Here is a 56,745-nt window from a genome sequence, read left to right on the forward strand (position 1 = left end):
AAATTAAAAATGGTTCAGTCCAGGTAGACTCTTTTTGAAGATGCTATATCTGTTACATGTTCGTTTTCTTGTATATGGTAGATAATGCTTAAAACTACTTAAACGATGTCCGTGATGACCTTTTCATTAAAAGAACGCGTACTCGCAAACTGGTGGTAACCAGTAATAGTAGGTATACCTACTATCAGTTCATTAGAACCATCAACCATTTACTAAAGAAATAAATTGTAATTATTTCGGTTTACTATATCACAGTAGATCTAAAAATAACACAGTAATGATACGATTGGAACGGGAGAAAAAAATATAAACTTATCTGCGCACGCGTCCACCAGCAGATTTTATAACATTTGAAACTGAAATTAATTGAAATCATTCATTTGTCACACGCGATGATAAAAATGAAAAGATGATAATTTAACGGAACTTTAATCAATTTAATTGGAATGGTGCGATGTGACGCACAAACTCTCAAATCTTACGAAATCGGCTTCGTTGGCGGTTTGCTCCAAACTAAGGGCGAGATCTATAGACTTTTTACAGAGTTAACTTTTGAGTTAAGTCACAGTCGGTATTTCGAGAGCAAACTGCGAATCTCTTCGAGTGCTAGCTTAGCTTAATCTTAAGTCCACGAAATCGACGACTTACCAAAAACTTTGACTATAGTCATGCCATTTCTTGTGGTTCTTTTGGGCCATTATTTACTTTAGCATCGTATCATTAACTTGACTTTTTATTTTTGTCGTAATATAAAACTAACGGTGATGCCATCTTATACTGGAGTTCCATAGACTTTGGTCAAAAGGATTTGAATTCAAAGAAATGATAACTGATCTTGATAAATATACCTATGAAATACATGAAAAACAATAATGACACATTATTGTGGTATTTAGTACGCACAACGGACCAATTACGAGTCTAATTGCGGAGAAAGGAGTCCTACTACTATGGTATTTATTATTTATATAAGTGTTCAAACCTCATTTTTGAGAGATCTTTAAAATAACTGGTTTGATATCGTATCTGTCACCTGGCAGCACTGGCATATGTTGACTTTGACAAGCAAAAACAAAATTCAAAATATAACCAAAGTGTAAATAAATCGAAGATAGATGTGTACCGTTTTAGACGTTTAAATATTTGTTATTGTTATACTTTTTTAAAGTAATTTTAAGAAGGAATTCCATGAAATGAAACATCAATTTGTATGTTGTCATTTTCTGTCTTAGCTTGTGCCTAGCTTAATCTCACCGTTATAATGTCTATAAATACTAATGTAAGTTTATGCTTAGTGTACACTAAGCAAAGTTTTTCATAAGTAAAGTTTGAAATAAGTGCGCTCTATAGATCTTGCCCTAAGTGTTTAATGAGAACGACGCACAATTATTATTTCTCTGAGCTTGTCTTACTCCAAAGGTTAATCAAATTAAGCTATAGTCAAGCTTAAGCAATCAATGTTATTTAGATTAAAATGAAACATTGATTGAAGTCACGTTTTTGCCACTAATCGTTTTGATAAGCCGACCACTGATAAATGATAATATAAAATCGCGCGATCCATTCTGGCCAAATGTCAATAATAACATAATATAATTTATGGATCATCATCGCGTGTAGTCACGGGCGTCATGGACGCTTTCAGTCTTAATTTTTCAGGAATTATTATTAATTAATAGTGTTAAAAATGGTTTTCGTTACTAGATATTTACAAATTCTGTATTTAAGAACGGTCTTACTTAATGATGCATTAATAAATGTATAAATAAAATTAAGCTAAGTCAATAAACAGGTTCTAGTCGCTCTGATAGCAGTTACAACACATGTAATAGTGTCTCACGTCACTTAATATAAACAATTATATCAAAGTCCTTTGTCTACGACATATCCTTCGTAGCTTGAAACTTGTTCTCGGGTGTGTGTAGATGGCTGTAGCACTTGGCTGATATGTATTATGGCATATCGTAAGCAAAAACAACCTGTTTTAAGTTTTGACAGTAACAAACCTAAACACTTAGATTTCTCCTATTAAAATAAATAGTTGTACAATAATATAAGTTACAAAAATTATACACACAATCCATAGGTTCTTATAAACCCAGCTACTTGATCAACTATAGTTTTTATGCCATAACATAACTGACATACCTACTTTAAACCTATCATACTTATTAGCCTAGCAATTAGGACTTGTGTTTAAATTATTCTTTTGAAAACAATTAATCGTAACTTGTTATTATTTATAATAAATATCTTTTCGCAGTTATCAATTGTGTCATGGTATTATCTTACATGTTAGGATAAGCTAAACGAAAATGTGATTTTATTGTTACTGGCAACTTCCGCATTCCCGAAATTGCTTTGGCGATACTGGGTCACGCCTGTCGTAAAGTAATTTTGATTCAAGCCCCAGTGTGTAACCGATCGGAAAGGGAATCGATAAGCTACATACGCGAATGGGCGAGACCCGGCACGTGGAAGGGTGTGTCACAATGACCCGTGCAATAAACAACGTTTTGACGTACATTGATAAGCACCTACTTTTCATTAAACATTGTCGGAATTAAAAAAAACTATTTTAAATTGCCTTTGCTCATCAAAATACTACAGTGTGCCTGCTAAAAAAAACTTTGGGATCTCGAGTCTCAAAACTTAGCTCAAGGAAAGTTCTTCGAGAACAAGCGTAAGGTTGGGAGAATTCTGTTTTCAATATATTTAATATTCATATTGGTTTGAAAAATAAAAGAATATACTACTACTTATGTACACACGTTAGAAGTTATACTTCTTTGGCGTAACAAGATAAAATCTTTTTAAAAGTTTTATCTTTCGCCTCATTCTACGTTTGTAGAAAGACGACACTAACAATAGAAAAAAGTTATTTAATACATTGAAAGTTTTATTATAACGTATTATTTAGTGAAATAAAGTTCATTTAAATATCACAAAAAAATTATTTCTACACAATTAAAGAAATGGACATTTTTTATTTTAAAATGTTGACTATGCTAACTTCGGGGCGTTGGTTTTTTGTGACGGTGTGCGAGTGTCGGTTTTTGTGACGGTGTGCGCGCGCATCATAAAAATTTACTCTCATCATTTTCCCTAACGCGCCAAAAGAAGTAAACCTTCAAAAATTACATCTTCTCTGTCTATACAGAGCATTGAATTAATTATTTTTTATAACGTTTCAGTGATTTTTATCTATAATTTTTATCAAGACAAAAGGCCCATGCTTCGGCCCAGACCAACGTTCAAACACATACCTACAGGCTTTTAAAGCAAATCCGTATCACCTCGACATCCGCCGTTCCACAACTGAGCGTTTTTCAAGGCAGTTTTTGCCGCGCACCACCACTATGTGAAACCAGCTGCCCACTGAAGTATTCCGAACCAATTCGACTTAGGGTCCTTTAAGAAAGGAGTGTACCAATTGTTAAAAGGCCGGCAACGCACTCGCGAGCCCTCTGGCAATGTGAGTGTCCATGGGCGGCGGTATCACTTAACATCAGGTGAGCCTCCAGCCCGTTTGCCCCCTTTCCTATAAAAAAAAATGTTATTGATTTATAAAAAAGCGAGTTAAGCGATAGGTTCTGCCGCGTTGCCGGTCTTAAAACTGCTTGTTTCTTTAAAACTCCTATCAGCTTTCATAGATGATTTGAATTTGTACTTAATTGAAGATTTAATTTTATTAATATTTAAAAAGAAATATGTTTAGGTTAGTTTTCGATAATATGAGATCAATTTCTACATTGGCTTTGTGTAGGTACTGGAGCTTAAAATAAACTTTTTTCAGTAAACTTAGATGGCGAATTATGTTTTTATCAAAGGTCAGTAGCCTATAATGATAATAGGAGCGAAGAGTGATCATTACGCAGTGATAACAAAAGTTAACATGTTCAGCTGACTTTAGTTACTGTTTTATAATCATTTGTCAAACTAATAGGCAAGTAGGTGATCAGCCACCTGTGCGTGACACACATCACACACACACCGACTTTTTGGGTCTAAGGTGAGCCGGTTTCCTCCTGATGTTTTCCTTCACCGTTCGAGCGAATGTTAAATCATAAATACACACATAGACAAAGACCATTGGTGCACAGCCGGGTCTCGAACCTCAGGAGAATACCTGTGGGAGGAGGCCCACAGGTATTCTCCTTATATACAGGTATTCTCCAGTAATTATCAGACTCCTTGATTGACATCCTAATTAATCCGACGAGTTCGACTAACGCCCACGCGATTGAGCCGCCGGAACCAGGGCTATGCCCATAATTTTTCTTTTTTTCATTGCGTAATAAGACCCCTGAAGGACCGCCATACTGGTACAAATGACCCACTATTTTGTGTCACTATCTCCCGGCCTAGCTAGGCCACACTGAAAAATTATTTAGCTACACTATTTTCTAATGAGTGTTCTTCGAAAGGGCTTCAGTAGTTACAGAGATTACTTCGTACAAATTAAATTTTAACATTAAGTAGTATATTAAAATTGTCAAAAACGCGTAATTCGGATTTCAGCCGACAATTTAATAGGACATCACGATATTAAATAATTTTCCGTAATAAGTTTTTTGTACCTATAATAATACTATTTGTCAAATTAAAGCACTCCCCGGTTGTCAAGCTCTTAAATATAGAGGTAATTTTTTTTTTAATAACCGCTCCGATTAATTAAACAGGCTGCGACTGTGTCCGCATCAAACAAATTGAACATTTCAGTCACAGAACCGAATATCGTCGTACACGTCATAGTGTAATGTAAATGGCCTGATTTTCAAATTATATTATTACATCCATCTGAAAGCGACTTTGCGCTCCTGCAACGCCAGTAGAAGGATTCGTATTCGTTCCATCCCTTTCACCCGATATAAATCTCTCACGTCTCCCGTCCTGTGGGGCGAAAAGGTTCATTCGTATGAAAATAAAACAACACATTTAAAATGTCTTACTGAAATAATTTATTGCTGACACTAACAGTCCAGGGACCCCGCCGAACTGCAATTTGGTGTACGACCCACGTTCAAAAATATAGCCTAACGTTACCTAAGTATGTACAAATTAACTTATAATAAATAACCATTTCTTTCTATTAGCGGAGCGCGAGACGCCTCCCTTCGCCCTCCGCGCCGAGTGTCGACGCGTCCGATTCGCTAAAATCGAAACGCCAAACATTTTCGTTTCGAATACGAGATCATTGTTTAACACGTATTGTGTGCATAAAATATAAAACGACACGATCATGAACACAGCTGGTGCGATTCCTCGGAGACGTTCGCGTCGAGAGGGGATCGAATCGGAACGTTTACGTCATACGTTCCGATCGCGGCGGTTCTACCGAAAACGATACGACCGACGAGAGTGGGGGAACGTCACGGTGAAATTAGTCTAGTTAAAGTTAAACTATATAATCTAATTAAATAAATTATAAACGATCTAAGTAAAGCGTCCAGTAACAAATCACAGTTTCGCAGAAAGGAGAGTTCGTCGAGGGCGCGGAGCGGGGTAAATGTGTGTGTGTGTGTATGTCCAGCTAGGCCTCGGTGGCGATGGGCTCTCGCGCGTGGTGGATCTTGACGTGCTTGTTGTGGTTGGACTTGTTGGTGGAGGTCTTGCCGCAGACGTTGCAGGCGAAGGGGCGGGCGCCGCTGTGCACGCGCATGTGCTCCGTGAGGTAGTAGCTGCGGTGGAAGGTCTTGCCGCAGTCGGGCACCTCGCAGGCGTAGCGCTTGGCCGTCTCGTGCTCGCGCACGTGCCGCTGGCAGTTGTACTTGCGGATGAACTGGCGGCCGCAGTGCTTGCACGTGTAGGGCCGCACCGAGCGATGCGCGTTCACGTGCGCCGCGTACTCGCTCTGGCGGAAGAAGGCGCCCTTGCACAGCGTGCACTTGTAGGGCTTGGACGAGCGGCTGGCGTGCGTCCAGCGGTGCAGCTTCAGGTTCCACTTGGTGGTGAAGGCCTTGTCGCACGTGACGCAGACGAAGGGCCGCTTGCCGCTGTGCGTGTGCAGGTGCGCGCGCAGGTTGGAGCGCAGGTACACCTGCTTGCACACGGGGCACGGCACGTTCTCGTCGCGGCCCGAGCGCCTCGCCACGTACAGGTGGTTGTGCGAGCGCCGCACGTGGCGCGTGAGCGACGCCGCGTGCACGAACTTGTCTCCGCAGTACGGGCAGGCCTTGGGCCGCTCCTCGTGCGTCTCCTGGTGCCACAGCAGCTTGGCCCGCGAGTGGAAAAAGGCGCCGCAGCGGCACACGAAGTCGCGCACCTTGGCCTTCTTCTTGAGGTGGTGTCGGTCCCTGGGCCGAAAGAAACGGTTAGACGAACGTCGCGCGACGAGACGATCGGCCGCGGAGAGGAAATACCTGTGCTGCACCATGTTGGAGTAGCGGCGGAAGGTCTGGTCGCACAGCGTGCACTTGACGGGCGCCTGCCCCGTGTGCGTGTTGCGGTGCTCGCCCAGCTTCTGCCGCGTCACGAAGCGCTTGCCGCACACCTCGCACCTGCGACACGACACCCGTGAGACTCGGCTCCGCCCGAAGTTCTCGCTCGGCCGAAGTTCGTACTCACTTGTAATTTTTGATGCCGAGGTGCGTCTTCGTGTGCAACACCAGGTTGGCTCGCCGGTAGAAGAACTTGCCGCACGTGTAGCACTCCAGCGGGTGGACCTTGAGGTGCTCGTTGAAGGCCTCGGGCCCGCCCTGGTCCACGTTGCACGTGATGCACACGAAGTTGTTCCGTTTCTTCTTCTGCTTTATCAGGATCAGCTCCGGCTTGGTCTCGGCCAGCGGATCGAATTCGGGCAGGATGGAGGTGGCCACCGCGTCTTTGGTTTCGAATATGAGAGTTTCTGAAATTCAACGAAAGACACGTCTTTAAAGCGACCGACGGAACGGCTCCGGCTCGATCGTCACTTTGCGAAAACTTACCGGCTAACGAAGGCACGTCGGGTTTTTCCTCTCTCTTAATGCAGCGTGCGATGCGGCTGTGGGAGTAGGAGGCGTTGCAATGAGATCGCAACTCCTTCAGCGTCGGGAACTTGAGGCCGCACTGGGCGCACGTGTGGAGTCGCCCTTTCGGCGACGGTTCCTCTCTGCGACACGGACGTGGTTAAGATTAGTTCGCTGAAGATACCGAAACGTTAATAGATACACTGAAATTATTGTTCACGTACAAATTTTCCGTTTTGTGGTTGTCGTCGACGTCCGAACCGTCGGAGACCCAACTCTCGCGAGCCATCAGGTCATAAGGCTCCGCAGCCGTCACCTCCGGGTACATCTGCAACGATTATGACACATCTAAAGACACAATTTATGCCCCGTTCGATTGTGCCACTGCCGGCCCAATATTTTTCTTTTATATATAACTAGCCGTTTCGCGCCCGCTTTGCTGGACGAATTAAAATAAATTTTATGTTTCATTATTTTATTTTTTTTCATATTTTTATTATTCTTCTTTTTAACTTCCCGCTAAGAAAATTGAAATATTTCGAAAATCGAGTTTTTAACAGATGTTGACGTTTAGAGGTTCTAGGAAGCCTCTTTTGTTTTTATTAGCGGGAAAAAATTTCATAAAAGTAAAACAGAAATAAAAAAATGAAGGAACGTTGGAATTAAAAAAATAAATAGCCATAAACCATCTAGGAAAAATTTCGCATCGAATGGTGGTAGTTTATTGTCGATACGATCAGTGGTTTAGGCGTGATTGAGCCTCAAACGAAGACCATTTTCATTATATATATATAGATAAGAAGATAGGAGGCAAACGGGCAGGAGGCTCATCTGACGTTAAGTGACACCGCCGCCCATAGACACTCACATTGCCCGAAAGCTTTTTTCTTTAACCCTTATGTTCATTTTGCATAGTATACCATACATACAACTTTATAAAAATATATGATCACTACAAAATAATTTTTTTTACAAAATAGTTTTATTAAACACGTGACATTTCTAGACGTTTATATATACTTCAAAAATAAAAATAGAAGTTTATCTGTCATAATTTTAAATCAATTGTGAAAAATAACCGTCAAGATGCGCCGCACAGGTTTATCTTTGGTAAGTTTTCTTTTATTTTTATGTTTGTACCCCTAAATATACATGTTTATTATAAAATACACATGCCTAGATGTTTGTTCTTACACCTTTTTATATAAATGCGTTTGTCGCTATGAGAATTTGCATGTTTTTGTCGTGTTTTTACTAACGTATATTATACTATACAATGCCGCAGTTGCAGTAATTTACCTTTCGTTGATGGTGTATAGCATAATATACATTGCTAACTGCACGGGATCAATATTTTTTTGGACTTAACTAATTTTAATTGCAAGTATGTCTGTCTTATATATTAAACCAATTTTATAACAATTTAAAATACAGTTGAACTTATGTTGATATAGTGGTTGTAGGAAGCGACACACAAAGTTGTGGGGTCGATTCCCACAAACAATACTAGTATTATTTTTACTGAAATACTACATACATAATATGGTTTGGCTTTACTATGACGATGGGTTTTTTTCATGTTTCTCTTTGGTTTAAGACTGCTATATATTATGTTGAGGGAAAATTATGGTCTATTTAGTTTAGGAACAATCAGACAAAATAGACTCAAAGATGCTGCTACTAAACTGCTAACTGAAAAGGCTTTGAAAAAGAAAGGAAGAGGTGCTTTCTTTCAGGTTGTTTGTAATAAAAATAAACTTAGTATTGTCAAGTGGTTTGATAATATTGGTGGGTTATTATGATGATGCATACCCTGCCGAAAATATAAAACGATTCAGCAAAGAAGCAAAATCTCGTGTTGATGTAAATTGTCCTAAAATTGTTAAATACTATAAACGTCACATGGGAGGTGTCGATTTGGCAGACATGCTGATTGCATAATATCGCACTGGAATGAGATCGCACAGGTGGTATATGGATATTTTCTCGCAGATTTTGGATATATGCATTAACAACGCTTGGCTTTTACGTCGAAGACATAACAAAATGACCAACACCTCTAGAAAGCAGGATCGCCTAAAAGATTTTGAGAATGAAATCTACAGCGGTCTACTGAAACGAGGTCGAAACGTTTCAGTGAAAAATTAATACGCAATAAAAAAACCGGTATCTGAACGACCATGCGATGAGGACATCATCGCATGGTCGATAAATATGACCATTGGCCACAAATAACCGGATATCAGCGGTGCAAGTACATACTGCAAAGGTGGCCAGACAAGTACGATGTGCACAAAATGTAAAGTTCATCTTTGTTATGTGAAGAATCAAAACTTTTTTGGAGTACCACCGCAAGCAATAGGGTCTCTGAATTATTATATTACGATTACTTGTTGTTCAAGAAAGATTTATTTGATAAAACTGTTTTACTTCCACCAAGACAGTTATTTTTATTTAAAATCATGCTATTTACAATAATCTTTTGGTATATATTAAAAACTATTAGTACCATTCCAACTCTCGCTAAACATAGGAATGTATAGCATAATATACATTCCTGAAAATGCGATAATTACTGTATGTGTAGCAATGTATAGATTAGTATACATCTTGTTTTTCCGAAATTTTCATATCACGATTTTTTAATTTATTTTTTTAATGATTTTTGTACCCCAAAGAAGGTACCTATATAATATTTTTTTGCTTTTCTTCAAAAAAGCAATCTTGCCACGATAAGGATCCCAAGGCGAATTGGTTCGCAAGAATCTCTCTTTATTTTAAAACGTTTAAATTTCTTTTAAAATGTCTCTATTTACGTTGTTCAATGAACATTGACAGTGGTGTTGCAAATACATATAGCGAAAAGTGATCAGCCACACAGACACAGAAATTTGCCCGATTGGAGAATAAAAGGTATATATATATATAAATATACAAGATAAATCGTACCCCGCTCCACGATGACTCCATGTCGCCATTGCTCTCTTGTCCGCTGAGTTCCCCTCGGGGGGGCATCCGCTCGTCTGCACAAATATTCAGCGGCGGTTCCTCTTCCCTGGTCTCTTGTAAAACGTCAGCCTTACTATCCCGTTCTGCGTGACCTATGTGATCTATATTTTGATTTTCCCCAATGTCATATTCCATATTACTTTCAGCAATTTTATAACTTTCGTGAATAAAATTTGGTAAGACAAACTCGTTCTCCTTTTGTGACGGCTCTCCCCAAATATTATACACTTCCCTATCCTTACCCACATTGGACCCTTTCTCTGAATCGAAACTCTCTACGCGATCAGGTGTAAAATAATCAGCGTAAATATTATCACCGAAATAGTTATCATTCATCATATTGACAAATTGCTTGTTTTTAGAAGCCGTCTCTAAGTCCAGAAGCTCTCTGTGGTTGGAATCGTCGTCGAAATCTGCTGCACCCATATTGCCATAAGTGATCACATTGATCGGACGTAAAGACTCGAGGGTGGCCAGGTCACGTCCGGACCTATCGGCTTCGTTGCTGAACTCATTGTTGGAATTCACTTCCTCCTTGATTACCAAGTCAATGGAGCTTGAATAGCCATTGGAGTGACTGATCATTGATGGCGCAGTCGGCTCAATATCCATTGATTGCTCTTCTGTATCAGCATCGAATTCTTTCTCATTTTCTAAGACTTCAATTTTCTGAACAGAAGTTTCAGGCTGAATTCCATCGTCATGATCCTTTTCTTCCTTCTCAATATTCAGATTAAAGTATGGTTCAGATTTACTTGTGGATGACGATGGTTGTGGGTCTGAATTAAATCTTAATGGCTTAAAATTTTTTATTGTTAGCTTTTTATGTTTTTTGACAAATATATTATTTAATCTTAGGGGATGGCTCTTTTGTTTAGAATGAAAGTCATCATTTTCAACAACTATATTTGTCAAGGCTTGGACAACTGGAAGTGTTGCTAAGGATTTAGAAGTTTTTGAATCATCTCTTTCCAAATGTGCCTGATTTGCTGCCACCTCCGTTTTTAATTTCTGATCAGTAGAAAATATTCCTTTTTTGGATTCAGGAGAATGGTCATGTTTTGAGGGTTGTGAACACTGGTCCATGGAGTTTTCTAATAAGTCACTGCATGGTGATATTGATGGCTTTTCGTTACATATAAGGTCAGGAACTGGATTGCTATCGCATGATTCATTGTCCTCCTGAGCACTATTTAACTTAGGAAAGTCTTTACAGGACTGTGGGTTGCCAACATTTTTTATAACTGAAAAGTTATGCGGTGTCAATTTTACATTACTCTCATTAGAGGGCTGACAGTGATTATCAATATCTGATGTACTCTGAGGTTTCTCCTTTAAATCTGGGAGAATATTCTCAGGTGATCGGGGACATTGAATGTACCCAGAGTCTCCTGGACCAGTTAGGTCCATTATAGTATTGATCATGTTCTTATTGTGCTGTACAGGAACTTCCACCTTAATATTGCTCAGAATTTTTAGTCCCTTTGTAGAAACGGTTGAATTTTTAGAATCAGACTCTGGTTCTAATGCTCTATGTACAGTATCACTTTCTGTCTGTCCTGGAGTACAGTTACTAACCATGGTTTCCTCCACTTGTTGCATAGCCATCACCTCAGTTTTAGATGACATTTGATGCTGAATTGGGCTGACCTCCATTATCAATGTTTTACTAACATCATTTACAATATTAGGTATAGACTTGTCAATAGATGTTGGTATATGTGCCAAACTATTGCTGAATATTGGAGAGTTACAAGTCTTGGGTAAAATAGATTGAGGTGTACTATAAATACATGAAGTGTTACCGAAGGGGTCAACCACCATAAGGTTTTGATACAACGAGCCACTCTGCCCCATATTTTCATGTGTATTAAGAACATGAGGTATATTAGAGATATAAGGTTTTCCATCAATACTATGCACCATCTCCCGATAAATAATTTGTGAATTTTGAGTGACCACAGTTGTCCCAGTCGTTAAATTGCCTGAATTAAGTTGAGTGAACTGACTTGCTAATGGAGCCACAGCTGTTTTAGTATCTAATATTCCAGACACAGGCCCACTTCCCGTAACCATCATATTAGCTTGAACATTTTTTTGCATATAAGTTGGCGATGTGGACATCATAACAGGATATGGCTTGATCCCTGGAGAAATGTAACCAAGCCTAGCAGCATTTTTTAAGACCATGTTTTGTTTTGGAAGAATTTTTACATAATCACTCTGTTTTTTAGATGTTGAAGGTATTGGTAATGTAGGAGAAGTGGAAACTTTTACATTTGGTGTTAGTACTGGAACATTATAAACAAACAGCTGATTTGTATTTTCACCCACATTGTAATCAGAGCTGCGAGAATACTTTATTTCTGGGTCTTCAGTTGGCTCACTGTAGAATGGATATTGCTGACTATAGTTTGATTGTATTGTTGGCACACTTGGCAGATATGACTGGGATGTCTTAGAAGATTTCACGGAACAATTTGAAAATTCAGAACAAGGGTTAACAGCATTGCTGTCAAAGTTGGTAACATTCATTCTGGCTTCTGGAGTGTCATTTCTAGAATTACATGATGACAATGACTTATTTCTGCTAGGTGTTCTTCTCCAATAAGTGCTTTCAGCACTGCGGCGTGATGTTGACCATCTAACACTATCATCTGTCACCGGTGTCCTACTTCTATAAGAATGTTCAGAAATTGATGGTGTGGGCGTTCTACTACCACTTGCATTGCCTTTGGAAGATAAACAACATAAAGCTTTAATAACTTGATCTTTAGGATGCGTATCCAAATGAGTCTCTAACGACATCCCATTGTGAAGATAAAGTGTACAAACTGGACACTGAACTTTCTCATCCATCTTGTCCTCCATCATAATAAATATTTGTGTATTAGGTCACGCTCAGGATACCCCTGGCGATACGTGAAATGCTATTTCGTCCAACGATCGCTTGCGTACGAGCACCAAACCGCAAGGTGCCAGTCACGTATATGTTTACAGTAAATATGCAAGGCTAGTTGCCCACAACACATATCTTCGCTTCAATTGTATTGATCTGTTAACAAAAAAACATGCTATATTTTACAATTGATACACTGAATCGTATATAAGCGACCTGAAAACTAGTTACACTCACATTCAAAGGACAAAAGAACACAAAAATGTGAGATAAAGGCCATTGAAACATAAAAAATGAAAACCAGAAATTAAGCAATAACTGTATTTTACGTAAGCGATATGAGATAGTAATGCTCACCAAGAAATTATATATATCAAGTCTATTCCATAACACATAATTTAACAATACATAGTCTCCGTGTTTTTACATCTACACGTACTCTAAAAATATTTCCAAATAGTCCGACATATTGCGATATTTCAATTCACAATCAAAAGCAATACCAAAATTTAAAGACTAAGGTCAGAGATACTATTGGACTATACTATACTCTATACAGAATTTTCTCTATGAACAAATGCCACAGACATAAAATTTATCATATAAAGCTGAAGAGTAAGTGAAGTCCAGTAAGTACCCTTCTTTGAAAGCTTAATTGCTGTTGCTGGGACATGGATGTCATGTGTGGAACTAAACTTAAAAGAAACATTTCACATGGATCTTTTGGTTGTTTCTCAGATCGTTGATTATTTTCCAGTCTTTGTTTTTTTAGTGTAAAATATTCAATAGTACATCTGTCTGCTTCATTCATGTGTTTCCGAGATTTTGATGGTTGAGGAGTTTGTATTGATAAGCTCGAAGGATGGGGACTGGGTACAGACAGCTGCAGGCGTTTCATTTCTCAGTGAATCTTCCTCGGCAGAATCTGGAATTGAGATTCATGAGATTGGGATTCATGTTCAGAACGTTGTTCATCTTCTTGTACTGGTATATTACCCTCTTTTGGTCGGTTTTTTGTAAAAGGGCTTAGAAATTTCAAATATGGAGCTAAATAGTATTCCTTTTTCGACCCGGCAGCGGATCCACTTTTAGATTTTGTATTTAGAGATCGTATGTAGGCTGAACGTATGGATTTCCATTTGGACTTACAATCATCACCTGCAAAAATCAGTATTATCAATTAAAGTAATCAATCAAATTACACGAATTGTTTCAGGTACTTGGCAGCTGGATTCTCATTTCGAGCAATGTCTTACGTATTTAAAAGCTCCTCTTTTGATTGGCTAGATATTTCAAAAGGATTTCTCGAAAGATGGCATTTACCTCATTGCATTGGAGCCATTGACGGAAAACATGTTAGAATGACGAAGCCTGTAACCTCTGGATCTTCATACGTTAAATATAAAGAATATTTTTATATTAACTTTATGGCGTGTGCAGATGGAAACGGATTATTTACGAGTATCGATGTGGGTGATTATGGGAGGAATAATGATTCAGGAGTATTTAAAAATTCGGGATTAGGCCGAGCATTAAATAATAATACTTTAAATATACCTACGCCACGGCCCTTGCCAGGTGAAGAAGAATTTGGACGGTCATTTCCTTATTACTTTGCAGCTGACGAAGCATTTCCCCTATCCACTAATATAATGCGACCGTACAATAGTACATTTTTAAACAATGATCGCCGAATATTTAACTATCAACTATCCCGTGGACGAAAGATTGTCGAGTGCTCCTTAAATTTCGAATTTTTTAAATTCCAATTTCATGTTCAGTCGAGAAAGCAGTCAAAATTGTTAAAACTGCTTGTATTTACATAACTTTATAAAAAAGAATGATAATATAATTTTAACTCCAACCGAAAACGGAAATATAATAATATAGATCAAGGGAGACCGAATAACGATGCTAACTGAAATTATTTGTGTAATTACTTCTTAAAACCATACGGACTGGTGTCATGGCCAAATAATTACACAGTGTAGCACGATTTTAAAAGTACAAGTACAGTACAGGTGGGTACTTACTCTTTTCATTAAATTTTTCGCCAATCTTAGTCCAAATTATTTATGTAATCCGTCTGTTACTATATACAGTGAATATAATCATTGAGCGTGTGATTGTATAATACAGGGTTTTTTTCATCCTCTGCAATAAACTCAACGTAAAATTCAATGTTGTCTTTCATTTTTGCAAACCAACGCGACACAAAAAACGAACGTGTCCGATCTTGAATTTGTGTGGCGCGGACACCGTCTCGCTACAAAGTGCGCCCGCCACAAATGTTTCCTCGGTGTGCGTGCTCACGTACAAGTGTAACTTTTTATCATAAAGCCAAAATTCAATAGTTATAAGTAAAAAAGGGAAAAAATTCATTTTTTGCTTAATAACTATTTTTCTTTTGATTTTATCAAAAAATTATATCAGAACAATTTTGAAGAGGATCTCTCTATGAAGATTTTGATTTTGATAGTTTTTGAAGTTATACTTCTTTAGGCGCGTTATGAAAAATTTATGAGAGTGAAATTTTACAATGCGCGCGCACCTGTGACACAAAATTGGGAGTGTGATTATAGCGTGCGCGAGCGAGATAGGAATAAGACAATCTACAAGTAAAAAGAAATAGAATATGCGTGAAGTTCGTATGCCAAGAATTTTGAATGACCATAATGACATTTGTCATTTACCTTTTAAACAAATAAAGGAGTTTTAATTATTTTTTCAAAGAAATTTAGCAATGCTTTTTGAATTATAATCAGAAGTGATTTAAATTGAATATTTAAACCAATACTAATTAATATTTGTGAAAAAAACTGTGCTCATCAACCTTCCTAAGTGCTTCAATACAATTGAGGTTAACTATCCGTATGTATTATTATTATCGAGTAATGTTTTGATTTAAAAAATGACCACATTGTTTAATCAAAACATGTAATTTTTCTTATTTAATCTAGCAAATATAAGGACAAGAGACAAAAAACTATTGATGAATCAGTGTAAGTGCACTAAATTGAATACAAAAAAAGAGTTGTCATCTTATCGCTGTGAAACATCAAAAAGTGGAGGTGGAACAAAGCCAAACTATTTTTAATAATGCCAAAGAAGTATAACTTCTTACGCGCGTACATAAGTACACGCACCCTTTTTTTTTTAAATTTCGTTGGGTGGAAACGCTGTTACTGCGCCCCAAAATTGACCGGGTTCGTCAATACTCATGACAAGCCGGTCAAAACAACATTTTTACTTTACTTTTATGATCTCTCGTTTATTTTAAACAAATTTTGTTCAACTCCAACAATTTTACTTATTTAGGTATTACTAGCTGTTAGTGTTACTGAATTTTACTTACTTATAACAGGAATGCCAACGGCCTGCAAAAACGGTATCGTTTCGTTCGATACCGTACAGATTGGGATGGTTTAAGTGTTGTTGTACGAAACATATCGGTAAAAAACATCAAAAAAAAAATTGTAGCATCAATGTATTGACGAATCAGTACAATAAAATGACAATCATTTTGTATGAACATCACAATCTGTCGGAAAACCTTTTTCACATATTATTGTATGGAGGATTTAATTGGAACGTAAAAGAGAGTTTAAAACTCTCAGTATTGCTGTTGGAGATTTTTAATATTCATAGGGGACATAGACACAATTTTATTTATTATTATAATTTTTAAGAGCAGTGTTGGTCTAGTGGCTTTAGGGTGCGACTCTCAAACCTGAGATCGTAGGTTCGATCCCCGGCTGTGCACCAATGGAATTTCTATGTGCGCATTTTACATTTCCTCGAACGGTGAAGGAAAATATCGTGAGGAAACCGACATGTCTTAGACCCAAAAAAGTCGACGGCGTGTGTCAGGCAATGGAGGCTGATCATCTACTTGCCTATTAGATTTTAAAAATGATCATGAAACAGATTCAGACATCTGAGGCCAAGACCTAAAGAGGTTGTAGCGCCACTGATTTATTTTTTTATTTTATTATAATTTTTGAAGTTATACTTCTTTAGGCGCGTTATGAAAAATTGATGAGAGTGAAATTTTACGATACGCGCGCACCTGAGACACAAAGTTGTCAGTGTGATTATAGCGTGCGCGAGCGAGATGGGAATAAGACAATCTACACGTAAAAAGAAATAGAATATGCGTGAAGTTAGTAGCTATGCCAAGAATTTTGAATGAACATAATGACATTTACCTTTTAAACAAATAAAAGAGTTTTAATTATTTTTTCAAAGAAATTTAGCAATGCTTTTTCACAAAGACCTATTGTTACTTAGTTAAAAGGTTATGAAACATACGTAGTTATTAAATTGAATGAATAAAATAATAATAATTATTATTATTAATATTAATTAATAATTGAATAATATACTAAATATTAAATTTTATTAAATTATTAACGTTAAATATTTGTTATTAATTATTTAATATTTAAAAAAAAATAAAGAACGCCAAAGAAGTATAACTTCTTACGCGCGTACATAAGTACACGCACCCTTTTTTTTATTTGTTTGTTTCCTTTTGTTAATTTTTGAACCTTTTTGTAGTAAAATGTATTATGTATTCCATCTCTGGTTATATTTTCAGTGTAACTGAAATTTACAACCTTAAACTTATTATATATAATTTATGTGAGCTATAGGATTACTTTTAAATAATTATTTGATTTCAATGTGGGTTTGATTCTAAGGGAGGGTGGTATTAGAGTAATAAGTAAAATAACAACTTTAAATTTTTTTGCCATTCATTGATTGCTACAATATCAAATAGAAGCTTGCGAAAAAAATTATACAAAAATAAGTGCCAGAAACGATATTTTCGCTAACTCGACAATCTTAATATATTGTTTACTATAAAATAAAAAGCTTAATATTAGTGGTAAAAGTTTCAGCTGTTGTGGTTTGAGAGTAATAAAAAAATAAACTACTTCATCGGCAGGCAAATTTTCTACAATAATTATAAGAAAGAAAATATTACTTCTGACACTATGATAATCTTGCGTTAATAAACTGTATTTTTGTAAAAATGTTAAAACAAAAATAAATAACATCGTTTCTGCCGTTGATGATGATCAATCTATAGATGAAGGACAAGTAGATAAAAAACAACAGAATTCTGGATGAAAGTTATGAAGAAATGAATGGCTACCTACTTTATGTTATAAATATCTATCATAATAATAAGTGTTGTATCTATTCTAATAGTAACTATAAATAATATATAATCCGAAACCGGAATTGTGGATGTCTGCCACTTTTTCTTATATATACAAATACGCTATAAAACATAAACATAATTATTCAAAAGAATATGGAATGATATACTTAGTACTTTTTTTATAGTTTATGAATTATTTTTATCCCACAGTTCTGACTTCTGTCACCTTGGGAACCTTAAGTTGGCGGGGGGAAATTAAGTTTTTGCACTTTTTTTTGGCTCTATCAACTGTTCGTTAACTGTTCTTCATTGTTCTATCAAAAAAATTTTTTGTTCGTTCTTATTTTATTTTTTTTTAATTATAAAAAAATTGACCCTCAATTTGGCACGAACTATAGATATTTTTTTTTTTTTTTTCTTTTTCTAATAGTTTAGAACTATTCAATTACTGTTCGTTCAAAATAAACAACTGTTCGGCTTTCATTATCCTGTAATTTAATAATAATTAACTTTTTTTTATAAATCTTAATTAAATGTTATTGCGCATGCGCAGTATCAATGCGCATAGTTCTCATAAATTATGCGCGGCCTATTTGAATTAGATTCAAAGAGACAACACAACAATAACAGCAACAACAACAAAATCATCATCATCATCATCATTGACGACCATCAAATATCAAAAATATATTAAAAATTTAATTTCTTACATTATTTTTCTGCATGATTATTAAAAATATTATTTTATACTCAAATATATGCTTAGGTCAAAAAATGAAGAGAAAAGTTCATAAAAATTTAATTATTTGATTAATTCAGTAATGTGATCTGTCATAGTTATTTATTATAAAGTTAAAATCTTAAGTGTTTAGTTTACTAATATATCTATCGTTATTTAATGATTGTTCTTTGGCTAGTTTAAGTGCATCGGTGTACAGTATTTTAAACTCTATTCAAAACCAGCTGATTTTTGCTATATTTTTCACATAATGATGAATAATTTATAATAAGGGCTTACGATGTGATTATTTTTAACAACAATAAAAGATGTATTGATAATAAAGAACTTTTCTTGTTATTTCTTTTATCTGATAAAAAAGTCTAATAGATTATTCATTAATTGTGTATTTTTTCTGATTTGTTTATTCACAAAATAAGAAATATCCATATGCTATTTTATAAAATAGTCGTATAATATGAAAACTGTAATTCGAGATGAATCGCTAATACGGAAATAACTTAATGTTACGCGTCGTTTACGTTATAATTAAAATCTTGTTAACATGTGTTGATGAGACTAATATAAAAACGACGATATTTTTTTAAAATAAATAGTATGCTGAAGAAAATGTTATTATCGATAAAAAATATTTTTATTTAACTATTAAAAGTATCGTATCATTAAACTTTATTGTTTTACTTAATATACATAATTTACTTTCTATTTGCAGAGTTTATTTATTAGATTTTGATATTAATTTTAAATTAAAATTCTTTTATATTAATTTTGAAGTAAAAATCTCAGTCAACTTATAACGTAACTAGTACAGAAAAAATTTGTTAAAGTTTTCGTATTCGAAAATGAAATTATATTATCATCTATTTTAAATGAATAATTAAAAATATTGACTGAGAATGAAAAAGAAATTGGTTCTAGAATATATTGTATCAATATATAAATATATAGTTTGCATGGGACTAATCCTTTTCTATTTTTCTCAAGCAATATATTTAATCAGGAATGTTAAAAGAATGGATAAGTACAAGAAATACGACTTTAGATGTTAAGAAAGAGTTCATTTTGTTTGTATAAAATTACAAAATATAAATGAAAGTAAAAACCGGGTGATGATGATGATTTTGTTGTTGTTGCTGTTATTGTTGTGTTGTCTCTTTGAATCGAATTCAAATAGGCCGCGCATAATTTATGAGAACTATGCGCATTGATACTGCGCATGCGCAATAACATTTAATTAAGATTTATAAAAAAAGTTAATTATTATTAAATTACAGGATAATGAAAGCCGAACAGTTGTTTATTTTGAACGAACAGTTATTGAATAGTTCTAAACTATTAGAAAAAGAAAAAAAATATCAAAATATCTATAGTTCGTGCCAAATTGAGGGTCATTTTTTTTATAATTAAAAAAAAATAAAAATAAGAACGAACAAAAATTTTTTTTGATAGAACAATGAAGAACAGCGAACAGTTGATAGAGCCAAAAAAAAGTGCAAAAAATTTATATCCCCCCGCCAACTTAAGGTTCCCCAAAAACGATAAGAATAATTATATTACATATATAGATTATAGTATAATTTTTTGACAGTTCAACGTAAGGGTTTAAGAAAATATTATATTACTATGTATTTATTTTTTTGAACTGAAGAACTATATTATACAGAATTACAATAGCTTTTTTTTTAATTCAGATTATTTATTAATTCTAAAAATGTCATAATTATATAGAAGATAATTTTACGATTAACTTTAACTAAAAAAACATTCTAAACATAAAAAAACAATTTCTGTTTGAAGTGACGTCGATACAATGTTGCAATTTGCATCAGTGACGTCTATCTACAAGCTAAAACTTATAGATGTCAAAACTCAAATGTGACCTATTAAATTGGATGTTTAAATACATGCATTCCCCAATCATATAAACATGATTTCCTGTTTCTAAACTAAAATCACTTTTACAGGAAGATATTATAAACTCTGTCCCGGATTTAAGCTGTTAGGTAAGTTATAAAAATGACTTGAATTTTAAAGGTTTTTGTTCTAATTATATAGACTATAATATCGTCCAGTTGATAAGTCACTTCTGTAGTTGTAAAATATGAATTAGAATAATTTTCTTACAGCTTTCGTGCTGCAAACGAACTGTCTTTAGGGCGCACATTTCAGATTTTGTCAAGTTTGTTACTATCTTCTTGCCAAATGTTAATCTTCTGTCTTAATATGTATATTTTATTGGATGGTTTTGGTTTTTCAGCAACTATTTCAGCTATTCTGCTCCACTTTTATCACCTCTGTTTTGCCTAGATAGCTGTTAATAACTTAATCAGAGAAATAGCAATGATAGTATAGCAGTTGTTTTAAAAATTGCTGTTGGAAACATACAATCATGGCCAAATTTAATGTAATTTATACTAAATATTATAATGATGTAACTAATACTAGTACATAATACAATATTTAAATTTCAGACTCCTTACTGCACAACAAATCTAAATTTCAAGAACTCCTAAAAAGGACAAAATGTCAGATTCAATTAATTATGAAGACTTAGGCATAAATGGTAAAAAAAAAATATTTGAAGATATAGTAAATTTCATATGTTATGTAACTGACTAAGTATTTCACTTTTTAATTATTGCTTAAATAGCAAATATGACATAGTAGTTTCTGAAATTTTACTATAAGTTTAATAGAACAATAGAATAAAATAATTGTAAGTCATAAGCGGGCCATAGACAGACAGTTTGCTCAGGAACTGCTCGAGCGGTCCCTGTATTGTGAATATGAAATGTGCGGCGACCGCATATTGCAGTTGGTCTTGACTGCAACATGCGGTCCGTCTATGGCCCACTCTAGTAGTATATTTAAATGTTGCAGAAAGCAAATACTCTTTTTTTCTAAATTGTATCTTATTATATTTCAGAGGCCTTTGACTTAATTCGTAAATGGAGAGACAACAATGAGAGAAAATTCAGCGAATGGGTTTTGCTTTGGGAAAAAATATTTAAGAATTTAGACAGTAGACCAAATGAAAGTAAGTCCTTATTAAGATTGCCTATATTTGCCTCAATCTTAAGGTGTATTTGTGTGTGTGTAAAATGTTACTTTTATACTTTAGTGGGCTTTCGTAATAAAAAAATACATTTTGTATCAAAAATCTTGCATACACCAATAATAACCTATAATGTAATATTATTTATTGCTACACTGTGTTTTCTTACAGAATATATAGTTGCGGAACAGCTTTTAGTTGCTATGCTTGACCAACACAGTTATAATTTGGCTCTAATGTGGCTGGAACTCCTGCTTGAACAGTTCCCTGGAAGTCTTCGGGTTATGAGGTACAAAGCACTCTGCCTCGAAGCTCAAGGACAGTAAGTATTATTAGTATGGATAAGTTATTAGATGGAGCATGCCAATAAATAGCTTGGTATTAATATTTGATAATAGATGCTTTTAATTTGTTGGTCTTAGGGCTGTTTCACACGTACCACAACCACACCACGTCGCAACGACAAAATGCTGTGAAGCAGTGGTTACGTGTGTAAAGGCCCTTAACCTTGCGTATTTTAACAAATGATGCATGTTGCGGCAGCCCAAGGCCTCAAGAATATTCGAAAAATCGGTTTTGTGTCGTCGCAGATACGATACGGCGCAATACGTCCTGGACGAGATCATAAAAGTTGACGAGACCAACGCGCCAGCGCGCAAGCGGCGCGTGGCCTCGCTGAAGGCCCAAGGCCTCCTCTCCGACGCCATAAAAGAGCTCGTCGACTACCTGAAGAGGTTCACGGCGGACATGGAGGCGTGGCAGCAGCTAGGCGAGCTGTATCTGGAGGCGGCCGACTACTCGCGCGCCCTCTTCTGCACCGAGGAGCTGCTTCTTCACCAGCCGCACAACCATCTACTGCACCAGCGATCGGCCGACATCCGCTACACCATGGTGAGTCGCATCGCGCTCGCTCGAGGCCGTTCACCGCCACGCTGACCGGATTCCTTGCGTTACAGGGAGGAGTCGAAAACATGGAGCTGGCCAAAGCCCACTACTGCCGGACTCTGAAGCTGAACCCGAACAACGCGAGGGCTCTGCTGGGTCTCAATCTGGTGAGTGACAAACCGAGCGCCACGAGGCGGGACTCGGCAGCGCAATAAGTGTGGCGTTTCGCAGGTGACGAACAACCTTCTGGGCCACTACAAGTCCTCGGGCAGCGGCAAGCGCAAAGAGGTGTGGAAGCTGTCCCGGTGGGTCCACTCCGAACTCGGCCGTCGGCAAGCCGACGCCCACTCGCTCACCGACCTCATGCTCGCCATTTCCATCGCCGACTGATATGTAACCGACCCATGTGTACACACATCGTTCGGACGCTTGTCTTATGCACTACGTAATGTTTGAGGCAACTTTAATTATTGTATTAACAGATCGACATCTGTACGACAACGTAGACCTTCTACGGACATATTGCTTTCATGTGGCAAATATATTTTCAATAAATATATTATATACTCTATTGCAGCATAAATAAATTCGTTTCGAAAAATATCCTGCAACAGAATTAGGTTTGGGTTAAAATTATACTTTACATTTGCTTTTCCTTTTCTTTGGGTATGTTTAAGAGTTATTAATTGTTTTTTTAATATTAAGTTTTCTTTATTATTATTGTTACGGATATCCACGCGTTTTGGTGTTGACATTCGTCTCCAATTTTTTAATTAATAATAATGCCGATAAAAGGTTTTTTATTATAAAATAATATTATATTGTATGAGCCAAAGCTATACATTTAGCTCATTCAACATTCGTCACTTTTATATGTATTTATAAATGTGGCGATTACCTAAATCCTCTATATGGCCAGACGCGAGCGACTTTAGCAACTATTAGAAAAGCATTTATTTTGTTATACACGATTATAATAGTAAATATCATTTAAATCGTGTCCCCTTGATATGTTTATTTATTTTTTTAATTATATGTTTATTAGATTTATAAAATAAATAAATGTTTAGCTGAAGTTGTAGTGAGATTTGATCATTAGTAATCTCAGCCACGACAAACAGTTACAATAGATTTTGTTTTTCTCTTTTACTTTAAAAGCGCCCACAAAATGTAAACAACGTGATCGGTTCATAGATAGAAGTTAAAGTAATAAAAGATTAATACAGCAGTAACAAAATTTATTCCTTGTTACATTCTTCCCGTTTTGCCAAGTAGGAGGCAGTTTTTGCTATTTCCTCAGCTCGTCTCTCTTTTTTTTCTCGTCTCGATATTTCTCCTACAGCAAAGTACTTGTCCCTGAATATTAAAGGTATGAGTAAATAATATTGAGTAGCTACAGAAAAAATAATAGTAATAGTGAAATTTTAGCCTACCTGAAGTTATGGGCAGCCCCGTGTGGGTCGTGGGGCATGTTGGGGATATCGTCGCTGATCTTCTGGTACGTGAGCAGTCGCCTGGCCGTCATCTTGGACAGGACTTGCTCACTATTGCCCACCAACTGCATACAAGGATGGGACGGGAGCTGTTCTTCTAAATATTCGTCTCTATTATACCAGATAATATGGTGTTTTATTTTCATCAATTTTTATAGGCTGTGCAATTAAAGAATAGCAATAAACCTCTTAAATTAACACTACTAAGTCCACAATGCTTGCCGTGTATGATAAAAGATACCTTACAAGAGGATACCAGCAAACGAGTCTTCTCCCAATATTCAAGTGTTGAGCGGCAAAGTTCAAGAGGTCACTGTAGATGTGCGGCAGGCCATATTCAACTTTAGATGGTATGTGGTTGTCTAAATGTTGCTCAGATAAAGTATAGTTGTCTCTCTCAATACCGATCTTCTCTGCTGGCTCCCTGACACCATACGGAGCTTAAAATTAAGATTAAATTATTATTTTACTTGTCTACGTGATGATTGTTATTGTTTCTGAAAACTTACGATCAGTTATTAAGGCATCAAACTTTATGTCCTGTCGCCACAACGGTAGTGAAAAATCACTGACCAGCACATCTAAGTACTGAGACCCGATACCATACTGTCTCAGGTTTCCCCTTATACTTTCCTCCTTGTTTCGTACCTGCGAAGATCACATAGATTTAATTAGGGGCTAACATAATTAAGTTAAAATTACCACTGTTTAGCATTTCCTGACATGTTAGTTTTCATGTACTTTCCACCATTCATTCTACAAAACAGACAAATGAGTTGAAAACTGAAATTATGTAAATAAGAACTTAATATATTATTAAATACATACGTTGTACCTTTTGCCCTACCCTAGTGGGCCGGGTTCGAGCATGTAACATCATGAAATCTATATCAGCTCCCCATATGTAACCACCAAAATGTGCTGCTGAAACCAACAAAGAGCCAGATCCTACGAATGGATCTAAAACCACATCACCGGGTGCTATTTGTGCCTGATTCGCCATTATAATTGCCAGTTGAGCATCCATACTTGTATTTCCAATGAATTCACGTTTTTTAAGAGTGTGGACTTTTATAAGATCTCTTTGACCATCTGCTATCTAAATAATAAAAATATGTTATTTAAAATTATAAATTATTTATATAAAACAATGTTAATTCACTTTAAATGTAAGAATTCAAAATATGTTTACCCATTTCCCAAAAAATAAGTCACACGGTTGTTGCGGAACATTATTAGGATCTACTCCATAAAACTCAATATAAGAAAATGTTACATCTGGTTTGTTTAGGTTTACTGCACCTCCTAAAGGTAAATAACTGAAATTCTAAAAATACCAACAATGTTAATATTTACTCCTGTTTTCTTTTAACACCAGTTATGAATAAAGGTTCTATTTTAATGATGTTCATATAACTAAAAAAAAATATGTTATTCAATATTTAATGATAGTATTTTGAAAAGGAATTCATAGATAAATAAAATTAAATAGATGAACACACCTCAATCTTTTCAACTTTCTGCTTCATAGTAAAATGCTTGCAGAATGTTTCGACTTCCACTTTGAAGGATTTATTTGGATCACTAACAGCATCTAGAAGTTCACTTGGGCAAATATGTGATTCACTTATTTCCATATTATTATTTGGAATTATCCATTTTCCAGACTTATTTTTTACAGCACTTTTTAAGTTTTCGTGTAACTTAGCTTCGCTCTTAGCCCTGGACCACAATTCTAGACAATTTTTCAATAATACAGATCTTGACGCTATCTGCTTAGCACAAAGTTCGGAAGGGAGTTCCACTATCCAATAGGGGAGATTAATTGATGGATTTTCAATAAATTTTATTGGTATATTTAGCATAGAAATAATGCTATGCATTTCCTGGAATGTATAAATAAAAATTATACGTAAAATTTAATAAAAGTTTACTAAAACTGTTAATAAGAGGTTAGTAAAAAGTATAATGCATACCGCATGCCGAAAGTCCAAATGCTCCTGCGCAAACCATAACAAATATCGCCGAGCCATGACTTTTCTATTAAAAATTTAAAATTTGTATTTTAGTATTGAAATCATAAGCAAGGTGGAAGACTGCATAAACTATAAGACAGTTTAAGTAATAACACCGAACCAGTGTTGCCAGATGGAGTCGGCGACGTACCCCTAGGCTACTTTGATTAAGTGTTGCCATATCAGAGGATTTCCCCCTAGATTTAGGGGTTTCTCGACCGAGTTAGGGGCAGAATTGGGGTTTTTTAGGGGAAATTTCAAAAACACGCCAAATACAGTTTTTTTGCTATTGTATATCACTAAACACGTTCCTGATTTTTGAACTAATTTAAAGTACGAACACGTCGTAAGAATAGGATCCGTGTGGTTAACCTTACTAATTGTATATCCGTTTGAGCTATCAAAGAACGATGTGATTTTAATTTTAAAGTGACATTATAAATTTCATCTACGGTGTATATTGATGGCCCTATATTTTACTGGAGCATTGCATTGCATTTGTCCAATAGTAAAATAAACCCATTTTTTCGTAACAACTCCTGTATGTCTGCTTTTAAGCTGCTCAAAGTTGGAGTTATAGTTTGAGTGCAGAAGTAAGGAGCATTATTATCCATTGCCACAAGAGATTTCCCTGATAAATTCAGTATAACTTTTTCGGACATCGACTTGAAGAAGTTTGATAAATTCATGTCGTCGAGGTAATTGGACGATTTAGAATGATACTTGAAAATCAATAATGCATCATCAACGAAGCTGTCTTTTGCCGAATCCTAATGTCGTTTCGCTCCATCATTTTTTTTTAGACTGACAGCTTTTGTGTTGAAATCGAATATATCCCAAGAGCCCAGGACTGCCAGACCTTCGTCATTTTATAAAAGCTGAAAGTTCTTCTGTGCGTGTCCCCTATACAGGTAAGAACGACCAGGGACTATAGAGTTTGGGTAGGGGTTACTTTGGCAGATAACAGGTAGTAAAGGTGTATAAAATAGTACCTTAAATTCGTTAAAGTATAAAGCTCAATTTTTTTATATTTTATTAGGGATAACTTAAGGAATCTCGTCATCCATTGCCTCTTACTCTTCCTCCGCGCCTCCGATTATTTATATACACTCTAGGGGTAAGGCAGACAAGACCACGTGAATAGTGGGGTGCTCTGATTCGGTTTTGGGTACTTTTTGAATAATTTCAAAATTTTCGGAACCATACACTAATTGAAACATGAAGTTAATGTAATGTATGTACATTTGACAAGTAATGATTAAATTAGGTTCAACTATAAAATTAACAAATGAGAAAATAATCGATCCGATTAATTTACCGAGAATGTCACATCACTTATAACCAACAGAAAACGAGAATGACACATCTATTATAACCAATAGAAAAGTAGATAATGGTGGATTGTTTACAAATTTCAATACATTTCACAAAACTTTAAATTTTTTTTTAAAATACTTTGACGCATTTCCGGCAGCTAAAATTACTTGGAGGTGTTCCAATCAAGGTCCCCGAGACTCCTGCATAATCAGTATCATCAGATTCGATCGCATTATTTTCACACCCAACCCGTTCCACCCTCATAAATCTTACAACAATTTTAGATTAACAAGTTTGCAATACAATTCTTAACTAATTTGAAATATATACCCACACAGTGTTAGCTTTTAATATTTATTTAATTAAATTCTAACCACTTCTATGAAATATATAAACATATTTTTAAGGATTTTGCTGCGGGCATGTACCATATTTGCTTATTTGACTCGTTCGGTTATTTACGAATTGACGTGGAACATCTGCCCGAAGTGGGATGGTCGAGACGAAGTACGGAATAGATTATAAAACAAGTTGTGGCACATGCACACGGGCAGCGGCAGTTCTCGCCGAACTAGTGATGGGTAGGACAAACGAAATTGATGTGTTTGTATGTCCCACCTCATTTCATAAAATGAGTTAATACATTGTACCACTTCATTTGAGGATTCTGTTCTTTACTGTTAGTCCCTTTATGTACGAATCCATTGTCTCTATGGCGCAGGTCTTTCGACCATAAAAAAATAAATAAAAAAGGGTGCGTGTACTTACTTATGTACGCGCGTAAGAAGTTATACTTCTTTAGCATTATTAAAAATAGTTTTTGATTGCAAGCAAATAATAAATTACAATTAAATAATCAAAGACTGGAAAAGGAGTCATTATAGTCAATAAAGTTCAGTTTACATTTGAAAAATTAAATAAATAATTGTTTATTATTATTCAAATGTTGTTTTTAAATTATGTATAATATGTATTATGGCAACTTCATTCTGTTAATTTTGTGTAACGGTGCGCGCGCATCGTAAAATTTCACTCTCATCAATTTTTCATAACGCGCCTAACGAAGTATAACATCAATAACTTCAAAAAGTCAAGCTATTTAAGCAAACAAAAACCAATTACAATAATATGTCACAGTGATGAGTGAACAGTCACTGTCACTCATTCAATAGTATCGATTTAATCAGTTGCTCATCAGACACGATTTTTATTATTGTCATTGTCCTACATGGGATGGAAGAATAAGACAAAACAATTCATCTCAACCGTTCACTCATTCATGACATACGACTCACACTACGCCGAACCCTGCGACATCCCCTCCGCGCGTGGCAGAGGTGGAGAACTCTGCCGCGGCTCGGCTTGTGTGCCCTATCCGGGTGGGGAAGCCCAGATCTTCTTCTCGCCATCACAAGTGCGGAAGACGATCTCTGAACTGCGACCCAGGAAGGCCCCAGGACCGGACGGCATCACACACCAGGCGCTGCGCCATCTGCCCAAGAGGTGGATAGCAGCGCTGGCTGCTTCTATACGGGAATCTCTACGCCGACTATACGTGGCCACAGCGCTCACCACCAAGCAAGCTGAAGCGAAGATCCAACGCTCTCTAGACCTCCTGCCAGAGTGGCTGAACAAGTGGAGATTCGCCGAGAACCCCAGCAAGACTCAGGCGATGGCCTGCGGCGAAGGAAGGCTACCACCACGCCTACGATTCCTGGATCGAGACGTGCCTTGGAAGACACCTATTTGGGGGTGACAATTGGTCACAAAACCGGGGGCACCATAGGGCATACATAAAATTATTAATTTAGTACGATGAGAAATAGATTTAGAGATTAGCGTGCACATATGGACAGACAGCAAATTAAATAAATCTTTTTGTATTGTATCCAACTGACTTTTTCGGAAAGAGGCGCATCTGAACTCTTAATGTGACTTGTCATGCACACATACAAGAGCAGAAGGTTGCATTGTCAGCCTTTTAAGAAAAGTCAAGTTTGTTTGATAATGTTGTGATGGATGGCTACTTAGCAAAAAAAATTCCAGTTATCATACAACAGAAGTTATGAGAAGTTTCTCTTCAACCAATGATAAAACTCGGCTGCCGTTATTTTTATGAACTACTCCTTCAAACATCCTGTATATACAGACATTCTCACAGGTTTTATGAATAATCTTATTTAAGTGTATTTATAATATAATAATAATAATTTAAGCAAAAAATACTTATCATATTTTTATGGAACATAAATCAGTACTAACAATGTTTAGTCTTTTTTTTGTAATTTCTCGCTTTCTATAATATCTTCATATCTATCATGTAAGAAATCTAGATAAGCATCTTTAATAGAACCTGAGCAAGCCACGTAATGACCTCCAGAATGTTCTGCAACTATTGGCTTTGTAAATAGATTTATTAGAGACTCGCTCATTTCTGAAACAAAAATAATGATTATACTAAGTGAAAACTTGCCAGCAAATGCAATAATCATTTGGTATTACAATAAGAAAATTAATGACATAGTTCTCTATCATTTCATTACCTTTAGGTATAATAGAATCACTTTCCCCATAAACATGCAAAGAAGGTAAATCTATATCTTCGTCATAAAATCCTTTATGCACTAAACTACCAGAACGAAATCCTGATGCAAATATTGCAAACTTGAAAGTGTATGGCAGATCTAAAACATACATTTATATGAATAAAACTAATTTATTTAATTAGTTTAATTAATAAAAAAAAATTTATTAAACCTACACCCTTTCTGTTGCATAGCTGCAAGCAGGCCAACAAGACAAGCTCCTTGAGAAAAACCCATTAATCCATCAAATGGTCCATACTCCTTAACCACATCTTCTATTAGTCTTAAAGTAACCTCAAAGCCTATGGCTGGCCCTCCTAAGCATTTGCCACTGTATGTATTGTCTTCTGCATTGAACCACCACGAGCGAACATCTATAAATGAATTTTAGAATCTTTTAATAAGACCTTAATGCGTTAATTTATTTATTATAAATAACTAAGTCTCATAACACTAGAAATTTAAGACATATTAGGGAATATAATGATGAGGCTTAATTTATAACTAATAAATTTGTTTTATTTTTATACAGATGCATTATAAAACAGAATATTGAATGTATGACTTTTTTAAATGATGTCAAATATATAAAGATTTTACACGGTGCTGATGCCTTTATATTATTTTTAAATTAATTTGATTTTAAATTGTTTTTTATTGTTTGTACCTTCATCCCCGGCTCCATCGTCAGTAAAAACCTTATGTGGAGCAGAAATAAAAACTAGCTGAGCATATTTTGACACTGTCTTTCGAAAGGAACCTATTTTTCCGCTAAACAAAGTTCCATTCTGTCTGTATCCATGTAAGGCTAATATTTTTAACTTTGTTCGTATATTCTTATTATGGGTCGGAGATGGGTTTGTATCCGAGTTTACTTCCGACATGTTAATTTATAAATTCCAATTCCAAGACACGAAAATTAAAATAATAGGTTTAACAGACTAATTCATTTAGTTTATGATTACAATTTACAACTTACAAGATGGTTTGTAAATTGTAAGCTTTTAAAAATGTAGATGTTTACAAAGAATAGAAAAATAGTAAAATACGCAACGATGAACGAATTTTACACCTCCGTCTAATACACAGTATATGTCTAATTTACTATAGTCTACGATATTAAATTGTCAAATATAAGTTAATTTTCTATCTCCAATTGGCAATAAATTATTATAGAACTTGAATTAAATTGAATTGTTACAAGTCAGGGAATTTGGATAGTATCATGTGACTACAGTTTTTCTGCAAAAGCCTGAAAAATGTTTCAGTCTTCTGAAAATGAGGATAATTTTACTTAAATTTCAACTTTCTGGTAGGTATGTGATAAGGCCTCTTTAAACTGTCATAAATCACATTTCAGCCGTCTGAAACGGTATCTATAATCTAACTAGTAGAAAAATCTAAAAGCATTTCATGCAAATAATTGTCATATAAATCAAATAATTGTAATAACTCTTAATATATTAATTTAAATTGGTGGAACTCATACCTGCCAAGTGGATATGTCTCGATAAAGATTAACGATCTCGACTCGAGATTGCATTTAGGGAATCATTAAAATTACTTTATTCTCAACATACAACGTAATTGAAAGGATCATATTTTTAAGAAATTATTTATGTTTAAAATATTTTCGAAGGAGGAATAATTCTAATTTAAAACATAAAAAAAGGGTGCGTGTACTTATGTACGTGCGTAAGAAGTTGTACTTCTTTAGTTCTTTGGCATTATTAAAAATAGTTTTCGATTGCATGCAAATAATTAATTACAATTAAATAATCAAAGACTGGAAAAGGAGTCATTAAAGTTCAGTTTACATTGGAAAAATCAAATAAATAAATATTTATTATTATTCTCTTACATTAAGTGTAACATAAATTCTATTATTATTCGAATGTTGTTTAAAAATTATGTCCAATGCCGTAGCATCTTCCGTGGGCAACTTCATTCTGTTAATTTTGTGTCACGGTGCGCGTGCATAGTAAAATTTCACTCTCATAAATTTTTCATAACGCGCCTAAAGAAGTATAACTTCAAAAATGAAGAATATTTAAGTTTTGGAACGAAGTTCCTTATCGCGCGTTGTGAAAGGGGGCTAGACGGAAAAAATTCTTACGAAAAGTTGTCACGACACTTTTTTGCTATTTGCTATTGTAATACACCGGTTCTCGTCCGATCACCGAAGTTAAGCAACGTCGGGCGAGGTCAGTACTTGGATGGGTGACCGCCTGAGAACACCTCGTGATGTTGGCTTTTTTTTTCGTCGTAAGATTGGTGTCGAGAAAATCTATCATACTGTTATGATACCAATTAACATATAAATTAATCGAAAGGAATTTCGTTCCATCCGGGTGTCCCTTGACACCTCTAAAGTTTTTTATTACTAGTGCAGTGATTTTCGGTAAAACTTATTAATAACGCGTTCCTTTGCGAATTGATTTGTCGTCTGAGTAAAAAATCAAAATCCCTTTTTTTTGGGCAATTTTCACCACCACGTATCCACGCCACCAAATAAGTCAAATATCTCTATAACTGTATCATAAGATTCGTTATCTGTGCATACATTTTCGCGCTTAATTCTAAATCTGTCAAAATTTGTTAGTTTCATAATTCATTTAGCTTGTTGAAAATTAACTTTTAAAAACTTAAAAGTTCAATTTTCAACTTGACATAATACTATACTTGTAATTACTTATTTGGCGGCTTTTTACGAGGCTTTTCCCTTAACCATACTATAATGGAAGACGGTGACTTTGATCAAAGGCTACGGGATCTACAAAGGGAATATCTGGAATTTCTTGATGATGAGGTAAATTTCTTATTTATCAACTTTGTTACATTTTGTTGTTGGAGGTCCAACAGCAATATATAACAAAGTTGTATATAAATATTTACTTTTCGTTTCAGGAAGATCAAGGTATATATATGAATAGAGTGAAACAAATGATAAGTGAAAAGTGCAAGCGTCTTATTGTTAATATAAATGATTTGAGGAGAAAAAATCCTGATAGGGCTAAAAACTTGTTGGACAATGCATTTGAAGAACAAATAGCATTCCAGCGAGCTTTGAAAGAATATGTATCATCTATAGACCCAACATATGCTAAGGACCAGGAAGAGTTTTTTGTTGCCTTTTCAGGGAGCTTTGGTACAAAACATGTTACGCCACGGAGTTTAACTTCTAGGTAAAAAACATTCGAGATTAGTTCTTTTCCTAAGATTCAGTGTTCATTTTCAATTTTTTTTTAAATATTTTAGGTATCTGGGTAATTTAATATGTGTGGAAGGAATTGTCACAAGAGTGTCATTGGTACGGCCAAAGGTAGTTCGTAGTGTCCATTATTGCCCAGCTACAAAAAAGGTTATGGAAAGGAAGTACACTGATCTGACATCATTTGAAGCCTTCCCCACAACGGCTGTGTATCCTACTAAGGTGTTTTAGACATTACTATAATTGATGATTGATCTCGTACATTTCTATACTACATATGATTATAATTAAAAGAAACTCTTTTTAGGATGATGAAGGCAACCCTCTCGAAACAGAGTATGGTCTGTCACGGTATAAAGACCATCAAACATTGACAGTCCAGGAAATGCCTGAGAAGGCACCGGCCGGGCAGCTTCCCAGGAGTGTGGATATAGTGTGCGATGATGATCTTGTAGATAAGTGTAAACCCGGGGACAGAGTGCAGATAGTGGGCAATTACCGATGCTTGCCATCAAAGCAAGGAAGTTTTACTGCGGGTACTTTTAGGTTAGTCTTGATTTAAAAAATTATGGTTGAAATTACATAGTTAACACAAAATGCAATTTAAAATAATTCAATGATATCTTCTTCTCCAGAACAATACTAATAGCTAACAACATAACCCAAATCAATAAAGACATGAATCTCAATGTTTCTTTGGAGGATATCAAACTATGCAAGCGGCTCGCTAAGAGGACCAATTCTGACATCTTTGAGCTCTTGAGTAAATCATTGGCACCATCTATACACGGTCACGAATACATCAAAATGGCTATTCTGTGTCAGCTACTCGGTGGGATGGAGAAGATCTTGCCCAATGGCACAAGACTGAGAGGGTAAGTTCTTTTTCCTTTTAAAAATATATGAGTACCGTGCTATACTACGTATAGCAATTAGCAATGTGAATAGGGATCAACCGAAAGCTATTAAGGCAGAGTAAAGAGTCCTCATCAACTCGACCAACAGGGACATCAACATCTTGCTCATTGGAGACCCGTCGGTGGCCAAGTCGCAGCTGCTGCGCTACGTACTGTCGACGGCTCCGCGCGCCATCACCACCACGGGCCGCGGCTCGTCGGGCGTGGGGCTGACGGCCGCCGTGACCACGGATCCCGACACGGGAGACCGACGCCTCGAGGCCGGCGCCATGGTGCTGGCGGACCGCGGCGTCGTGTGCATCGACGAGTTCGACAAGATGTCGGACGTGGACCGCACGGCCATCCACGAGGTCATGGAGCAAGGCCGCGTCACCATCGCCAAGGCTGGCGTGCACGCGTCGCTCAACGCGCGCTGCGCCGTTCTGGCGGCCGCCAACCCCGTCTACGGCCGCTACGACCGCTACAAGACACCCATGGAGAACATCGGCCTGCAGGATTCGCTGCTGTCGCGTTTCGACCTGCTCTTCGTCATGCTCGACGTCTCCGACGCCGACCACGACGACGCCATCTCCGAGCACGTGCTGCGCATGCACCGATACAGGCGAGTCTCCCTCGAGCGCTCGCCGTCGACACGCGTAGCGCGGGTCTCAACGCGTCGTTATCGTTTTGCAGAAATCCGAAGGAGCGGGACGGCGAAGTGCTGCCGATGGGCTGCAGCGTCGATATGTTGTCGACGGAGAATCCCGACGACGAAGATGCGGAGGTGAAGTCTCGTCCCTGAATCCGTCGATTCGCCGAAAAACAATGAATTTTATATGAGAAAACCTCTTCACCTCGAGCCAATACCTTACAGGAAGCGGCGGACACCATATACGAAAAGTACGACCCGCTCCTCCACGGCAAGAGCCGGAACAAGAAGGACCAAATCTTCAGCACCAAGTTCATGCGGAAGTACATCCACATCGCGAAGCTCATCAAGCCCAAACTGACGCAGGAAGCCTCCGACGCCATCGCCGACGAGTACGCCAAGCTGAGGAACCGGGACGAATCGGAGACCGACGTGGCCAGGACGCAGCCCGTGACGGCCCGAACCCTGGAGACGCTGATCCGCCTGGCCACGGCCCACGCCAAGTGCCGGCTCAGCTCTCTCGTGTCGGAGCGCGACGCCCTGGCCGCCATTCACCTGGTGCACTTCGCCTACTTCAAAAGGGTGAGCCCCGCCTCCGCGCTCGATGCGGCCGCTCGCCGTCGGCCTTTAATTTCCGACTTCGCTTTCAGGTGCTCGCAAAGGAGAAGCGGCGCAAGCGTCGAGCGTCCTCCGCCGAGGGGGCGGACGACGGCGGCGACGCCGACCGACGGCCGAAGCCCAAACGGACGAGGAAAACGGTACGTCGGTTAAAGGACGGTCCGTCGACCGTCGCATGCCGGACGAGAGCGAAAGGGCGAAAGTTAATCTGTCGATGCAGCAGGACCGCGACGGCGCCGATCCGTACGAGTTCTCGTCGGACGAGGAGGCGCAGCCCATCCTGCGAGCCGCCAGGAGCGGTCTCCCGGAGCCCGCCGCGCCGCCCGCGCCCGCCTTCGAGCTGGACGTCGCCAGGCTGAGCCTCTTCAAAGCCGCGCTGCAACAGCTGTTCCGGGACGAGCGCGCCAACTCCCTTCCTCTGGAGCGCATCGTGCGCCACCTGGACGAGAAGCACCCGAGCGCGCCTTTCGATCGGGCCGAGGTGGCCGCCGCTCTCACGGCGATGACTCACGACAACCAGGTCATGATGGCGGACGACATCGTGTTTCTCATTTGATCTTTTTCAATGTCGAATCTGTTATCGACTTGATCTCGGCGAACGAGATGTCCGTTATGTTGTGAGGCCAAGTCTGAACTATCATTTCGAAGTTATTGCCTTTTTAATACTAGAGATCTTCTCCAGTTTTTGATCAATATTGCTGAATTGTAAAGGGAGCGTTCAAGTATTACGTAACGCAATTTTTAAAGATTTTAGAGGTTTTCCCCCCATTACGTTTTTCTGTATCCCCCCTCCCCTCCCTTAACGTTACGTAACATTAAAGACACAATCATGTTAAACAAAGTAATATCTTTATTAAGTAAACTTAGGAAAGCAAAAATAAAAGTAACGTACAATACAATAAAGGGATTCCCGTACAAGTTAAACGAAAAGGGTTGCCAATTAATGCCCCAGTTTTTTATTAAAATAAAAAATGTTACGTAACGCGTTGTTTAAATACTGTAACGTTTTAATTTAAGACTCCCCCCTCCCCCCAAATTGCGTTACGTAATACTTGAACGCTCCCAAAGGTTTAATTAGAACTTTCATATTTTGTTAATCTTTAATGTTATCAATGAACGATCAATCTACACGAATAGAATAAGGTATCATGTTTATAATATTTTTTAATAAATAAAATAAAAAGTACATATTTTTAGTCTTTTATTTGAGAAAATAATCACTTTCTCTGCTTTCCTTTACTCTTTCCCCCTTTTGATTTACTGTTCCCTAATTTGTTAAACTTATTAAATTTTCCTCCTGCCCGTTTGTTCCTCGAGTCAGAATTTTGGAATTTTCCACCGCCGTGCTGTCTATTTCTAGAATCCCGATCTGTGGCTCTCGTAGTGCTTTTCTCGTTTTTATTCTGATATTTTTTATTTAATTTCTTGTCTAATCTCATTTTCTTGAAACCTCTAGGTTCGTCGGTGCCGTCAGATTTTCTTTTCCTCGAAGGATTTCGGCTGAAAAGATCCGGTTCGGGTTCTGCGCCTACCTCCTGGCGGTAGTAGACGGCGTCGTCTTCCGGCTCCTGACCCTCGGCGTCCGCCAACTCCGACAGCCTGAAAAGGCGAATCGACATCACGTTAGATAAAGTATTATTGGTCAAACAAACCACTCAATAAAACTATGATTTCTTCTCACCTTTGATTCTCAGTTAACTCCTTCTTCTTTTTGATTCCCTCCAGAGCTTTTTGTTTAAGGTCTTCCTTCTCTTTTTGTTTGCGTTTGACATTCTCATCTTGTTGAGATTTACGTTTCTCTTTCAATCGTCTGAAATGAAAATGGAAACATGATGAACACGTTTTTATTTGGATTCAATTGATAATTTAGTTAAAAAATTAATTAAGCAATATAACCTCTTCTCTTCCCGTTTCTTTTTAATAAGCGCCTTTTCTTCATCTGTCTTTTCTACAAGTTCATGGAACAGAACCTCACCATCCATTAAACCATCTTCAACCTGAAATGAGTATTTGTATACAAATTGCAGGCCAGTGCAATACCGGCGCGTTTATAAACAAACAATAATTACTTTAATCAGGTGCAAAGACATCCTTGGCCCGAGCTCAACCAATCGTATAGCTGACTGAGAATTCTCAGCCGCCCCTCGAGTCGCCAAACTTTGAGGTAGCGTCACCTGGTTGGTTGCATCCTCTTCATACTCACTTTCCGATAGAAGGGCTGCTCTGTATTAGTAGATAACAATTTGTTTTATTTATCTTTTAGATTTAATAAATTGCCTCCATTTTAAAATATACTTACTTATCAAAAAATTCTGACATGTCTTTACATCGATTGAGATTAGGAATCTTTCCTTGTACCATCTGTAAGACATAATAAATTACGAATTTTTTACATAATTTTAATGTAAAAAATATTAATAAGGTCACTTAAGGCTCGGTCTGACATAATATTGTTATTATTTAAAAAATTTGGACATAAATATAGTACATGTTACTCAGGAATATATAGTTATTCAGTTTATTAATTACAAATATCAATAAATATAAAACAGTATATGATATTGATTGCACAAACTATTAGCAGACCCAAGAATACTTTGCAACCAGTTCTTCTCTACATATTGCATTCAATTAAATTACCTTTTTAACACCTTTATTCAATCCTACAGGTATAGCTCGTATAATGTAATGCCTCATGTCAATCAGTTTTGTTGTGGGGTTGTAGTTCATTAAAACACACCGTCTTATATTTTTTAGTTTCACCTGTAAAACCAGTAGCCTAAATATGAAATACATTTTAAGAAACAGATAAAACTTAACAGATGATCGACTGACTAACATTTGTTATGTTTATTGTAGGAAACATGTTCTGGAACATTGTAGCCATAAGTTTCATGTGCATGCCTTCACCGGAAAAACTATTTAGCACTATTAATGGTGCATTTTGAAATGCCCTAGCATTCACATACTGTTTTCGGAGCGATGACACCACATCTCTTGCTAAACTGTACTGCAATAAAAATTAGGTTTTAGTACATATTAAATGAATAACAATGAGATTATTAATGTTTCTATAAATTAGAACTTTAACACTTACAGTAATAAAGGCTATTTTATTTTATTTATTTATTTTATTTTATTAAATTATAACTAAAAGAATCGCTTACATTCTGAACCCTGAAAGTGAGGGTGGGTCCTCGAGGTAATCTTGCCAATCTCATATATGTGCCAAGTTCTGTTTCTGTAAATACCATCATGTGTGACACGTGGAGATAACCAGATACAGACAAAAAATCTTTAATTGTATTTTTCTTTCTCTCCTGCAGCAAAAAAATAAACATGTTTAGGTGAATTACTTGTAGATATCTAAATAGTTCAAATTAGGGACCAACTTTTTCGTTGACTTAGATTTTTTAATTTGTTCCAAAAATAGAATCTACTCTTTTAAGTCTCAACTGGATGAAACATCTACTTTCTAAAATACCACTATTAAATATAAAAATATTATATGTTACACAAACAGCTCTAAAAGTAGTCTCGCAATCAATAAGCAAGAATTGATTATAGGCATCAATTAACCTTAACAATTTTAATAATTCAGAAAATGCTAATGAGAGTAAGCAGTGGCTGGCTTTGGTCATGATCCAAGAAAAATTATGAATGTGTATTGAAGGGACCGCTTTCGCCTTTAACCTCTTACAATCTGTCTGTCATGAAACTGTAAGATAAAAACCAAGAGAAATCTTGGCTTTATAACTATATAAGTTATATATCTGTAACAATAGATAGCGTTGTGATAAACGTTATCAACATATATTTATTGAAGATTCTTGTAACAAATGTTTCCTTTCAACTAATATAAACATGACATAATATATACTTGAGTCTAGAACTAAACTATACCTTCAACTGTGATGCAGTAAACGGTTCCATTATCTTTCTAAAATCTTTTGTAAGATCCATTAGATTTTTAGAACAATTTCCTCTATGAATAACAAAAGAATGTGGCGCTTTGACAACATGTTCAGGCTCTGCCGCTTGTTTTGTCGACGAATTTCTTTTAACACATTTGCCTTTACGTTTACCCATATTTCCCAAATAAAATTATTTTAAAATTTAATATTATTGTCCTGAAAAAAATAAATAACGTGGGTTTTTAGGTTACACTAAAGTCACAAAGTGATAAGTGAAGTGTGAACTGACAATTAGGGATATGCAATAAGTATCGATACCCAAAGGTAACGATACTTTTATATCGATACCAAGTACTTTCGAACTCGTTACTTTTGAGGTGTAAGAACTTTGTAGGACGGTTGGAATCAATTTTAGTTATGTCCTACCTTTGACTTAATGTTATTAAAAACTCAATAAAGAAATATATTTAATTTATTACGAGCACTAAGTACAATGGTTGGATCTAGACTAATGAACATTGAACATGAAAAATATTACAAACAAAGCAAACGTTTATGACTACTACACACAAGTACAATATTAATGTATGAGTGAACATGATGTCACTACAGACTACAGAGGAATCGATACTTTTTTTTATGGCAAAAAACTTCTCATTAATAATTAAAAATAATATATTAATATTGATTATGTATCATTAACAATAATCATACTTATATTAAAATATTCAAACTGATAGTGTCAAAATTTCAGAAAACGTTACCTTATAAGGAAATGAAATAAAAATTTACCTGTACTTATCTGCCGATATTCTTGATTTCTATTATTTCGTATTTAACTGCGTCTATTAAATTATGTATTTTCATTATTCCATTCAAAACTGTTACAATACGAACAGAAACTAAACAAACTCTAACTTAAAAATATTTACTATAGTTAAAATCTTTATCATTTTACGATAAAATTTAAAAAGTAAGCATTCAAAATGATAAAACTTATATGTATTTAAAACGGTAGCCATTAAAGATGGCGGTAGCGCTACCGAATATTATCAAACAGCAGCTTTTGAGATCACTCTCTGTATCTATAGTACAAACTCGAGGGCATTATGAAATGCAATACAATTAGATAAAATATTAATATTTGGTTTACTGAACGAGTGCCAAATTCACCACGTGGAAAGAGTAGCCCCACACCGAATGGAGCACCGCGTATTCAAACCTCCTCACCTGGGCCTAAGTTTATTTATTTGTAATTGTCAGATCCAAACATTATCTATACAAATAAACATTATAAAAACTTAAAGCTAATATATTATTAGTTTGTTTCTAAGAGTAATATCTATACTAAACCGATTCTAAAAATTATTTCGATATCTGTGTTTTTTTATATAAGTATTATATGCTAGCAAAAATTATAAGAACTACTTTTTTGTCTACTAGTTTTAACCATTGTTAGTATTTATTTTTCTACTTATTGAAACCTAACAGCAGCAAATAAAATTATATAGGTATCACACAAAATAAATCATATACATAGGTATAATTTTTAATAAAATCATGAAGTTGCATCTGTTTTACATACCCACCTACTACGCGGTTTGATTTGAAATTTCATGTAATCATCTTTTTTAACTGAATAATATAACATATTCTTACTAATATTATAAATGCGAAAGTGTTAAGTTTAGTTTTTGGGAATGGTTTATGTTTTACTCATGGTAATTATAATATTATGTATATCGAGCGCTGGCGCTAAGAAGCGTAGTAATCTCATCTCAATGGAGCGAGGGCGAGTGACTAGTGAAACAAACGTATGCCGCCTAAATTTCGTAGTAGAAGTAAAATGCTTTCTATTTAAATAGTTCGTAAAATATTTAGTTAAATCGCTAGTAACAGCTGTCGGCCAAACTAATGTGCTGTAATTCAATTATTTTAGACAAAAGTTAGAGGTGACTTTGTGATTTTTTTGTATCGAGAAATTTATATTGTATTTTAATTAGAGTCAACCATTGAAATTATCGTGAAGGATAATGAGTGGTTAGTGCCCGCTCTCAAAAGGCCAGCAACGTACTTTCGAGCTTTCTGGCTGTGGGAGTGTCCATGGGCGGCAAGTATCACTAAACACCAAGTGAGCCTCCCGCCCGTTCGCCGTCTGTTCTATAAGAGGGCGAAGAAATTTTCATTAACTTTTAATTTGTGTACATTGATTTTGGTGCAAGTTATGATCAAATAAACAACACATTTTAATAAAAATATTTTAAATACTTGGGTTGGATAAGGTAAAATGTCCAAAACAAATCAAAACAGCTTTATTTTTGCTGATTCTTATTACATCCCATACTTGCACATGACACTACCTAAGACAGAATAGTCTTTGACACTACCAATTTTTACAAGTCTTGCCTATTCTTTCATCTTACATGCAATCTAGATAAAAATGTTGTAACAATTATCAATCATAGATATATTTAGCTTAGTATTATAAAGAAACCAGCACCTAAACTGAGTTGCTTTGCTGCTACTAAAGTAAATACTTAAAAGGGAAATTTTATAGCAGACGAGTTACATTACATTATTCTTTTAATGGCAAATAAATATCATTTTTCTACTCTAATAATATACAAACTTTGTAGGTATCGTAATATATATAAACATATATTATCTTAAATGACTTTTATCACGATTACATGCAGTTGACAGATATGAACATAGGTTTTTACAGACCTCTCATAAAAATAATGTTCAATTTGCAAGACTTTAAATTAATGCAATAAAGACATAGAGCAGAATTGGTTTGTTTTATTAAAGTGTCCAATTAACATTTTTATTTCATACATATTATATGAGTTCTCATGTAAAAGTGAATTCTAGAATTAGAATTTAATCATTAAACCTCAAGGATCTCTTAATACAAAGGTATAAATAAACAATAGCTTTAAGTTTAAACAAATTTTCAACCAATAAGAAATCTTCTTATTAAGGAACAAGTCTTTTAGGGGCCTACAACACATTTTTATGTAAAAATTATTAATGTATTACACTAGATTTTAAATGAGTTTTTTTTCCAAAACTCTTCTTAGTCATTCTACATGTGTAAAATTTTAGTGAGTGTTTAAAATTAAAAGCCCCAAAATATGTTTTATGCCCTGTTTTAACTACTATCTATAGATTGTCCTATACTAATAGTTATATACCATATTAATGAATTAAATTACAAGAAAATCAAACTACTATGCCCAACTTCCTTCTTCCCCTAGAATTGACTAATTTTTTGAGTTGAACTATTCCATAAAACCGGAACTCTGCCATTATATAGGTTTTTTAATTTTTTTATCAAAATTGTATATCATACTTAAACAAAACAATGTCATGTTGCCATTATAGATAAAATTAAAATCATTTTTGTAATACTTAACAGATTAAAGCGCGACATTTATGTAATAAGTTAATAGTTTGTGTTAGTACAAAAATTTTGGGTGTTGTGAATAAGCCAGGTGATTTAAGTAAAGTAGAAGATACACATACACAAATATCACGAAACACTTCAACCCGTACTACATACTACACGTGACTTGTCTGTCAGTGAGCATGATCTAAATGTGAACACGGTTGCAGTGGTGTGATCTTCAATACTGACAACTACGATAAAATTGTATTATTTTTGGCATTACGTAAATATTAATTAATGAAATGAATTATCTCTATGAATGGTCTGTTAAATAAATTTTGTGTATATTGCCAGTAATTGTTCCATGACTAACATGTTGAGTTGCCAAGTATAAAAAAAACAACAACTTGTTGTTGCTATACCCAAAACATAATGCATTAAATATTGCTTGTGTATTTACAATGATACTAAGATGCTGGTTGTATCGCAAGCTTGACATTTGATGCTTATTTAGTGTTGATCCATCTGAAATAAATCAAACATAATTATTGTGCTATTGTTCTCATAACTTTATCACTGGGCATATTGTTTCCCAGAAACTGTGCCAATATTTTACCTGTTCCTGTCCATTGGCTTCCTGTGACTTCATGACATCGGGCAGATCTGGTGGTGAAGAATAGGGAGTGAGATCCAGAGCTTCAAACTCACCATTTTCTTTCCTATGATCAATAAAATAATAAGTCACAAATTAAAGAAGCTTATGCAACTAAAGAATAACAAAAAAATATTATTTATCAGAAAATTTTTGTTACATGTGTAGTTGAGTAAACAACAATAAAAATAGATTTCTTATTGTACCTGAGAGCAAGTCCAATTGGTGCGGGGCATTGTGCTCTAGCAGTAACTGAGGTTAAGGCATATTCTGCTAGGGTTTTTTCATCTTCCATCAACTGACTGTCTTTATTAAACAACATCTGACTAGGTGGTGGAACTTTTAAAATGCCTGAAAGATAATAGCATTGATGAAAATAAATTAAAATATTCAATTTGAATTTTTTAAGTCAATTTGATAAATGAGACTTAAGTAAGTTTGTTAAAGGTAGCACCTTTACCTTGTTTACATAAATTATGAATGCTAGACCAATGAATCCTTTTAGTTTTAATAGTAAAAAGCCCTTAGTTACTCTGAAATCCTAAGAATTCATGTGAAGAATTAAAAAAAATAGAATTTCTTTGAACAAGATGATGAAAACACTGTATTACATTAAGAACGCGTAAGTTGAAACTCTTACTACTAAAAATAGAATTATTTAATGTCAATTCATAAACATTTTACCTTCAATCATTTTCTTAAGTTCTAATACAGTAGTAGTATCCTTGGCATCCGTGAAGATGGTTAATTTTTTTCGCCTAATCATTAAAAAGACATCCTGAAAACAAAAAGCGTTTTGAGGTTACGTATAAGATCTCCTATCAAGACACCAACACAAAGTGAAGCATAATTATTTTATACACATCCTTAAGTAACTTTATAAAAGGGATTCCTCACCATGTTCAAACTATAATTAAAAATTATAAACTAGATATTTTATAAAAAAACGTTTCAAGGAGTACAAGTAAAATTAGTTCGTATGACAATTTAATAAATACAGATCACAGATCAAGAATAGGTAAGCACAGATGAAATATTTTTGTCAAAAATTACATTTGTATAGTAGGGAATAAAGAGGTCGCTCTGGCTAATGCAAAAACCGTGCCAGAGCCATAAAGAGAAAAAAAGAGGTCGCTTTCAAACTAGCGGCATAAAATTATACTTGTAAATTAAAGAAACATTTAAACACGATATTTTTTAGAAAAAGTTAATTCTTTTTACATTTTTTTATAGTATAAAATATTACCAAGTATCATATTTTTTATTGCGTTCACAATTCGTAATGAATGTTCTCTAAACCTTTAATAACGCGTACCTTTGCAAACGCCAAATTTATCTTCACCAATATATTGAATGCTGAGCGTTGACATATCGAATGATGTTCAGAATCACGGTCATATTTTAGATGGAAAGGCTGAGTTGGCCTTAAATAAGGTGTGCTTAGCAAGGCGAGACGACAATTCAACCCGGGCCACCGCTTGCAACTCTATAGAGCGTCTATTCGTCCACACATGGAGTACAGTTCTGACCTCTGGGCGAGAACTCCCCAGTACCAGTTCCCTCCACTTGACCGTATTCAACGAAGAGTGACTGATGACCAATCAGTTTCTCTGTGGCTTGATCCTATGGCGTTAGATGTGCATCTTCTACCGCATTTACCATGAAGTCTGTTCAGAGGAGTCAATATTAGTTAGATTATTACTTGGCACTTGCAGCTGAGCATCATTATCGGAAGTCATCGTTAAATAAATAATTTAAGCACCCGTATCATTTTTTTAACTTAAAAAAAGTTCTTGCATAAAGTGCCCCCTAAATTTGGGCGGGAAAGTAAGTTTTAATTTTGCATGTGTGGATTTTGATTTTCTTGTCATCTGTAGTTCACATCCACAATTTTGTCTATTAATTTGTGATTTTGTCAGTCTGACTCGTTACCCATACCATAATATTATGTTAAAAAATTTGTCAATCTGACATCTGTGCCATAAATAAGATAAGCAATCTGTCCTGTGTTTATGTCCCGGAATTGACAAACATATTCTCAAATCTCAACTCACATAGTTTTTCTAGTTTGTGCACCTCACTAATGACTAATATGAAATCACAGATGAGTTATTCTTATAGTTTAATTTTTAAAACTTCTACAATAATGAATGTACCTTTAATTTATAAAATTCTGTGCCGAGTGCCGGCTTAGTTTCGAAGTGTATAAATCCGTTCTGTACTGTAATCCGTATAATAATCATATTTATTTTTGACAATATTATTATAACCTAGGAACGCCAAGTTACAAAACTCAAAATGAATACAAATGTTTGTATTAATTGCAACAATAAAAAAACAATCAACCGAACTGATAATAGACTAGTGACAGAGAGTTGTGGTCATATAAAATGTATGGATTGTCTCCTGCAAGAAAAATCTGGTTGTGTAGCCTGTAGTGAGTCTAAGATTAGCCAACTAAATGGCTCCAAATTAGAAGCAACTGAACTAATAGATGCATCTATTGGTAATCCAGAAGAGAAAAAAGCTGAATGTAATGATTTAAATAGGATAACACCAGAAACTCCTCATATCAAACTTGAAACAGGTCAGGATTATGTCAATCATCTTTACAAATATTACTGAGAAAAAATGTTTTTGTATAATCTAATAATCTCAAGAACTATTAAACTTATTTAAATAACTTTTCGCCTTTGAAGTATTACATACTTAGACGGTTATGGAATAAACATGAAAGATTAACAGAAAAGGCTTTTGTATATCTTAAATATTTCAGGCACATTATAAAACACAAAAATGGCTATCCTTGAAGTTACAAATAAAAAGTTATGTAAATGTTTATCTCTCATTGAGATTTATATTTATATTTATATATATATATATATATACATATTACTATTATCTCATACACTGGTACTTATAGTACCAGTGTATTTCATTGGGCTAAATACTGAAAAAATATATCTGCTTACAGATATGTCTGGTATAAAATACTATGTGTGTACCATTTGCAATAAAAAGTTACAGACTCGTAAACACACAATTTACCATGCATACTGCAATGGACAAAAGAAACCATATCAATGTATGGAATGTAATCAGGTATGTCATTAATATCTAATTATATATATATGTATAATGTTTTGATTGAATTCATATATTCCATAAATAAATAAATGATAATTTCATTTTTTATCTCTTTGAAACTGCTGAGAAACAAGATGTCTTGTGTATTGTTTCCCAAATTGGTCCCATAGGTCCAGGGGAAACTCGATGGGGTAAGATTATGGAGTGACTAGACAGTGGTGGCTTCATGAAAATTCAATTAATATAATAGCATATAATATATGTTGTTCTATGCTGAATGGGGAGTTTTCTAAATTAAATAAGATAGAATATATTGGCTTCTCGGGCCGTGAGTAGATGTTGAAACAGTAAAGTAATGGTAAATGGTAACACTTTTTTGATATCCACATCATAGCACAATCAATTCTCCCTTTTTTTTAAACTGTTAAAATAAAATAAAATAAAATAGCCTTTATTGCTGAACTTATTTTTACAGTAATTTTTCTTACAAATACGTTTATAACTTTTAACAGTTTCTTTTCTTTTCATAAATCCGGTATCGGTAAACGGTCGTTTCTACATTTCAGCTTGTCTTTCGACATAGGCCTCCTCTAAAGATTTCCACTCTGTTCTATTTTTCGCTATGCGCGTCCATATTGGGCCCGCCACTTTTTTGATGTCGTCCTCCCATCTTCTAGTCTGTCTGCCTCTGTTTCTTTTACTATCTCGTGGTTGCCATTCTGTTATTATTCTCGTCCATTTCTCCTTCTTCTCTCTTATCATATGTCCAGCCCACCTCCACTTTAAGCACCTGTATGTTGTGTATGCATTCTTAAATTTTGTTTTGTTTTTGATACATTTTAGTTTAACTCGGTCTTTTCTTTTAATTCCTATTGTGCTTCTCTCCATTCCATTCTGACAAACTTTTATTTTCCTTGCTTGTTCTTCTGTCAATGCCCATGTTTGGCACCCATATAGTAAGCATGGTAAGATACACATATTGTATATTCTCCTCTTGTTCCTCATAGACATATCCTGGTTCTTCATGACTTCACTGAGTGACCAATATCTCTTCCAAGTATTAGTTATTCTTCTTTCTATTTCTTTTTGCATACATTCCTCAGTAGATATTAACTGTCCCAAATACACATACTCCTTTACATACTCTATTTCTTCATCATTTACTGTTATGGACTCTGTTTGTGAGGAGTTAGACATTACTTTTGTTTTCGTTAAGTTCATTGACAGGCCTGCCTTCTTACTTTCTTCCGCTAACTGTTGCAACATTTCCTTTAGGGTTTTCGGGTTTTCCGAAAATAAGATTAGGTCGTCTGCAAAGCGTAGGTGACTCAGATTTTCGCCATTTATATTTAGTCCTTTATTCGTCCAATCCAGATTTCTGAATATCATTTCCAGAACTGCTGCAAATATTTTTGGTGAAATTGGGTCTCCCTGGCGTACACCTCTCTCAACCGGAAATTCTTCGCCTATAGATTCTAGTTTTACTTGTGCGGTGCTTTTTGTGTATACGTTTTTCAGTATCCGTATGTATTTTGCATGTACGCCTTGATCTTTTAATGCGTCCCAGATAAATCTATGTTCAAGTGTGTCGAATGCTTTGTTGAAATCCACGAACCCTATGTAGTAAATTTTGTTATATTCTTTAAATTTCTGGAGTATTTGTCTAAGGGCGTGTATGTGGTCTATTGTTGAAAAATGTCTACGGAATCCAGCTTGTTCTTTGGGTTGATTTTCTTCAAGTGTGTTTGTGATTCTAGATAATATTATTTTTGAAAACACTTTGTAAATATTGGACATTAAACTGATTGGTCTGTAATTTGCTATATCTCCTTTGTCACCTTTTTTATGTAGTAGTATAATTGTAGATTTTGTCCAATCCTCTGGAATGTTTTCCGTTTTGATAATTTCATTAAATATATCTGTAAGTCTTGGAGCGATTACTGGTAACGTTGCTTTTAGAAGTTCGTTTGTAACAAGATCAGATCCAGGGGCTTTATCGAGTTTTTGTGTATTTATTGCTTTTATGGTTTCTTCCTTCATTATTTCCGGTATATATTCTTCATTAGTTATTTCGTCGTTTTCTTTTATAGTGTCTTTCTCTTTTTGACTTCGGTATAAGTTTCGGTAGAATTCTGTAGCGATTTTTAATATTTCGAGTCTTTTACCTGTATTATTGCCATCTTTCTTTCTCATACTTGGTATCCAGTCCTTTTTGTAGTTTAACTCCTTCAATGCCTTTTTTATTCCTCCTGTCTTTTCTATGTAACTTTTCATTGTATTAGATCTTTTAGTTTTTCTTTCTTTCCTAAGTTGTTCACTGATCTTTTTGCTTACTTCTGTTACTCTTTGGCGGTTTCCTTTAATTTCCTTTTGTCGTAAAAGTTCTTTTCGTTCTTGTAATAATTGTTTGATTGTAAGTGAGACTTCTTTCTTGATACTTTTGTTTGTTTTTCTGGTTACTGTTTTTAGTTGATTTAGTAATAGGTTGTATTTTTCTTGTATCGATGGATATTCTTTCTTCTCTAATTCCGCGGCATCTAGAGATGTTTGAAGATTATTAAGTAATAGTTTAGGGTCACCTGAGTATTGTACCGCTAATTGTTTATTTTGAAATCGTCTTGTTTTCTTGAACATTCCTGACATCGCAACTCGAACCATCCTATGGTCTGTGTGGAAGTTTAAATTGTTTATGATCGAAATGTTCTTGAAGGCTTTTCTATTATTAGACATAATAAAATCGATTTCATTCCTATATTGTCCATTGGGTGAGATCCATGTCCATTTTTTTGATGGTTTCCTTTTATAAAAACTGTTTAGAATACTTAATCTGTTTTCCAGTGCAAAGTTTACTAGTCTTGTTCCGTTTTTGCTTCTATTTCCATACCCATAGTTTCCTATGGTATTTTCTTCCCCACTATTTTGAATCCCAATTTGTCCATTAAAGTCTCCCATCACGATGACGTTTTTGTGTGCGTTATCAATAGCGTTTTGGAGATTTTCATAGAATTCCTCAATTGTTTTTACGTCCTCTTTTTTATCAGATTCAGTTGGTGAATATGCCTGTATAATAGACCATCTCTCTTCTTTATCTCCGTTCACGGGCAGTTTTATATTAAGGATTGCAATACGTTCCGAGAATCCACTAAGTTCTTCTATGTTGTTGACTAGATTTGCTTTCACCATGAATCCAACTCCATACAGCCCGGGCGTCTCCCCTTTATAATGTAGTACGTATTTGCCATGGTTTTCTATACCTTCTCCAAATCTGCGCATTTCGCTAATACCTATAATATCCCACTTTAACTCTTCTATTGCCAGCTCTAGTTCTTGGAGTTTTTCAGGTGTTCTAAGAGATCGACAGTTAATAGTTGCTATGTGGATGTCATTTACTTTGTTTTTCATGTTAGTGTTATTTTTCATGTTAGTGTTATTTTTTTCCTTTAGAGGGTCGTGGTCATTTTTCCCCACGATGACCAGTCGGCTTGGGGAAGTATTTTGTTTTGTTATTTTATGTTGGTTCATGTTGAGCTGTTTATTTTTCCGTTTACCGACAGTTAATTGTTATTCTTTGTTAGTTGTTGTCTTAGCGGGAAAAGACGAAAGAGAATTAGCTCTAATCCTCATTACGTCGAAAGCATTTGGTCTATTGTTAATCGGCGGCATTAGAGTTTGTTGTTTCCTTGGTTGAGCATTGTTTTGTGGGGATGATGACGTTTCTCTTTTGCGCTTTTCCTTATTTATGTTAGTATTTTTTTCTTTTACTACTAGTTTGTCAAATTTCAGGTACGCGATATTTCCCTTTTCTCTCTCCTCTTTTAGCTGCGCCTGCAACGTTTTCCTTTTCTCTATTACTTCCTTTGTGTAGTCTTCTGTAACATATACATTTTTGAAGTTTTTCTTCTTTCCCATAACTTCATTCTTCTTCCATTCGCTCGTAAAGGAAATCAGAATTGGTCTTGGTTTTCCAGAAGACTTTCCCTTTCCTAGACGATATATTTTGTTTATCTCATGTTCTTGTAATTGTATGTCAAGGTCAGTTTTGAAAATATGTATTGTATTTTGTATTAATTCTTGTGTAGACCTTTCGCCTTCATTTACTCCAAACATTATCAAATTGTTTTGCTTCTTTCCTCTTTTTAAACTTTCTACTTCCTTTTCGAGATTTTCTACTTTTATTTTTAAGTTTCTATTTTCTGTTATAATAGGTTGAAGTTTTTCGTCTAATCTCTCCATTATATTATTTGTTATCGAATCTTTCAATTCTATTGTTTGGTTCAAGATTTCATTCTTCATTTTATCAAACAATAGTTGAAACTGATCTTCCATTCTTGTAAACTAAATCTGCGTGTTATGGAACGTAATTAGTGGTAGTTTTTATTTACTTGCTCTGGCAACACTAGTTAGCTGTTGCTGTGACAAGTGTCAATGTCATTGATCTTTTGTCTATGCTCAATATGATTGGTGAATTTCTAACCTCTAATTATCACTTTTTGGAGATACTTTTGTTGAAATTCAAGAACTTACGTGATATTGTGTGAAATCGGTAGTTCCACTACACGGACGACACTTCGATTTGTGTTTTGTGACGTCGCAGTCTCAAGAACAGTGTACGAAATTATTTTTTAGCACTCAATATTACGGAGCTACACAATTACGATGCTTACAGTATGACAGCCGGACTGACTTTTAAACTGTTAATTCGTGGTTATTATTATTATGTATATTAACACACTGGCAGCTTTTAATAAGCTGATGCGCATGTATTTTGAGATTTGGAGAAACTATCCAATCTATTTTTAAAGGTGTTCAAAGATGGTGCACTGATTACACTTTCCGGAAGCCTATTCCAGTCGGTCACTACTCGGTTTGGGAGAAAGTTCTTTAGGGAATTTGTGTTATGTTGAGTGGTCTTAAGTTTTAAAGAACTACCCCTCAAATGTGTATTTTCACTTAAAATAAAGAGCTTCTTAATTCCTGGAGCATTATAGTGGCCAGTGAGGATTTTATAGGTTTCAATGAGATTTCCTCGTAATTTCCTACTTCCTAAATCTGTAAGGTCAAGTGCTTTCAGACGCTCATTATAAGATATCTTCCTGAATGACCTGATCATTTTCGTGGCTTTTCTTTGAACCCTTTCAAGCATACTAATATCCTTTATGAAATAAGGAACCCGAATGCTGTAGGCATACTCTAATAGTGGTCTAATGTAACATTTATATATCTTTAAGAGTGTTCTTGGTGAAAGGCATTTGAATGATTTTGTCACTAAATAGAGCATGGAATTAGCCTTTTTCACAATATTCATGATGTGACATTCCCACTTCAAATCATAACTGATAGTAACACCCAAGTCTTTTTGCGTGAATACTGGTATTAACTGCTGTTGACCTAGCCGATAAGTAATGTGCGGATTTTTCTTTCCTATATGCAATATTGTGCACTTATTAGCATTTAATGACAGCAGCCACCGCTTGGTCCAATCAAAAATATCATCTAAACCACCCTGTATTGCTTGAGATTGGGAGAGTGGATTTCCAAAAAAATTTATGTCGTCGGCAAAGATCGAATGTGAAATCTGTAGTGAGTTCTTCAGATCGGTCATGTAAAGAATAAAAAGTAAAGGCTTAGCTGGGAATATTTGTTGACTGTGCGTATGCTAGAAATGTAGGTGCCCCGGTGCCGCCGGAACCAGCAAAATGTTGAAAGGGGTCTGCGAGAATAAAGCATGAGAACCTCTGTTTTAGGGTTTTGTGTCTCAATCTCATTACAAATATCACATGAGGGTTCATCGGAACGAAAAGATATACCCGTGCGACGTGTGCAGTTCGAGCTTCGTGCAGATGTCTAAATTGAAACGCCATAAGCTGAAACATTCGAGTGAGCATATTGTAACATTACGAGAACCACGGACTTTTTCAAAGGTAAATAAAAACCCGAATGATCCAAATTTCAGACGAGAGAACGTTTTCGTGTCCTCAATGCGGCAAATCTTTCAACAACGCGACCGCTCTGCGCAAACACAGCCTGACCCACTCGGAGGAGAAGCCCTTCGCGTGCGAGACCTGCGGCAAGAAGTTCCGAGACAAGTCCAACTACCGGAAGCACTCGTTGCGGCACCGCGACGCCAGCGCGGCGCAGGACGGGCCCCGCGGCGCCGGCCGGAGCCACCAGTGCCCGCGCTGCCCTCGCGCCTTCCACTCGCGCAAGGACATGCGTCGCCATCTCGCGGTGCACACAGGTGAGTAGGCCCCAACACAATTAGCTGGAATATTAATATGTGGTTTACTTAACGCGTGCCAGATTAACCACGTGGCAAGAGTAGCAATTGCTGCGAGCCCCCCATTATTAATTTTAACCATTGTTAAAAATAATAGATGAACTAAATAATTTATTCAAATAAGTCATAAAATAGCATGTTTAGTTTCGAGATATGATTTGAAATTTCATGGAATCTTTATTTTAATTGAATTATTACGTATTATATATTGTTACTAATATTATAAATGTTAAATATGTAGTTAAGTTTAGTTTTTGGGAATGGTTTTTATTTTGCTCGTGGTATTTATAATATTATGTCGAGCGCTGGCGCAAAGAAGCGTAGTGTTCTCGTCTCAATGGAGTGAGAGTTTCAAACGTATAATCGAAGTTCGCGTGAGATGACGCGGACGATACAGTGTTTCGCGAAAAATGAAATAAACGCCAAATGCTTTTTATTTAAATAGCTTGTAAAATATAAAATATTTAGTAAAATCATTAGTAACAGCCCTCGGCCAAACCAAAGTGATGTAATTCAATTAAGGTTTACGTACATAATACTCGCCATAATTGAATAAAACCGAAAGTAGAGAAAAGGTAGAGGTGACTTGTGTGTTTTTGTTATTGAGGAATTTATAATATATTGTGTTTTTAATTAGAGTTAACAATTGAAATTATAGTGAAGGACCAATACATATTATGCATTTGATTTTAGTTTAAGCATCACTCTCGTAGATAAAATCAAATCTACGATGACTGCTTTTGGTTAACGCCCGCTCTTAACTCGTTTCGCTTCAGATTCGAAGCCGTTCCGTTGCAAGCTCTGCGAGCGTCAGTTCCGGCGCAAGGACAACCTGGAGAGGCACATCCGCAACACGCATCCCGAAGTGTACGCGCCTTCGAGCGCCGTCCTCTGCGAGCGCCGAGCGCCCGATGCTTCGGTGGATCCCGAGGCGTCGGTGGAGCCCGAGGCCTCCGAGGAGCCCGCCGCCGACGCGCGGTCCATCCTCGAGGCAAATAACGCGCGACGGAGCGTGATCGTGGAGAAGCGGAGGACGGCGGCCGAGGCGCCGAAGCCCGTTCAAGAGGACGAGTACGTGCACAAGATCCGGAAGGCCGTGGTGCCCCTGCCGCCCATCGACCAGGAGAAGTTCCAAAGCGTGAGACGAGGCATCCCGCCCGGCGACCCGGCGCCGCCGATCAGGAACGTCGAGATCTACCAGAAGATCCTCTACGGCCGCGCCCTGCACAGCCCCAAGGCGCTCTGGCGGAGGAAGATGGAGGAGAACACCGTCTAAATTTCTACTTTATCAGTATCGCGAAGCCGCGGGCTGCCTTTGTTCTAATGAAGTGAGATTTTGGCCAAAAATGTTAATTGATCTCGAAGTTAAAACATATCATTCATTTTATGTTAATTAATATTTAATAAAAATGAAATATATTCACCTTTTAAAGGAAAGAAATGTAAGAAAACGTTGTCAAAAACTTTTTAATTTTCACGATTCGTTTACTTTATTACGCTGTCAGATTTGCTCCGGAAGGCAGAGATTTCAGTATATTAGGGCGACGTTAAACGATAGAAAGATAGCTTATCGCTATTATTATTATAGAGAGACCTTTCACTTAGAGTATAATATTAGATATATACTTTTAAAAAATGAAAGCCCAATGAAATGTGTTAACGGGATATATCTAATGTAGTAATTTATTTTTGTGCAGCAGAGCTGGAGTTGCCAATTAACTATAAACTATGCAATATAATATTTTATTATTATTATAGGAGCTTGAGCAAAATGCAAGTCGCCAGTTCTGTACATCTCTGGTGAAGGTTATCGAAATAATGATTATTTCCCTTGAGTTATTGTGTATGTAAATATGAGTATTGCTAGGGGAACCTTTTAGCTTGTAATATCGACTGAAGATCATGATCTCGGACACATTCAGATCTCAAGGAGTTTATGTAAAGTAGGTACGACTCTAAGGGAACTATGTTTTTTAAATAATAATACATTTTGTATACGCATGTGTTTTTTATTTATCCGAAAACGAATAATACCCAATCCTTAATCATAGATGTTATTATAAGTATCTATTTTTCAAAAGTCAAGTTCCTTAATTTTACTAAGGTATAGTAGCTGTTCACCCATCTTTCATTATTCCTTCTGTTATTTTTACGGAGTTATTTTAAAACTATGATATCTCCTAAGATATTGGAATCAAATAGGGAACATTTTCCGTTATTTCTTAGGATTACTATCATGTTTATAAAGAAACCGTAGCAAATATTTCATTATCTTTAAACGAAATTACTTACCGTTAAAAATGTTATTTTTAATATAACGGGGCAAACGGGCAGAAGGCTCACCTGATGATAAATGATACCAGCGTCCATTGACACTCAATGCCTGCATTTGCGAGTGCATTGGCTTTTAAGAATAGGTTCGATCTTTTCTTGAAGTAGGGTCCTTCAAGTTGTAGTGGATCGAAAATATATCGAGGGGCACCTGGTTCTACAGAGGTGGTGCGCGGCAAATTTCTTAAAAAAACGCTCCGGACGGACGTCGTTGACATGATAACTTCACCCATACTATGCCTCGACGTCCGATAATGAAACTCAGCTGGAGGTATTTGTTAGTTATTGGTTATAGTCGGTCAAATTTAATACGTTAAACGGTATTGTAATAAAAACTGTATAATTATTCTCACCTATTTAGTTATCTAATGCAGCTTGCTCATACATTTAATACATATAAATTTAAACACACATTTCACAGTCCACTAGCTGGCAAGCTGTACATTGATCCTTCGAGCCGGATATGAACCAGCGACCCATGGATTTAAGCTATTAAAGTATAGAACAGCCACGTTAGCCGTGTCAGCAGATAGTCAATGTTAAAATGAAATCTGATCACAGAAATGTAGAAATATACCAAAATATATATTCATAGCTAGAAAAATAGAAACGTTTAAAATATTTCATAAGAATATTTTTTAGTAAATACTTATGTATAGCAAAAACAATTGTTGTTGTTAGCTTATTGTAATTGATGAATTACCTACTTAAAATAATGTTTATATTTTAAATTTACTTTCATAGAATCATCTGTCGAAACAACTTTGACAAATAAATTTCAGAACTTAACCACAAACAAAAGTTATCGTTCTTTCGTTCGGTCTTGCGATTATAATATGTTTCAGTTTATAGGAGCTGGAGGTCATAGTACGTAATAAAGCTATTTAACGTAGGATCCTACACTCATCAGCATCTCATCTCGAGCGTTTTAACAAAGCTCGTGGCCTCTAGTTCTGTGAAAGTTAGTTTACTAATAGCGTCTTAAATGTAAGGTACTTATACCAAAATCAATGGTTTTGGTGATTGCAGACAGGCAACATATGGATGCAAACGGAACTCTGTGAAACCAGAGACGTATTGCTTGTTATGTTCATTGCTCGATCATGGTATCAGACAATGAGCTCTCGGGGAAGACAAAAACATATAAGATTATTTATACCAACTTGTAGTCTCTTATTAACATAATAAAGATTTCAACTACTACTAATATTGGCCGATAGCCAATCACTGACACCTCAATGTTAAAACACAGGGCCGTATTTTTTAAATGAAATGTGTATTCAGTTAAATTTCAGAGCATGGTTCGAGTTAAATTCTCAATTTTATTTAATGAAACCTTGTTAAAAAACAATGCGCCATATTCATTATAAACATCTTTGAGCATGAAAATCATTACGGTGCGTACAGACTATATAACATAACATGTTATACAACATGTTTCAGATAATGTGGACACTGAATGTTATAAAACATGTTATAATAACATGTTAACCCAGCATCTACGTTTTTTTGTTTTTCTTTTGTTATTTAAAATGGTTATATAACATTGTTATATTGCATTGTTATTCTAATGTGTAGGTAAAGTATTGTTTTATGTTATAATGT

The 56,745-nt window shown here is 35.7% G+C and overlaps 8 protein-coding genes across 15 annotated transcripts; 3 read left to right on the forward strand and 5 right to left on the reverse strand.

The window, feature by feature from the left end:
• Positions 1–4,937: 4,937 nt before the first annotated feature.
• Positions 4,938–13,375, reverse strand: LOC125049388. 2 transcript variants are annotated; one of them, XM_047648625.1, is made up of 7 exons: positions 13,213–13,375; positions 9,897–13,011; positions 7,172–7,275; positions 6,927–7,090; positions 6,568–6,847; positions 6,363–6,500; positions 4,938–6,296 (listed from the first exon to the last, which is right to left on the reverse strand). In XM_047648625.1, the coding sequence occupies exons 2-7, from the start codon at positions 12,828–12,830 to the stop codon at positions 5,534–5,536; spliced, it is 4,383 nt and encodes a 1,460-aa protein (XP_047504581.1). In that variant the 5' UTR covers positions 12,831–13,011; positions 13,213–13,375; the 3' UTR covers positions 4,938–5,533. The 2 variants fall into 2 exon arrangements, with proteins under 2 accessions (XP_047504581.1, XP_047504582.1); XM_047648626.1 differs by having other exon boundaries at positions 9,897–13,030.
• Positions 13,376–20,608: 7,233 nt separating this feature from the next.
• On the forward strand, positions 20,609–23,275 carry LOC125049464 (ER membrane protein complex subunit 2-like). The gene is made up of 7 exons (XM_047648777.1): positions 20,609–20,767; positions 21,236–21,327; positions 21,691–21,801; positions 21,991–22,141; positions 22,410–22,710; positions 22,776–22,871; positions 22,936–23,275. The coding sequence occupies exons 2-7, from the start codon at positions 21,288–21,290 to the stop codon at positions 23,092–23,094; spliced, it is 858 nt and encodes a 285-aa protein (XP_047504733.1). The 5' UTR covers positions 20,609–20,767; positions 21,236–21,287; the 3' UTR covers positions 23,095–23,275.
• Positions 23,276–23,925: 650 nt separating this feature from the next.
• Positions 23,926–28,093, reverse strand: LOC125049462 (tRNA (guanine(10)-N2)-methyltransferase homolog). 6 transcript variants are annotated; one of them, XR_007117008.1, is made up of 8 exons: positions 26,174–28,093; positions 25,700–26,083; positions 25,390–25,524; positions 25,033–25,296; positions 24,707–24,845; positions 24,444–24,637; positions 24,138–24,294; positions 23,926–24,060 (listed from the first exon to the last, which is right to left on the reverse strand). XR_007117008.1 is itself a non-coding variant. In XM_047648772.1 (8 exons), the coding sequence occupies exons 1-8, from the start codon at positions 26,228–26,230 to the stop codon at positions 23,943–23,945; spliced, it is 1,467 nt and encodes a 488-aa protein (XP_047504728.1). In that variant the 5' UTR covers position 26,231; the 3' UTR covers positions 23,926–23,942. The 6 variants fall into 6 exon arrangements, 3 of the variants coding, with proteins under 3 accessions (XP_047504728.1, XP_047504730.1, XP_047504731.1); XR_007117009.1 differs by having other exon boundaries at positions 24,138–24,308; XR_007117010.1 differs by having other exon boundaries at positions 24,439–24,637.
• A 1,646-nt stretch (positions 28,094–29,739) lies between these two features.
• LOC125049465 (esterase CG5412) lies at positions 29,740–31,139 on the reverse strand. The gene is made up of 4 exons (XM_047648778.1): positions 30,782–31,139; positions 30,291–30,488; positions 30,073–30,213; positions 29,740–29,963 (listed from the first exon to the last, which is right to left on the reverse strand). Exons 1-4 carry the CDS (start codon positions 30,996–30,998, stop codon positions 29,797–29,799), a joined length of 723 nt encoding a protein of 240 aa, XP_047504734.1. The 5' UTR covers positions 30,999–31,139; the 3' UTR covers positions 29,740–29,796.
• A 1,591-nt stretch (positions 31,140–32,730) lies between these two features.
• On the forward strand, positions 32,731–36,678 carry LOC125049461 (DNA replication licensing factor Mcm3). Of its 2 annotated transcripts, none has more exons than XM_047648770.1 (10): positions 32,731–32,923; positions 33,022–33,299; positions 33,373–33,547; positions 33,633–33,871; positions 33,961–34,200; positions 34,331–34,843; positions 34,915–35,005; positions 35,096–35,452; positions 35,521–35,628; positions 35,706–36,678. In XM_047648770.1, the coding sequence occupies exons 1-10, from the start codon at positions 32,852–32,854 to the stop codon at positions 36,042–36,044; spliced, it is 2,412 nt and encodes an 803-aa protein (XP_047504726.1). In that variant the 5' UTR covers positions 32,731–32,851; the 3' UTR covers positions 36,045–36,678. The 2 variants fall into 2 exon arrangements, with proteins under 2 accessions (XP_047504726.1, XP_047504727.1); XM_047648771.1 differs by having other exon boundaries at positions 35,709–36,678.
• LOC125049463 (protein Peter pan) lies at positions 36,673–39,680 on the reverse strand. Its single transcript, XM_047648776.1, has 9 exons — positions 39,392–39,680; positions 38,656–38,808; positions 38,328–38,498; positions 38,129–38,251; positions 37,788–37,849; positions 37,558–37,711; positions 37,385–37,485; positions 37,170–37,298; positions 36,673–37,087 (listed from the first exon to the last, which is right to left on the reverse strand). Exons 1-9 carry the CDS (start codon positions 39,575–39,577, stop codon positions 36,706–36,708), a joined length of 1,461 nt encoding a protein of 486 aa, XP_047504732.1. The 5' UTR covers positions 39,578–39,680; the 3' UTR covers positions 36,673–36,705.
• Positions 39,681–41,698: 2,018 nt separating this feature from the next.
• LOC125049466 (elongin-B) lies at positions 41,699–44,476 on the reverse strand. The gene is made up of 5 exons (XM_047648779.1): positions 44,343–44,476; positions 44,130–44,223; positions 43,652–43,796; positions 43,410–43,512; positions 41,699–43,318 (listed from the first exon to the last, which is right to left on the reverse strand). The coding sequence occupies exons 1-5, from the start codon at positions 44,343–44,345 to the stop codon at positions 43,304–43,306; spliced, it is 360 nt and encodes a 119-aa protein (XP_047504735.1). The 5' UTR covers positions 44,346–44,476; the 3' UTR covers positions 41,699–43,303.
• Positions 44,477–45,420: 944 nt separating this feature from the next.
• LOC125049334 (zinc finger protein 708-like) lies at positions 45,421–54,810 on the forward strand. Its single transcript, XM_047648502.1, has 5 exons — positions 45,421–46,032; positions 46,420–46,547; positions 52,277–52,409; positions 52,486–52,770; positions 53,586–54,810. The coding sequence occupies exons 1-5, from the start codon at positions 45,744–45,746 to the stop codon at positions 54,083–54,085; spliced, it is 1,335 nt and encodes a 444-aa protein (XP_047504458.1). The 5' UTR covers positions 45,421–45,743; the 3' UTR covers positions 54,086–54,810.
• The last annotated feature ends 1,935 nt before the right edge of the window (positions 54,811–56,745 follow it).

The sequence above is a fragment of the Pieris napi genome, chromosome 5, assembly GCF_905475465.1.
Source record: "Pieris napi chromosome 5, ilPieNapi1.2, whole genome shotgun sequence".
NCBI lineage: Eukaryota > Metazoa > Arthropoda > Insecta > Lepidoptera > Pieridae > Pieris > Pieris napi.

Coding starts and splice junctions, on each gene's coding strand:
- LOC125049465 (XM_047648778.1), bottom strand. CDS start 30,998: ATGTCGGAAGTAAACTCGGATACAAACCCATCTCCGACCCATAATAAG. Junction 30,214..30,290: donor AGCTATGCAACAGAAAGGGT/GTAGGTTTAATA, acceptor TGTATGTTTTAG/ATCTGCCATACACTTTCAAG. Junction 29,964..30,072: donor TGATTCTATTATACCTAAAG/GTAATGAAATGA, acceptor TTTTTGTTTCAG/AAATGAGCGAGTCTCTAATA.
- LOC125049466 (XM_047648779.1), bottom strand. Junction 43,797..44,129: donor ACTTAAGAAAATGATTGAAG/GTAAAATGTTTA, acceptor ATTATCTTTCAG/GCATTTTAAAAGTTCCACCA. Junction 43,513..43,651: donor CCAATTGGACTTGCTCTCAG/GTACAATAAGAA, acceptor TATTGATCATAG/GAAAGAAAATGGTGAGTTTG.
- LOC125049464 (XM_047648777.1), top strand. CDS start 21,288: ATGTCAGATTCAATTAATTATGAAGACTTAGGCATAAATG. Junction 21,328..21,690: donor TGAAGACTTAGGCATAAATG/GTAAAAAAAAAA, acceptor ATTATATTTCAG/AGGCCTTTGACTTAATTCGT. Junction 22,872..22,935: donor CTCTGCTGGGTCTCAATCTG/GTGAGTGACAAA, acceptor GGCGTTTCGCAG/GTGACGAACAACCTTCTGGG.
- LOC125049461 (XM_047648770.1), top strand. CDS start 32,852: ATGGAAGACGGTGACTTTGATCAAAGGCTACGGGATCTACAAAGGGAA. Junction 33,548..33,632: donor CGGCTGTGTATCCTACTAAG/GTGTTTTAGACA, acceptor AACTCTTTTTAG/GATGATGAAGGCAACCCTCT. Junction 34,844..34,914: donor CTGCGCATGCACCGATACAG/GCGAGTCTCCCT, acceptor ATCGTTTTGCAG/AAATCCGAAGGAGCGGGACG.
- LOC125049462 (XM_047648772.1), bottom strand. CDS start 26,230: ATGGCTCGGCGATATTTGTTATGGTTTGCGCAGGAGCATTTGGACTTT. Junction 25,525..25,699: donor AGAAAGTTGAAAAGATTGAG/GTGTGTTCATCT, acceptor TGGTATTTTTAG/AATTTCAGTTATTTACCTTT. Junction 25,297..25,389: donor ACTTATTTTTTGGGAAATGG/GTAAACATATTT, acceptor TTTATTATTTAG/ATAGCAGATGGTCAAAGAGA.
- LOC125049334 (XM_047648502.1), top strand. CDS start 45,744: ATGAATACAAATGTTTGTATTAATTGCAACAATAAAAAAACAATCAAC. Junction 52,410..52,485: donor CCATAAGCTGAAACATTCGA/GTGAGCATATTG, acceptor TCCAAATTTCAG/ACGAGAGAACGTTTTCGTGT. Junction 52,771..53,585: donor CCATCTCGCGGTGCACACAG/GTGAGTAGGCCC, acceptor GTTTCGCTTCAG/ATTCGAAGCCGTTCCGTTGC.
- LOC125049463 (XM_047648776.1), bottom strand. CDS start 39,577: ATGGGTAAACGTAAAGGCAAATGTGTTAAAAGAAATTCGTCGACAAAA. Junction 37,850..38,128: donor TGAATAAAGGTGTTAAAAAG/GTAATTTAATTG, acceptor TATGTCTTACAG/ATGGTACAAGGAAAGATTCC. Junction 37,486..37,557: donor TGTCTTTGCACCTGATTAAA/GTAATTATTGTT, acceptor TACTCATTTCAG/GTTGAAGATGGTTTAATGGA.
- LOC125049388 (XM_047648625.1), bottom strand. CDS start 12,830: ATGATGGAGGACAAGATGGATGAGAAAGTTCAGTGTCCAGTTTGTACA. Junction 7,276..9,896: donor TGGAGTCATCGTGGAGCGGG/GTACGATTTATC, acceptor TAATCGTTGCAG/ATGTACCCGGAGGTGACGGC. Junction 6,848..6,926: donor CGACGTGCCTTCGTTAGCCG/GTAAGTTTTCGC, acceptor GTTGAATTTCAG/AAACTCTCATATTCGAAACC.